At 46.1% G+C, this 72,089-nt stretch overlaps 1 protein-coding gene and 1 pseudogene across 1 annotated transcript; one reads left to right on the top strand and one right to left on the bottom strand.

Annotated features, from left to right (window-relative positions):
- Positions 1–2,738: 2,738 nt before the first annotated feature.
- Positions 2,739–3,315, top strand: LOC123095164 (E3 ubiquitin-protein ligase Os03g0188200-like). The gene has a single exon (XM_044516976.1). It carries the CDS (start codon positions 2,774–2,776, stop codon positions 3,224–3,226), a length of 453 nt encoding a protein of 150 aa, XP_044372911.1. The 5' UTR covers positions 2,739–2,773; the 3' UTR covers positions 3,227–3,315.
- A 57,947-nt stretch (positions 3,316–61,262) lies between these two features.
- Positions 61,263–63,074, bottom strand: LOC123095163 (monooxygenase 2-like; annotated as a pseudogene).
- Between the last annotated feature and the right edge of the window lie 9,015 nt (positions 63,075–72,089).

Raw genomic sequence — 72,089 nt, 5'->3', positions numbered from 1 at the left:
AGACAAATCTGTTGTGAATAGTGTAGTTTTTATACTATTCATGTTTTGTCTTTATTGACACTATTCATGCTGAATTTATTTATTTTGTTCTCGTTGCATAATTTGAATTTGGATCTAATTTTTTCAGGGCTTGTAGACACATATGGTAAGAACATCCATGATTTTTTTTGGAATATTTTGACACGCTTAAATTTGAATTTTTCAACTTGATATCATGGGAGCATACAAGTATTGGTGTAATATTCTCCCCATGGCACCTAGGTATCACGGCGAGCTGCGACTGGACTTCCACCAAAACAGACGGGCACCACCACGGCTATAAGAAAAAGGGTCATGTAATATTCTCTCGGGAGACTAGGAGTAATAGTAAGGCGCATGTCATGCAGGCTTCATATACTAGACCTCCGGAGCGGCGGGTGAAGCCACCAGCCGGCTGGAACAAGCTCAATGTCGATGGCGCGTGGCGCGAGGAGGACGGAACAGGCGGTGCCGGGATGATCCTCCGAGACCACAGTGGTGCAATCATCTTCTCCTCTTGCAGGTTCCTCACATGTTGTGCGAGTCCGCTGGAGGCGGAGGTGGCTGCGTGCATGGAGGGGATCGCCCTAACCCTCGAGTGGAGCAGAGAACCTTTCATCCTTGAGACGGATTGTCTTGTCGCAGCGAACATGATCAAGGAGAAGGGCTTGAATCGCTCACCTGTTGCATCCCTAATTGGTGAGGTGAAGAGGCTCCTGTCACAAGACCGAGAGTACAAGTTATTTCATGTGAGTAGAAATAGTAACAATGTAAGCCATATGCTAGCCCAACTGGGACTTTTGGTACCACGTACTGCAGTTTGGCTAAGAGGCGGACCTGATGAAATTGACATTTTGTGTCAACAGGATTGTAACGATTTACCTTGATTAATACAATACAAATCGTTCACAAAAAAGAAAGGGGTCAGATCACAAAAAAAAAATTGAATTAGGGTCAGATCCTGAAAATCTTTGCTAAAAGGGTCAAAACACGAAATTCGACCCCCACCAGTTCGGGGAAATGCACACACATCTTGCGTGATCCTCGCCCCTCTCTTTTCTCCCTCCTTGCCCAGATCACGCTCGATGGGCCGGCGGCTAGGGTAAGCACTCGTCTGTCGACACCCCTTTCTCCCCTCCAATCGCCGCCGCCACCTCCGATGCCAACGGTATTGGGTCCTTCCCTCGCTCCACCGCCTTGTGGACAACGAGATCAGGCACCTCCTCGCTCGCCTGCCATGCCAGCAGCGTTGGCTAGGTCGTCGGCATCGCCTCTGCCTTCTCCTGACATAGCCGCATTTGCTTCTCTCTCACTGATGAGTACCGAAGGAGTTGCTGCGAGCGTCAATTGCAGCAAAAAAAATCCTTTGGTTCCACGGCTCTGGTCCACCGCGGGGGTTCCAAAAGTTTCAAGCGAGCTGCTCATCGGGCTTCATCGATTGTGGGCAAGTGAGCGTTGATAAATACGGCACAGGTCGTCGGTTACAGCAGGTGTTGTTTGGTTGGGAAGGCCTGGGCATGGAATCGCATGAGGCATCAGTAGCGACCCACACACTGGCACAAGGATGTGACGATGGGGCATCAAGCGCAGCTGTACCAGCCAGAAGACCTCATCCCATGTCTCCAAACTATGAGTATTGTTATGTCCTGTAAATTTGTTTTTGTGTGAACCAAGTATTCGATGAATTGCCATTTAGGGCCTGATGGTCAACTGCATGTGTCCTTTGTGTCTGCAACTGCATACTTGCAGTCTGAAAATCTTCACGATTAGGCTACAGGAGAAGATATTTCTTTAGAAATTTAAGAGTTAAATGATATAATTTTTATGGTACTAAGAAAGGGCATGTTGCTTTTAGAGTTATGTGTTTGGTTCCTTTTATGCGAACACATACCTACTACCTAGAAATTCAACAGTCCAGATCTAATGTAAATGGTTATGCTCTACATGAAGTTAGTAATTGAGGATTTAAAAAGTAGGCATCATAAAAATGTGTCAATAATGAGAACACTGGGCGAGAAAGCTAAAGAAGAAAAACCTAAAGAAGAAAAACCTGTAGATTCTCTTGGTTTGCTGATTCTCTTGGTTATGCTCTACGTGACGAACTGGATGGATCATGGATGGAGGCCGTCGGTTGGTTGGATGACCGGATTCTTTCTTTCTGCTGGACGGGGAAGGAGAACTCTGACTTTGGTCCACCGCGGCGGCCGTCCACGTCCAGGCATGTATACTACTGCTGCCTTGGCTCTCACGTCGTCAGAGGCAGCAGGGTATGGCCGGGGAGATTCTCGGCAAGCACCGTAAACGGTTTCAAGATTGTTGTGCTGCTCGTCTGCGAATGCCCTTGTGTGTGTGAGTAGTGGCGTGCCTCCGTCGCAAAATTGGTTGTATCGTACTAGTACACGTCGACGCATGATGAATTGGACTCCACGGCTACCGCTGAAACAGATGATTCTAGCCACCAGTTGCTGAGACGCCTTACCCATCGGTGGACCCTGCGAGGAAACTGCCTAGTAGCTGGTTTCCTTGGGCAATTCATTATTGACTAGACCAATCTGCAGGCTCCTTTTCCTGGCAAAGCTACACGGTGGTCAAACGTGCGTGATGCCTAATCAGTAATCACGACTACCGCATTTATTTGGATTTGGACCGGAATATAGAATTCCTTGGCAGTGAGTATATATATATATGTATGTACGGGGCTGATGCCAGTGGTCTGATTTAATATCGACCGTGCGTAGTATTGCCAGCGACCACCATGCCCGGCTCCACCGTGGTGCTCATCGGCGCCTTCGTGGCCGCGCTTCTCGGCGTCTCCCTCTCCACCGTCGTCCTCTGCTCCAACCGGCGCCAGGCGCACCACGCGTCACCGTCGCCGTTGCCGTCACAGCGGAGCGTTGTCGACCTCGAGCATGGCCTGCGGCGGCCGTGCGGGATCGACAAGGCCGTCCTGTCCACCTACCCGACCATGGTGTATTCGTCGGCTGCGAGCCGAAGGGGCCAAGGCCAGAGCCAGATGGCTGCCGCCGCGGCCACCGCGTCGGTCGAACATGGCCAGGCGCAGGGAGACACGACGTGTTCGGTGTGTCTGGCGGAGTATGCAGACGGCGACGAGCTCCGGTGGCTGCCCGGGTGCCGGCATGCGTTCCACCGGTCGTGCGTCGACGAATGGCTGCGCCGGCGGCCGAGCTGCCCGCTCTGCCGCACGTAGCCTCCAGGCATGCATGCAATAGGTAGCGCATGGGTCGAATGAATCACACATTTGTGTTCATTCCTTGACTTTATTTATTCAGTGCACAATTCTCCGCGTGAAGCTCTAACAGACAAACAAACTGCCTAGATAGATTGCCTGTCGTGTCCTCTCGTGTCGGAACCATTTCCTAGGCAGCAACAGATCATAGGGTAGCTAATTCGCGTTCGTACATGTCTCCTACTACGTACTCCCTCTGTTTCTAAACATATCTTCTTTCTAGAGATTTTAATATAAACTATATACGGATACAATATTTATTTGTATGTAGTCCATATTACGTATGTATTTCATATTAAAATCTCAAGTAAGATTTATATTTAAAAACGAAGGAAGTAGCACGTTTTGGGCCACAGCCGCCGCGGAGTGAACCATTCATGTCTCTACTAGATCATCGATGGCGCGCGTTGCCGCGCCCATTCCTTTCTTCAATGTAATATGAATTTATTTACATAGATATATGATGTTATGAGTGAGAGCCAATCTATATGTTCAAAATTTAAGAATGATCGTGCAGAAAAAGAAGCAACTGAAGTCACATCTTTGTAGGCACTATCAATGAATAGTCATATTGTACATGTGCAAGAAATGGTCAAACTGTCCAATAAAAACATGTTGATTGAGGATTTTAAAAAGGTTTACCTTCAAGCGTGTCCCATGTCTAAATAAAGCTGACTTCAATGAGGTTGAAAGGAAAGTTGTATATACCTCTAAGATCTTCTTGGTGGTTAATGTCACCAAAACATCATATAATTCATCATATGAAGTGAAAATCTTCTCAGCATCACCTTGGTTCTTGTATACTGCGATCATGATACAACATACATAATATGAAACCTGTACAGCAAGAAAGAAAGTGGGCATAGTTCCATAAAAAGAGATAGGGAGTCAACCTCTGGGTTCCTTGTCTATTTGTTGTAGATCCTTCATTGGCGGAGTTCAATGGCATGTCAAAGGATTGTTGGCATATGAAGAAAACTGGAGGTATTGTATGACAAATTAAAATGTATTGTCTCCAAGAAAATGGTTTGACAAATGTCCTTATACCGGGGAAACAGGGAGAGCTAAAGAGGTGATGTGCTTGTGGTAGAAGAGGACTGTAAGGCGTTTTCTTATTCTGTGACCAAGTTGGAATCCTCACTTGGTTGAATTTGAATCTGGCATGAAAAAGAAATGTAGCAAAAATTTGTGAGCACGTTCAATTTTCGTGAGGATATCTATTTGTATTTACCCGAAATATATGAAGGTATCCCACATAAAATTAGGTTAATTTTTTTATCAAGCAATATATATAACTTATACGCAAAACATAAATATATTTAACCTCTACTGAACCAGACACAACTCCAATCTAGCAAAATCACCCTTCTAAGGTCCAAGTTCGAACTACAAACAAAATCGAGTAAGCAAGTACTACTTCCCAAGGGACATCCCCAAACTACTTGAGAAGGTGACTTGTCCATTTCATATTTTGCACACATAAATGAAACTTTACCTGAATTACTATTATCTACTTGCTGAAAGTTTTTACTAAAGCAATCATATGGTTGGTCCAACAAAATTATCTTCCCATTGATTTGTCCATTCATAGTTGCAAGGTTCCGTAAATAAATACTTAGATGGCCATAATTTGCTAGTTGAACATGCATAATTCAGAGGTTTTTAAAACGAATAGGTACATGCCAATAATTTGTTAGCTTCTGCTAAAGTGCATTCAGGATATTAGTTGAGTGATCAAATACTCCTGTATAAAATATGCTACCTCCGTCCCAAAATATAGGACGATTTGGTATGCCTAGTTTAACCTACCAAACATATTATATTTTGAAACAGAGGTAATACAATACACAATATTCTGTGATTAAAATAAGGTCATTAAATCTATGTTGCTGCTGTTGGTTAGAAAATTAGCATCAATTAATTATCATAGGTTCCGGATAATAAAGGTCACATACACCTCATTACAACTATGAACGGATACCAATTGGGCATCCAGTTCTCCTCATCAGCAACATGATCTCAAGCGCCACTGTATGCATGGCCTCCATCGCCCAAGTCGTTTCCAGTTCCAGAACTCGTACAGGAACGCGCGAGAAACAAAACCACATAAAATTCTCCAAAAGTTAAAATTAATTTATCTAAATTGTTCCAGAGTGTATAGAGCAAGGCAATACACACCTTGCAGTATTTGCAAAGTATAATCAGCAGATCGGGATACGGATTGGATTCACCAACGTTGCTGCTTCGCGTACTTGTGGCTGACTCCGGGAGGACCATGCTGCTCGCTGCGTCTCCACCCGAATCTTGTCAAGCATGCTGCTCAGTGCAGCTCCACGCGAATCTGGCGCACTGGAAGGCAGCAGCATGCCCAATGGGGTCTCCACACAAAGAGGCTGCGATGAGCATGGGTAGTTGATGCGCCGCCGTCGCCATTATCTTCTTTTTAAGAGAGAAAATGCTGCTTGTATTTGTATTCTCATACGCAGTAGTAGGAAACAGACCACAACCCCTGCAACCTAAGCACAACGATCCTTACAGTGCTCCATACCTTCACCATGGCTCCAAGACGCCAAAGCCGCGAAGGTAGATGAACCACCGTCAACCATAACCCGAAACAGGGCCTGTACCCCAACTCCGTCGCCGCTCCGGTCGCCATCACCACATCTGGCAAAGCTTCCCAACGCGAGATCCACCGCCACGGCCTCCGGTCTCCCGGATCCACAGCATGATCCAACGCACAAAAGCCCCCAGGATTCTCGCCAACCCCGCAGCCAGCGCCAAACGGATGGGAAGAAGCCGGACTCGCCCGTATTCCGCTCGCCGCCATCTTCACCTCCCCGATGAAGACGGCGCCGTCGCCGTCGCCGCCGCCGCCATTGCCAACTGCGTAGGAAACGGATGGGAGAGGCAGGCCAGGCCCGGGAGGGGAGGGGTGGCGTGAGGTTAGCCCATCTCCAGGGGCAGATGCGCAGCGCGTATCACAGCCGTTGGCTCATGATCAGACGCTAGGCTGTGTAGGTTGAACGAGAGGGCTCCAAAACAGTTTCGGGAATAGCAGCCCATAGAACAGTAGGCCCACGAGTAGCCCAGGCGCGCGGAGACGTGCATGAAACGTGGTGCAGTTCTCTCAAAAAAAAACGTGGTGCAGAGATCAGATCGGACGGCTGAAAACGGTCTAATCGGAAAAATGGATGGCCAAAAACTCAAAACGCCGAGAGAGCTCGCTTTAGGCTCGGTTTTACTGTTCTTAATTCATGTATCTAGACAAAGCTGAACTTTTCGCAAAAAGAAAAAAGAAAAAAGGACAAAGTTGAGGATCTTACCGCATCCAAGGCGAACCGGTAAACCTTCTGTAATCGATTGGACCGCACTATCCGGACTGCAGAAGCCATCAAAAGCGGTACTGTATCGGTCCATGGCGTAGTCCAGACGCAATTTCTTCCGCTAACCGAAGACAAAAGTGGGGGAGGTTTGCGGGAGTCCAGACCGTTCCCAATCCCGCTTCTGACCGCCCTGGCCTACCAAAAACCCGTCACCACCTCTTCCATGCTTTCTTCCGATGCACATGTCGCTTACCGCGTCGCATTCATGTAGGCCTAGAGCACGCGGAGGCCGGCATTGATGCTGTGATGTGACCGGAGGGAGGGAGGGCGGCGCTGACCGACCCGACCTCCCGGTAGCCGCCGCTTCAATGCCAACGCAAGTTCACGAGGAACCAACTTCGACCGCTGCGCCGTACTGAAGCGGCTGACCGGCCCTTCGCATGGCCTAGCCGCGGCTATATAAGCCGCGCTCCGGCGCCGTCCACATCGCATCCTCCTCCTCCGATCCTTCCCGCCCATCACCCTCCAAATCTTCGACGATGGGCAAATCCTAGGCATCGGGGCTGGCAAACGGTTCCGAGGCGGGACCTGGCGGCTCGTGGAGACGCCACCCTCGAACTCCGGGGTCGTCGTTCTTGTCGGCTGGCGGCGACTCGACACGGGCGGAGATCATCATCTCCTCTGGCGACGAGGAGAACCAGCAGCCGCCACCAGGCACTGCATGCTGAGAGTGAAAATATATATTTATACGTTGCTGATTCAGGTACTGCATGCTACAAGTAATGTTACTGAAAATTTGCGCAACCATCATGATTTGGGAACTATTCACCTGTCGCTTGAATCCAACTATTTGAGTTCACTGGTCGGTGAAACAATCACAACAGTGTTTCCTTCATAATGATTATGTTTCTAATTCGTCTGAAACCTAGAGTTGTACTTAAGATTGTGAAAAACATTCTTCAATCCATTTTTTCTACAAGGCATGCGATCCTTAAGATGTTCCCATTCAGATTGACATGCTGCCATCTTTTTTCTACTGTTACTCAAGGTATGTTGAAAATATGAGAGTTCTACATTATCCAATGGTTCTAATTGGGTTATAACGGCTGGAGTTTAATTTTATTTTTGTTTACATGTCCTTAGTGGACCTTTAATTTATTTGCTGTAGTAGTTACCTTCCAATGCAACCCAAATCCTAATGGTTGTATTGCAGTTCAGTCAATCATCTTTCCTCTATCAAATAAATAGAAATCTGAAATCACACATGCAGTGGAGGGCTACTACACCAGCGGCGTGCCAGTGCATGCTGACGGTCCTTTTCTTACCGTCGGATCAGTGTAAAGCACAACTCTGGACATGTATTTTCAGTGAGACCAACTATCTAGAATACGTCTAAAGAAACTAAAAACTATCTAGAATTCTCCCTCCTCAAAAAAAGATATGATTTTTTTCTTGATGTAGATATTGAAATTAAAATTCCGAAACTTGTAATATGAAAATATCACTTAACTGTTGGACCTTTCTTTCAACATATATCTTGGCCGGCCTCTGTTCACTATAGTTTTTGTTCGCTTCATTTCTTGGTTGGTGCTTGACATGGAATGCCCTACAGACTGATGAACATGAATCATAGGGATGAACATGAATCGTAGGAACCTCCGAAGCATAAAGGGAACAACAAGTATAAATTGGGAATAACAAGATGAACTGGCTTTTATCTTGAGGCATTCTTACATACATTGAAAATTTTGGGGGCATTCAATTGCATATGAACTTCTGTTTGAATCTTAGATTGACGAGTAATTTGTTCAAATTATGGTTTATCAATGTAGCAAACCACAGTTTCATCAGCACAAAAAACACGCAAAATATTATCAGCAAATCTCTACTTATAAGTTCAAACAATAAGTTATTCATGCTATATGTACTCCATTTTCTTATACGTAACTTGCTAGGTTTACCTAAGCAAGAAATTCTGTTAATTTTTTTCATATAGATGAATTAACCTATATTTATTTTATGGAACAATTTCTTGCAAAAATTCTTTGATTGGGGAGGCAGAGATAGTTGGTGGAGTAGAAGAAGAACAGTGATTAACAAAAAAGAAAGTCAATAATGTTGCTTGACCTGCATCAACGTATAAATGTTGTTTCACACAATAGCACTAAATATGAAAGCATATTTATATTTTCCATTGCAATGCACGGGTAATTACCTAGTATATATATATTATCCTTCTCTATCTTCGGCATAGTCCACTCAAACTACAGGGTATTCCTGCCCCCTTCCACCTCCTATATACTTCATCTACAATACTCCTTCCCTGTTTTTTTAACAAGTCGACACACAGAAAAGGATTTGTCCAAACTAAAAGAACCAAGATGTAGTCGTTGCTTACATCATTGCTGGTGCCACTCTCTTACAGCATGGCGTTGTTGTCTTCCATGGTGGGTGCTCCTCTGATCCGACGACCAAGCCGACGTTACAGACCACCGTGAATCCATTTACGCCTCCAAAATCCCAAGCGAACAGACCAAGTGCCTCTCCTAAATAGCAATTCTGAGTCATTACTTTCTTTTAGATAAAAGGCTAGAGCCCGATTTTATAAATAAAGCCACCACACAGAGTCATAAACATCCACAACGAACATCACACAAAGCACGCAAAGTATCAACCAGACCTCCCAGGCAAAAGTAGAACGTACATGGCTCCCAGGCCAGTACACGACACGCAGGCCGGAGAGACTAAGGACAGCAACATTAGGGCCAGCAACACCTAACTGCCGGCATGAACTGGAGAAAGGGAGATAGCAGAAGCCCGGATCTTGGATATCATCACATCGAGCGCATCTCTGTCCTCCTCCTTAATCAATAATCTCCACTGCTGCAAGAATACGCAAGTTTTAAATAAGCAATCAGCAGGCTTAGTAGGAAAAACATGCTCACTTGATACAGATCCACAAGTCAAAAACGCAAAGATAAGTGGAGTAAGATGTGGCACCTATAAGGTCAAAGGAGTGGCCTGCTTCCATGCTTAGAGAGTGCCCACGATGAACTTGAATGCTAGGTTATCCACGTAACCCTCTTTCGCCACCTCGCGAGTTGTTGCTGCCTGTTAGAGTTGTGTCGAATATTATTGTACAAGGTAGATTACAGTTGGACTTGGTTTTGGACTGTGTGTAGATAGGGTAGGAGTTGTGTCCTAATAGAACACTTGTATCCTAGGCCTCTCATATATAGCGGGGGTACACACACGATGTAACATATGCCAACATAATAGCACCGGAACGCAGGGGAAGCCGGCGGCATGTGCCGGTGTCCAGGGCGACCGGGTACAGTATTGTAACGGTGTCATGGGGAGGAGCTCCCATAGTCAAGCCCCGGGGATGTAGCCATATCGATGAACCTCGTTAACAAATCTCGGTGTCGTGCCTCGTGTGATTGCTTGGTTCTTGGATGATCGACGGTATGCCTCGGATTTATTCTAACAAGTGGTATCATGAGCTAGGTTGTCCGAAGGCTTCGGTTCGTTGATTTAGAGGAAGAATTGAGTCTGAGATGCAACCGGGTAAAGGTGTGGTTCTCGGCGAGGTCCAGAAACAACGGCATCAGGCGAGTCGTGCGGCGGTCGATCAGTGGATCCATCGGGCGACCGTCAAGCGACGCGCGCGAGTTGCGACAGCAGCGATGCGATTCAGCAGGCGGAGTTCTCGGCGGCGGCGCGATGTATCGCGTAATCAGCAGCAGGTTAGATCGGATCGATGAAAACCAGGTGCAGCGTAGTGGGCCATGGCACTGAAAGACCTTGGCGTGATGGCCTGGCGAGGCCTAGTCGGGCTGTGTGCTGGAGGCCTGCACTGTGCTGGGGCTGGGCGATGCCCACGTTGGGCTGCGTGTGAAGTGCTGCTCATTGGAAGGCTTAAGGGCTGTTTGGTTGGGAGCCCAAACCTGCCAAGCCAAATAATTGGCGTTGACCAAGTGCATGGGCATTGTTTAGATTGTAGCCCATCTTTTGGTGCGCCAACGCTCCGCTCAGCTCTCCAGTTCATTTTTGCGCCAACGATTTGGCAAGACGCGGGCGGCAGAAAGCTGGGCCAATTTTTTGGCTCGCCCGTGCGTTGGCAGGGCCAGCCTGGGCGGAGCGTTGGCGCAGCTTTCTGCCGCCCGTGTCTTGCCAAATCGTTGGCGCAAAAATGAACTGGAGAGCTGAGCGGAGCGTTGGCGCACCAAAAGATGGGCTACAATCCAAACAATGCCCATGCACTTGGTCAACGCCAATTATTTGGCTTGGCAGGTTTGGGCTCCCAACCAAACAGCCCTTTACGTCCGTATGCTGTGGAGCACCTCAGATTTGTTTGTTGAAAAAAAGGAGCGGCCAGGTTCATGTGTGTGTATAAGAGCAGTTTCGGTTGGATCAAGTACGATCTATTTTCTGCTATAAGATGCACGGAGAAGCAACAACAAAGAGTGACAAGAAGAAGAAAAAAGAAGATATGTGCAGTTTGCATAGAAGTTTTTTTTCTGGGTCGGTTTGCCGAGATGGCTTGGAACACGTGGACAGGCCGCGGAGGCGCGCGGATAAGTGCGTCATACAGGATCATGCATACACATGGCGTCTAAGACATGCACAGATGTGCGTGCGGACACGACGCAGGGTGGAGCATGGTTGCAGTCGGATATATTCGACTGGGTCAGACTGGACAGTCTGATGGATCGACGGGAGTCGGTTGATACAGAAAACGGTGCGGGATCGACGACGACGACATAGGAGCGTGATGCTGATGGTGACCGCCTTCTGGGGCGTGAAAACACGTGGCGCAGGCCCCGAGGGCTTGTGTGGCTTCAACAAGACTATGGCGCGGGGTTGATTCAAGACGGTGCACATGAGAGCTTGGAGTCGACGGGGCGCGGGGTGGCAAGTACAACCACCATGGAGTCATGTTGAAGGTGGAGCTGGAGTCTAGAGGACTTCACTCGGTGCTGATTGAGGGGCTACGGCGTAAGTCGACAGAGAGTCGAAGCCTATTCAGCGGGAAAAAACGAGGGACACATAGTTCGGACTGGAGCTCAGTGGTCTGATAGAAGTGTGAAACTCGTCATCGGTCGGTAATGGTCGGTGGTACTCTGTAGTGGGGGTTGAGTTGTGTGGTTTTGCGATCCTTGAGACTCGACCGGGACAGCGGAGGCTCGACGCGGAAATAGCGGCGAGGCGTGCGGTATGCACGGAACATGGAGACGGGCCAGGGCTCTGGTGGTCATACATGTGGTGAGACAACTACGAATTTGACTCAGGGTGACACAGGGCGACGGTGAAATTCCTTCAAGTTTCAGACAAGCATTCAAGAAAGAGCGGTGACGTTGAGTTCAGGTAACTCTTATATGTGGCGTCCAATATGTGAGTTGTTCATTTTCATGCAGACAGTGGTCGGTGTGTGATGGCGTTGAACGGATTCTCCGGAAGTTGGAAGCACAAGATAGAGTAATGAGGAACTTAATTTTGCTCGAGTGTTGATTGTGAAGAAGACAAGAAGGAACTACAGTTGGAGGTGGAGTCACATGGAGTCTGGGAGTATCAGCGGCGCTCATGGCATATCTCAAGTCCAATGTACATAGAAGTTCGACGCACGGACGAATTCAAGGTGGTGGAGAATATTCGCCAAGGTGGAGTTTGTTAGAGTTGTGTCGAATATTATTGTACAAGGTAGGTTATAGTTGAACTTAGTTTTGGACTGTGTGTAGATAGGATAGCAGTTGTGTCTTAATAGGACACTTGTATCTTAGGCCTCTCATATATAGCGGAGGTAGACACACGATGTAACATATGCCAACATAATAGCACCGGAACGCAGGGGAAGCCGGCGGCATGTGCCGGTGTCCAGGGCGACCGGGTGCAGTATTGTAGCGGTGTCATGGGGAGGAGCGCCCATAATCAAGCCCCGGGGATGTAGCCATATCGGTGAACCTCGTTAACAAATCTCGATGTCGTGTCTCGTGTGATTGCTTGGTCCTTGGATGATCGACGGTATGCCTCGGATTTATTTTAACACTGCCGATCCCACCGTCCGTCGCTGCTCAATAAGATAAGGGGAGAGGGGCTCGCGCAAATAATACTGGAGGAGAGAAGAGACTTCTGCAACCCATGGGCTTGGCGGAGTCTTCGCTGCGGCCGGGCCGGGAGCTCGGCAGGAGTCGCCGCCGCCGCTGTCGGAGTCAATAGCTTGTGCGGAGCCTTGGCCGCCGCCCCAGTCGCCACGGCTAGGGTTTGGACTCAGATGCTCGTTTGGAATGTTTGACCGAGGATGGGTCGTTTCGGTCGGGAATGTTATAGGGACCCAACTCCACTGACTTGAGCCAGCCGCTTTGATTGCTCCACGAGACACCCCTGTAAAATGGAGTCAATCCAATTTCCACAACCCACGATTCACAGGAGAGCTCACGTTCGAGGGAGCTTAGTAACTGTACTGACTAGAAGTTGTCGCGCGCTTTACCGTGCCGTTTTTCTCTTTTATGGATTGTACTTTTTTTGGAATGTACCATGATGGGTCGCTGGGTTTCGGGCCTTAATTATGCTAGGCTCAGTGTTTTTCCTTGCGATGGGCCCGTCCTTGACTTTTCTTGGAGGCACAGTTTAAATGTAAGGGGAAATACAACAATAGTTACATACATCCATATATTTTCAAGAAAATTCACACAAAGGCGCTGGCCACAATGACAATTGATCATGCTATCCCTTACACCCTCCCCATCCAACCACGTGGCGCATAGCGTACCAACACAGAGCATAGGACTCTTATAGAATACAATGGCATGTCCCTGCCCACTACTTTATATATTGGGCCGATCCATTAGTATAGGTTGGCTAGATTTCGTTTCTTTTATTATTATTACGTGGTTTTTCTTACTGAAGTTCTAAAAATATGTAAATGTGTAAGTAATTTCAAATGGTATTTTAGAAAATGTCCATGAACTTTTAAATAATGTTCATCTACTTTTTAAAAATATGTTTGTACATTTCAAAATATGTTCATGACACTTTATCATGTGTTCACATGATATGTTTGCACATTTTGAATAAATGATCATAAATTTAAAACAATGTTCAATTTTGAAAAGAGTCCATGCTTTAAAAATGTCCGTGCTTTAGAAACATGCTCATATAATTACAAACCGTGTTCATCTCAATAAAAAGTTACAAACTGTCTTCTTGTATTACTTAAAGTGTGTGCACACATTTCAAAAGTCATACAATCTAAAAGTAAACCCAGGGCCCATGCACTTTTCACACCCCTGGATTCACTATGGGAGCTTATTTCAAGGGAGCTTAGTAAGTAGTAACTGTATAGATTACTCCATTCATCTTATAATGTAAGATGTTTTTGTAAGCTGTGTGGCAGAGACGGCTAGTGAAGAAAACTGAAAATCCCTGGAGCCAACCAATGATTGTAGTTCACATTATCCTAGTAGTATTTGTTTCTTAGGTATATGTGATATACATGTAATTGATCAAATGGCCAACGCTCATGTCAACATGAACTTCAACGCGTTCCTAGAGAAAACCAAGCTGAAAGATGATGGCAGCAACTATACGGACTGGGTCCGGAACCTGATGATCATCCTCATAGCTGCCAAAAAAGCATATGTCCTAGAAGGACCGCTGGGTGAAGCACCCATCCAAGAGAACCAAGACGTTATGAACGCTTGGCAGTCACGTGCTGATGATTACTCCCTCGTTCAGTTCGGCATGCTTTACAGCTTAGAACCGGGGCTCCAAAAGCGTTTTGAGCAACACGGAGCATATGAGATGTTCGAGGAGCTGAAAATGGTTTTCCAAGCTCATGCCCGGGTCTAGAGATATGAAGTCTTCGACAAGTTCTATAGTTGTAAGATGGAGTAAAATAGTTCTGTCAGTGAGCACATACTCAAAATGTCTGGGTTGCACAACCGCCTATCCCAGCTGGATATTAAGCTCCCGGATGAGGCGGTCATTGACAGAATCCTTCAGTCGCTCCCACCAAGCTACAAGAGCTTTGTGATGAACTACAATATGCAGGGGATGGTGAAAACTATTCCTGAAGTATTTTCAATGCTGAAGTCAGCAGAGGTAGAAATCAAGAAGGAACATCAAGTGTTGATGGTCAATAAAACCACTAAGTTCAAGAAGGGCAAGGGTAAGAAGAACTTCAAGAAGGACGGCAAAGATGTTGCCGCACCCGGTAAGCAGTTGCCGGGAAGAAGTCAAAGAATGGACCCAAGCCTGAGACTGAGTGCTTTTATTGCAAAGGAAAGGGTCACTGGAAGCGGAATTGCCCCAAATACTTAGCGGACAAGAAGGCCGGCAACACTAAAGGTATATGTGATATACATGTAATTGATGTGTACCTTACCAGTACTCGTAGTAACTCCTGGGTATTTGATACCGGTGTCGTTGCTCATATTTGTAACTCACAGCAGGAGCTGCGGAATAAGCGAAGACTGGCGAAGGACGAGGTGACGATGCGCGTCGGGAATGGTTCCAAGGTCGATGTGATCGCTGTCGGTACGCTACCTCTACATTTACCCACGGGATTAGTTTTAAACCTCAATAATTGTTATTTAGTGCCAAGTTTGAGCATGAACATTGTATTTGGATCTCGTTTAATACGAGATGGCTATTCATTTAAATCCGAGAATAATGGTTGTTCTATTTATATGAGAGATATGTTTTATGGTCATGCCCCGATGGTCAATGGTTTATTCTTAATGAATCTCGAACGTAATGTTACACATATTCATAGTGTGAATACCAAAAGTGTAAAGTTGATAATGATAGTCCCACATACTTGTGGCACTGCCGCCTTGGTCACATTGGTGTCAAGCGCATGAAGAAGCTCCATGCTGATGGACTTTTAGAGTCTCTCGATTATGAATCATTTGACACATGCGAACCATGCCTCATGGGCAAAATGACCAAGACTCCGTTCTCCGGAACAATGGAGCGAGCAACCAACTTATTGGAAATCATACATACTAATGTGTGTGGTCCAATGAGCGTTGAGGCTCGCGGAGGATATCGTTATGTTCTCACTCTCACTGATGACTTAAGTAGATATGGGTATGTCTACTTGATGAAACACAAGTCTGAGACCTTTGAAAAGTTCAAGGAATTTCAGAATGAGGTAGAGAATCAACGTGACTAAAAGATAAAGTTCTTACGATCAGATCGTGGAGGAGAATATTTAAGTCACGAATTTGGTACGCACTTAAGGAAATGTGGAATCGTTTCACAACTCACGCCGCCTGGAATACCTCAGCGTAACAGTGTGTCCGAACGTCGTAATCACACTCTATTGGATATGGTGCGATCTATGATGTCTCTTACCGATTTACCGCTATCATTTTGGGGATACGCTCTAGAGACAGCTACATTCACTTTAAATAGGGCACCGTCTAAATCCGTTGAGACGACACCGTATGAATTATGGTTTGGGAAGAAACCTAAGCTGTCGTTTCTAAAAGTTTGGGGATGCGATGCTTATGTCAAGAAACTTCAACCTGAAAAGCTCGAACCCAAGTCGGAAAAATGCGTCTTCATAGGATACCCCAAGGAAACCATTGGGTATACCTTCTACCTTAGATCCGAAGGCAAGATCTTTGTTGCCAAGAACGGATCCTTTCTGGAAAAAGAGTTTCTCTCGAAAGGAGTAAGTGGGAGGAAAGTAGAACTCGATGAAGTACTACCTCTTGAACCGGAAAGTAGTGCAGCTCAGGAAAACGTTCCTGTGGTGCCTACACCGACTGGAGAGGAAATTCATGATGATGATCAAGGTACTTCGGATCAAGTTGCTACTGAACTTCGTAGGTCCACAAGGACACGTTCCACACCAGAGTGGTATGGCAACCCTGTCCTGGAAATCATGTTGTTAGACAACGGTGAACCTTCGAACTATGAAGAAGCGATGGCGGGCCCAGATTCCAACAAATGGCTTGAAGCCATGCAATCCGAGATAGAATTCATGTATGAAAACAAAGTATGGACTTTGACAGACTTGCCCGATGATCGGCGAGCGATAGAAAACAAATGGATCTTTAAGAAGAAGACGGAAGCGGATGGTAATATTACCATCTATAAAGCTCGACTTGTCGCTAAGGGTTATCGGCAAGTTCAAGGGGTTGACTACGATGAGACTTTCTCTCCCGTAGCGAAGCTGAAGTCCGTCCGAATCATGTTAGCAATTGCCGCATACTATGATTATGAGATATGGCAGATGGACGTCAAAACGGCATTCCTTAACGGCTATCTTAAGGAAGAACTGTATATGATGCAACCGGAAGGTTTTGTCGATCCTAAGAATGCTAACAAGGTATGCAAGCTCCAGCGATCCATTTATGGGCTGGTGCAAGCATCTCGGAGTTGGAACATTCACTTTGATGAGATGATCAAAGCGTTTGGGTTTATGCAGACTTATGGAGAAGCCTGCGTTTACAAGAAAGTGAGTGGGAGCTCTGTAGCATTTCTCATATTATATGTAGATGACATACTTTTGATGGGAAATGATATAGAACTTTTGGACAGCATTAAGGCCTACTTGAATAAGTGTTTTTCAATGAAGGACCTTGGAGAAGCTGCTTACATATTAGGCATCAAGATCTATAGGGATAGATCGAGACGCCTCATAGGTCTTTCACAAAGCACATACCTTGATAAGATATTGAAGAAGTTCAATATGGATCAGTCCAAGAAAGGGTTCTTGCCTGTATTGCAAGGTGTGAGATTGAGCTCGGCTCAATGCCCAACCACGGCAGAAGATAAAGAAGAGATGAGTGTCATCCCCTATGCCTCAGCCATAGGATCTAGTATGTATGCCATGCTGTGTACCAGACCTGATGTAAACCTTGCCGTAAGTTTGGTAGGAAGGTACCAAAGTAATCCCGGCAAGGAACACTGGACAGCGGTCAAGAATATCCTGAAGTACCTGAAAAGGACAAAGGACATCTTTCTCGTCTATGGAGGTGATGAAGAGCTCGTCGTAAAGGGTTACGTCGATGCTAGCTTCGACACAGATCTGGATGACTCTAAGTCACAAACCGGATACGTGTATATGTTGAATCGTGGAGCAGTAAGCTGGTGCAGTTACAAGCAGAGCATCGTGGCGGGATCTACATGTGAAGCGGAGTAGATGGCAGCCTCGGAGGCAGAGCATGAAGAAATATGGATGAAGGAGTTCATCACCGACCTAGGAGTCATACCCAATGCGTCGGGGCCGATCACTCTCTTCTGTGACAACACTGGAGCTACTGCTCTTGCCAAGGAGCCCAGGTTTCACAAGAAGACCAGGCACATCAACGTCGTTTCAACTCCATCCGTGAAAATGTTCAAGATGGAGACATAGATATTTGCAAAGTACATACAGATCTGAATGTCGCAGATCCGTTGACTAAACCTCTTCCGCGAGCAAAACATGATCAACACCAGAACTCTATGGGTGTTCGATTCATCACAATGTAACTAGATTATTGACTCTAGTGCAAGTGGGAGACTGTTGGAAATATGCCCTAGAGGCAATAATAAAAGGATTGTTATTATATTTCCTTTTTCATGATAATTGTCTTTTATTCATGCTATAATTGTATTATCCGGAAATCGTAATACACGTGTGAATACATAGACCACAATATGTCCCTAGTGAGCCTCTAGTTGACTAGCTCGTTGATCAACAGATAGTCATGGTTTCCTGACTATATACATTGGATATCGTTAATAACGGGATCACATCATTAGGAGAATGATGTGATGAACAAGACCCAATCCTAAGCATAGCACAAGATCGTGTAGTTCGTTTTGCTAGAGCTTTTCCAATGTCAAGTATCTCTTCCTTAGACCATGAGATCGTGTAACTCCCGGATACCGTAGGAGTGCTTTGGGTGTACCAAACGTCACAACATAACTGGGTGACTATAAAGGTATACTACGGGTATCTCCGGAAGTGTCTGTTGGGTTGACACAGATCGAGATTGGGATTTGTCACTCTGTATGACAGAGAGGTATCACTGGGCCCACTCGGTAATGCATCATCATAATGAGCTCAAAATGACCAAGTGTCTGGTCATGGGATCATGCATTATGGTACGAGTAAAGTGACTTGCCGGTAACGAGATTGAACGAGGTATTGGGATACCGATGATCGAATCTCGGGCAAGTAACATACCGATTGACAAAGGGAATTGTATACGGGGTTGTTTGAATCCTCGACATCGTGGTTCATCCGATGAGATCATCGAGGAGCATGTGGGAGCCAATATGGGTATCCAGATCCTGCTGTTGGTTATTGACCGGAGAGCCGTCTCGGTCATGTCTACGTGTCTCCCGAACCCGTAGGGTCTACACACTTAAGGTTCGGTGATGCTAGGGTTGTATAGATATGAGTATGCAGCAAACCGAAAGTTGTTCGGAGTCCCGGATGAGATCCCGGACATCACAAGGAGTTCCGGAATGGTCCGGAGGTTAAGAATTATATATGGAAGTCGAGTTTCGGCCATCAGGAAAGTTTTGGGGTTCACCGATATTGTACCGGGACCACCGGAAGGGTCCCGGGGGTCCACCGGGTGGGGCCACCTATCCCGGAGGGCCCCATGGGCTGAAGTGGGAGGGGAACCAGCCCCTGGTGGGCTGGTGCGCCCCCTCCTGGGCCCCTCTCTGCGCCTAGGGTTGGGAACCCTAGGGGAGGGGGCGCCTCCACTTGCCTTGGGGGGCAAGTCTCCCCCCTTGGCCGCCGCCCCCCCAGGAGATCCCATCTCCTAGGGCTGGCGCCCCCCTGGGGTCCCTATATAAAGAGGGGGGGTGGGAGGGAAGCCGCACCCTGACACCTGGCGCCTCCCTTCCCCCCTTGCTACACCTCTTCCTCCCGCAGACGCTTGGCGAAGCCCTACCGGATCCTTGCTGCATCCACCACCACGCCGTCGTGCTGCTGGATCTTCATCAACCTCTCCTTCCCCCCTGCTGGATCAAGAAGGAGGAGACGTCACGCTGACCATACATGTGTTGAACGCGGAGGTGCCGTCCATTCGGTGCTAGGATCTCCGGTGATTTGGATCACGACGAGTACGACTCCCTCAACCCTGTTCTCTTGATGCACTCCTCTCTCTCGTTGTTAGATGAACTCATAGATTGATCTTGGTGAACGTAGGAAAATTTTTATTTTATGCAACGTTCCCCAACAGATGCAAAGATCTTGACAATAAGAAGTGACAACGGCTCTGAGTTCAAGAACTACACCTTGGATGAGTTTCTTAGTGATGAGGGGATCAAGCATCAGTATGCCGCATCTTACACCCCTCAACAAAATGGTGTATCAGAAAGGAAGAACCGGACGTTGATGGATGCAACAAGGACCATGATGGCGGAGTTCAAGTCTCCTTATAACTTTTGGGCCGAAGCCATCAACACAACATGTCATGCATCAAATCGGCTCTACCTCCGCAAAGGCTTGAACAAGACTCCCTATGAAATACTTACCGGTAACAAGCCCAACCTCAAGTACTTCCGGGTGTTCGGGTGTAAGTGTTTCATTCTCAATAAAGGTGTTCGTTTGTCTAAATTTGAGGCTAGAGCTTATGATGGCATATTTGTTGGTTATGCTACAAACTCTCATGCTTACCGTGTCCTCAACAAGTCCACCGGACTCATTGAGGAAACGTGTAACGTGGATTTTGATGAGAATAACGGCTCCCAAGTGGAGCAAAGTGGTACTTGTGATGTAGGTGATGAAATTCCTCCCCAAGCCATAAGAAGAATGGGTGTTGGTCACATCCTACCCATTGAGCAAACCCTTGTGGCCGAAGGAGAAGGACAATGCTCCACTCAAGTGGAGCCACCACCAACCCAAGACCCACACGCTTCCGAAGAACAAGGTGAAGGCCCTCAACTTCATGAAATTGATCAAGGGAAAGATCAACCTCAAGATGATGGTGCTCCACCGAATGATGCCCAAGGTCAAGCTCTTCCCTTCGAGCAAGTGCAAAATCAAGGGCAAGCTCAAGATGACGCTCAAGATGATCAAGTTACCCCTCCTCTCTTCACATACGAGGAGGATTTAGAGCGTCGTGTCGCGAAGATCGCCTCCAAGCTCACCACCAAAGGTCATCTTATGGAGAATGTGGTTGGAAGCCTAAGAAAGGGGGCAAGCACTCGTAGACAATTAGCAAACTATTGTGAACATCATGCAATTGTTTCTTGTGTCGAACCCCAAAAGGTTTATGAGGCGCTCGAGGACCCGGATTGGCTCAATGCCATGCATGAAGAACTCAACAACTTCGAGCATAACCAAGTGTGGAAATTAGTGCCAAGGCTAACTGGGAATCATAATGTCATTGGGACCAAGTGGATATTCATGAACAAGCAAGATGCTCATGGGATCATTGTTCGCAACAAGGCTCGTTTGGTGGCACAAGGCTACTCCCAAGTCGAGGGTATCGACTACGGTGAAACCTTTTCTCCCGTTGCTCGCCTTGAATCTATTTGTTTGTTGATTGCTTATGCTTCTCACCATAATTTCACGTTGCAACAAATGGATGTGAAGAGTGTTGGGGAACATTGCAGAAAATAAAAAAATTCCTATGGTTTCACCAAAATCAATCTATGAGTTCATCTAGCAACGAGAGAGAGGAATGCATCTACATACCCTTGTAGATCGAGCGGAAGCGTTCAAGAGAACAGGGTTGAGGGAGTCGTACTCATCGTGATCCAAATCACCGGAGATCCTAGCGCCGAACGGACGGCACCTCCACGTTCAACACACGTACGGCCAGGGAGACGTCTCCTCCTTCTTGATCCATCAAGGGGGAAGGAGAGGTTGATGAAGATCCAGCAGCACGACGGCGTGGTGGTGGATGCAGCAGCGATCTCGGCAGGGCTTCGCCAAGCGTCTACGAGAGGGAGAGGTGTAGCAGAGGGAGAGGGAGGCGCCAAGAGCATGGGTGCGGCTGCCCTCCCTCCCCACTTCTTTATATAGGACCCCTAGGGGGGCGCCGGCCCTAGGAGATGGGATCTCCAAGGGGGGGGGCGGCCAAGGGGGTGGCTTGCCCCCCAAGCCAGGTGGAGGCGCCCCCACCCCTAGGGTTTCCCAACCCTAGGCGCAGGGGGGCCCAAGGGAGGGCGCACCAGCCCACCAGGGGCTGGTTCCCCTCCCACTTCAGCCCATGGGGCCCTCCGAGATAGGTGGCCCCACCCGTTGGACCCCCGGGACCCTTCCGGTGGACCCGGTACAGTACCGGTGACCCCTGAAACTTTCCCGATGGCCGAAACCTGACTTCCTATATATAATTCTTTACCTCCGGACCATTCCGGAACTCCTCGTGACATCCGGGATCTCATCCGGGACTCTGAACAACTTTCGGTTTACTGCATACTCATATCTCTTCAACCCTAGCGTCACCGAACCTTAAGTGTGTAGACCCTACGGGTTCGGGAGACACGTAGACATGACCGAGACGACTCTCCGGTCAATAACCAACAGCGGGATCTGGATACCCATGTTGGCTCCCACATGCTCCTCGATGATCTCATCGGATGAACCACGATGTCGAGGATTCAAGCAACCCCGTATACAATTCCCTTTGTCAATCGGTACATTACTTGCCCGAGATTCGATCATCGGTATCCCAATACCTTGTTCAATCTCGTTACCGGCAAGTCACTTTACTCGTACTGTAATGCATGATCCCGTGACCAAACACTTGGTCACTTTGAGCTCATTATGATGATGCATTACCGAGTGGGCCCAGAGATACCTCTTCATCATATGGAGTGACAAATCCCAGTCTCGATCCGTGTCAACCCAACAGACACTTTCGGAGATACCCGTAGTATACCTTTATAGTCACCCAGTTACGTTGTGACGTTTGGTACACCCAAAGCACTCCTACAGTGTCTGGGAGTTACACGATCTCATGGTCTAAGTAAAAGATACTTGACATTGGAAAAGCTCTAGCAAACGAACTACACGATCTTGTGTTATGCTTAGGATTGGGTCTTGTCCATCACATCATTCTCCTAATGATGTGATCCCGTTATCAACGACATCCAATGTCCATAGTCAGGAAACCATGACTATTAGTTGATCAACGAGCTAGTCAACTAGAGGCTTACTAGGGACATGTTGTGGTCTATGTATTCACACATGTATTACGATTTCCGGATAACACAATTATAGCATGAATAACAGACGATTATCATGAACAAGGAAATATAATAATAATCTTTTATTATTGCCTCTAGGGCATATTTCCAACAAAGAGTGCTTTTCTTAATGGTCCCATTAATGAGTTGGTATATGTCAAACAACCCCCCGGGTTCGAAGATCCCTATTTCCCTATCACGTGTACCAACTCCATAAGGTGCTCTATGGCCTTAAACAAGCCCCACGTGCGTGGTATGAGCATCTTACGGAGTTGTTACAAGATCGTGGGTTCAAAATCGGGAAAATTGACCCTACTCTTTTTACTAAGAAGGTCAAAGGGGAGTTGTTTGTATGCCAACTATATGTTGATGATATTATTTTTTGTTCCCCTAACAAAGCTTTGAATGAAGAATTTGCCGCACTCATGACCTCAAAGTTCAAGATGTCTATGATGGGAGAGTTGAAGTTCTTTCTCGGGTTCGAGATAAAACAAAGAAGAGAAGGAACCTTCATCAACCAAGCCAAATACACTCAAGACATGCTGAAGAGGTTCAAGCTAAGTGATGTCAAGCCGGCCTCCACTCCAATGCAAACCAAGTGTCAACTTGACATTGATCCCAATGGTAAAGCAGTGGATCAAAAGGTATATCGCTTCATGATTGGCTCCTTGCTTTACGTTTGTGCATCTAGACCGGATATCATGTTAAGTGTGGGAATTTGTGCACGGTTTCAAGCCGCACCAAAGGAAATCACTTGGTGGCGGTCAAGTGAATCTTTCGATATTTGGCTCATTCCCCAAACTTTGGATTATGGTACCCAAGAGGAGCAAACTTCAAGCTTGAAGGATATACGGATTCTGATTGGGTGGGAGACAAAGTGGATAGGAAGTCCACTTCCGGAGGGTGCCAATTTCTTGGTTGCTCGTTGGTGAGTTGGTCTTCCAAGAAGCAAAGTTGTTTGTCTCTCTCGTCCACCGAAGCGGAGTATGTGGTGGCCGGTAGTTTTTTTAGAGAAAAGGCGATAGCCCGACTTTATAGATAAAGCCACCAGGCAGAGTTAAAACACCAGCACGAAGCACCACAAAAGATTAACAGAATAAGAGACCGAAGTATCAATACAAGGCAACCAGCCTAACATGGCACGCAGGCCAGCAGTCCATCAGACAAGCAGCAGGGAGTTAGGAAGCCGTCCTCAAAGAGCGCCACAGTAGGGAAGACGCCGTAGATTTCATTTTAGATAGCATGTCGTCGAACGCCTGAAGGTCCCCATCCTTAGTCAATGATCTCCATTGCTGCAAAAAGACATTGGCTTTAAATAAGCAGCTTACAGGGTTAGCCGGGAAAATGTGTTCAATTGTGAACTTGTTCCTAGTAGTCCAAAGAGACCAACCAATCGCAGCCCAGCCCACCAAGAAAACCCTCTTAGACTGGCCTAATAGAGAATTAGTATACTACCTCAGGTCCTCAAAAGAGGATGGGTTCCAATTGACATGAAGCCAAAGTCTGATGCAACTCCAAATGAATTTAGCTAGAGAGCAATGAAAAAAGATATGCTCTGTATTCTCAAGAGCCCCACATAGCTCGCACCTATCAGAGCCCAGCCCGTTCCTCTTCTTAATTTGATCAGCGGCAGGGAGTTTACTGCGAACAGCTTGCCAAAGAAAGATTTTAATCTTAGGAGGAATGCGGGCTGACCATATATCCTTAAACTTAGCAGAGCAGCCACCTGATATAAGCTTAGAGTACACCGATTTAACAGAAAAACGCCCCGAGGTGGAGAAGGGCCAAACAACGGAATCCTCTTCCTCCGAGAGCAAAGGGAAGCAAGCAGTAAGGCATTGCCAGTCTTCCAACTCCACAGGGGAAAGAGAGCGCCGGAAATCTAAAACTCAACCCTGAGCCGAGAGCTCAAAGATAGAGATCTCGGTATCATCATAATAAGAAAACAAAGTCGGAAAGGCAACCGCAAGCGTGGTGTCCCCGACCCACCAATCTAGCCAGAAATGAGTAGATTTACCATTTCTGACGACAAATTTAACAAGGGACCGGAAGATCGGTCTCACTTTAACAAGTTGATGCCAAAATTGAGAACCACCAGAAGCAGAGGCGAACATAGGGCTCGAGGAAGGGAAGTATTTAGCTTTAAGAGTTGAAAGCCAAGTAGGACGCTCCTCAAGAGACATTATCTTCCACCACCATTTTATCATAAGGAAATTGCTCATGACCCTCGTGTTTATAATGCCAAGACCCCCCTGTCCTTAGGATGACAGATGAGATTCCATTTAACCATTCTATATTTGCATTTATTGTCGGTGGAATTCCAATAAAAGGCACCCCTATGCTTGTCGAAACCAGTGTGTATCCCTCCAGACAGAAGATAGAAGCTCATTAGGAACATCGGAAGAGAGGAGAGGCACGAGTTAGTTAGGGCAACCTTGCCCGCCTGAGTGTTATAGCGGCCTCTCCATGGTAGAACTTTATTGCCAACTTTAGTAACTACCGGGGCAAAATCTTTTGCCAAGAGCTTAAACGGGGAGATAGGTAAGCCCAAATATTTGAGAGGATAAGACCCTAGAAAATAGTTCAGAAGATGTGCCACCCGTTGCGCTTCCGAATCAGGTACCCCGGTCACAATGACCTCGCTCTTAGAAAAGATAATTTTAAGACCCGAAAGAGCTTCGAAGCAAAGAAGAAGAAATTTCAAATTCGTGAGACTGGTCTCGTTAAGTTCCACCATAATGATGGTATCGTCCGCATACTGAAGGTGAGTAATGCCATTAGGGACAAGGTGAGAGCTAACCAGGGAAATATGCCCAGCCAACGCGGCACGAGAGAGGATCTGAGTAGAGCATCGGCCACAAAATTGAAAAGCAGAGGGGACACCGGATCCCCTTGTCTAAGGCCCCTACCATTAGCAAAAAAATTACTAGTTTGGCCATTCACAGCCACAACCATGTGCCCACCAGAAACAAGCTGCATCAGATGGTGCACCACCGAACCTCCAAAGCCCTTAGCCAGTAGGACTTGGCGGAGAAAATTCCAACTCACCGAGTCGTATGCCTTTTCAAAATCGAGCTTAAGGACCACAGCCTTGGTTCCCTTAATCCGCAGATCATGAATTATCTCATGAAGGCATAGAACCCCATCCAAGATGAATCTCCCCTTAATGAACGCAGATTGGAAAGGTCTAATGACCCGATGGGCTATCGGAGAGACCCTATTTGCCATGCCCTTAGAGGGAATCTTCGCAAAGTTGTTAATCAGAGCAATGGGCCTAAATTGAGAGATCAGGTCAGCACCTTTGATCTTAGGGATGAGGGTGAGAACCGCGTAATTGAGCCTCGAGATGTCAACAGTGCCTAGCCAAAACCCTTGAGTAATTGCCTTAATAAGGCCTTTTAGTTGAGGCCAAAATTGCCGAAAGAAAGGAATGGAGAAGCCGTCAGGACCAGAAGCCGCATTAGAGTTGGCAGTCTGAATCGTCTCGAAGATTTCCTCTTCAGAAGGGGGATCAGCAGGTAATCATTATCAGCGCTCGATATCTGCTCAAGAGGAGACCAGAAGGCCGGAGCTAGCCTAAAGCCCAGCTCAGGTTTATCCGCTAACAGGTTAGATAAGAAATGAACCACATGGAGAAGAATGATCGAAGGGTCAGAAACCCTCACACCATCGATCAAAAGGCTATCAATTAAGCATCTTCGACGTCTACCGTTTGCAATAGCAAAGAAATAGGTCGTAGGCGAATCACCCTTTAGAGTCCAATTGATAGTGCCTCTTTGCTTCCAGTACACTTCCTCCTGCCGATGAATATCCAAGAGCGCCTCTTCTAAGCCATAACGAATCTGCCATTCGGCCTCGGACAGACCAGATCTATCCACATGATTATCGAGATCGCCAATTTGAGCAACCAACCTCGCTTTGTCATGCCTTGACTCAGCATAGAAGTTTTTTGACCAGCCTCTAAGGAATCTACGCAGGAAATAAGAACATTGATGCCAATCATCCATTGGGCCAAAAGAACGACGAGTAGAGGAAAGGAAGGTCGTAATCTTCTGAGCCAACAAGGTGGGGAAACCCTCCACTAGTAGCCAAGACGCATCGAATTGAAACCTCGGGAAACCAACCGAACGGGACCCATCGTCAAGGATTAGGGGGGCGTGATCAGAGCCTACAATGGCAAGAGCTCGTAAGCTCACCCGAGGGAACAGCGCATCCCAACTAGAAAAAAGAAAAACCCTATCAAGCACAGATCGAATGGGGGAGATTTGACGGTTAGTCCCGGTGTAGCGGGCCCCAACCCTAGGTATCTCACGAATAGCCGTATCCCTAATGAAAGCATTGAAGGCATCAGCCAGAGGCCAAGAAAAGTTAGAGGAGCTCTTATCAGAAGGATATCTCATCAGGTTAAAATCACCCCCAATCATGAGGGGAAGCTGACATGAATCAATTTTATTATAAATCTCATCCAGAAAATTGTAAGATAAAGAGTGGTCTGCTGGGCCATACACCACCATGATCTCGAGAAGAGAGTTGAGAGTACGATGGGAAACCACCATGCTAGCCCAGAAAATGCCATGATCAAAAGCAACAAAGTCGAAAATGTCATTTTTGGTGCCAAGGAGAATGCCACCCAACTGTCCAACAGAAGCCACATAGTTCCAATTAAATCTATCTATCCCAGCAACGGCCGAGAGTCCACTCGGGGAGAAAGAAGGTTTGAGAGTCTCGACAAGGCCAATAAAATCAACATTTTCAGAATGCACCAAATCTTTAAGCTGGTCCTTGCGCCCCCTAGCGCAGAAACCTCTAATATTCTAGAATAAGGCCTTCATTTGAAGGAGAGGTTTTTAATTCTGAGACTCGACCTGCATGGAGCCTTGCAGGGTTTAGCACGCTTTCCAGCCCCTCGTTTCTGAACCACCGGGGAGACCTGACACCTGTCAGTTTCCCCCACATCCCCACCGGCGACAACCAGTGGAGCAATCACACCTACCCCAGCCTCCTTAGCTTTAGCAATGTCAGCCTGAGCTAATTCTTAGCTTTAGCAATTTCAGAATACATCAAGGGGGATCCCAAACAAGAATCTAAGAAAATACCAACATCATCTAAAATCTTAAGCAGCTGCGCATCAGGCTGTGAAGGGAGAACTAAACGAACAGGGGAAAGACCATTAGGAAAGGAGGAGGATGGAGCTGGACGCGAACCTGAAGGAGGAAGATCCTGAGCCACCGAACATCGAGCCGCCCGATCAGCCACACGCTCGCCGCTGTTGGAGACGCGACCACTCTGGCGAGCAGTAGAAGCAGGTGAGTGCACAGGCACAGGGAGAGCACGACTGGGGGAAGCGGCCGCCGAGGATGGGCCCGAGGCCACACCCAAGTCCACATCCAACCTGCGGCAAAGCCCAGCCGCTGACTGCCTGGAATCACCGGACGCCCTGCTCTTTGTAGAAAACTTCTTGATCGACGACTTCTTCCTCTTCTTGGACGCAGATGGACCAACCGGGGGCAAATCTTCAATGCCAGATAGCAAAGGGGAGGTGGGTGAGCAGGAAGATTAGAGCACGCCGCCGAGAGTGGTGTGCCCTTTGTCCCCCCAGAGGCCGCGGCCACACCACCCAAGTCAGGCATCGCGTCCTGAGCCCCACGGCCCACCGAAGCAGAGTCCTTCAGCAAATCTTGGTCTTCAGGGGAAAGCCCATCCCACTCTAATTGGGTAAAGCGATGATCCGTGCCATGCATCGAGTCGTCTGGGCAACCATCCCCATCTTTGCTCTTGTCATCATTGTCGGAGGCCGGGGGCGGAGGGGGAGGGGGAGGCGACACCGGGCCCGAAGCACCCTCCGCCCGAACCCGTAGCCGAAAACCGCCAGCCGCCGGGAAGACATCAATGGATCCACGGATGCAGACAGGGTCAACACACCAGATCCGGAGACGAGCCGGCCCAAGGATTGTCAGAGACGCTTGATCCACCTCGATCAGCTTACCGAGGAGCACCCCAAAAGCCATCAGGAATGTCGAGGTGCGCATGTTAGGAGGAACATCATCAACAAGCACCCAAACATCAGACAGAGAGGAGATAGCCTTGGACCCATTGGACGCAGCTTTAACCGAGACCACCAGTTGATTCAGAGGAAGCGTGAAGCTAGTACAGGAGGAGATCATGCGAAGACTTTCTTTAGAACGAAAAGTAGCAGCAAACTCAAACTCAGACAGCTGCCGGATTTGCCAGTCCCACCCGCCCTCATCCCACAACCGAAGTTCATCAAGAAGGACCTGGGTAGAGATGCACGTATCCTGGATAGATATGACGCCAACATTGGAAAGCGAAGGGATAGGAGCTGCTTCAGGGACCTCCCTATCTAGGGCAAAAATCGAGCAACCAGGAAGGCCAACACCGTAGTGAACGAAAGCAGGAGGTTTGACACAGTTTTGACAGTCCACCGTGAGGTGGCCGTTGACGGTGTCCTGGACTAGGGGGTACTCACCACGTCGTCTCCCGATCAGTTGGATTGGGCCGAGGACCCCCATGGCCGTATACTCATGGGCCAGTCCGGACAGCTGCCACATACAAGGAAGAATCAACAAGACTTGGCGATCAAGACAAGAACTCCTCCCCCCACCGGCGTATTCGGCTAGGACTCTTGTTATCCTAGGCCTCTGGTGCATTATATAAACCGAGGCCAGGCTAGTCGATAGAGATACAACAATCATACCATAGGCTAGCTTCTAGGGTTTAGCCTCCTTGATCTCGTGGTAGATCTACTCTTGTAATACCCACATTGTCAATATCAATCAAGCAGGACGTAGGGTTTTACCTCCATCAAGAGGGCCCGAACCTGGGTAAAACATCGTGTCCCTTGTCTCCTATTACCATTGATCCTACTGCTTGGGACCCCCTACCCGAGATCCGCCGGTTTTGACACCGACATTGGTGCTTTAATTGAGAGTTCCGTTGTGTGATCGACGAAAGGATCAATGGCTCGACTGCAGGTCAACTGCGACGTCGGCTTCTTCGTCACCAGCTCGACTGGTCACCTTGGCTTGACCGAGGACTGCGGCCTACCTCCGATCGTCATGTTCGGATGAAGGCCTTCATCAACACCAACTCCGATCTCTATCAAGATCATGGAGGAGTCATCAATGGAGCTCGGGGGCTCAACGTCAACATTGCCCTCAGGCGACCGTGCTGTTTTTCTGGACAGCAAACTTGTATCCGCTGCCACCGCCTCCTCGAGTGTCGCTTAAACGATTACTTCGGTGGAATTATGCGGAATTAAGTCTACAACAACCCTGCAAAAATTTCGTCGAGTTCCGATGGAGGAATCTCCGGCAATCTCCGATATACCGGAGCCCTGTTGAATCTGGACGAGAATCCGGACGAGTTTAGGGCGTGGTGTCCGGCATCTAGCTCGGATGTCCTTTGGAAGATCCAACCGTTGATTTGCTGCGGAATTACCATATCTACCACCTGCCAAAAATTCAGCTCGATCCGACCGTCCAAACTCCGGGAAACTTCCGATTAGTGCGTCACTTTTTGGATCTACTTTCTGCGCGAGAACGAATCCGACCCGAATTCATCTTCTTTATGAACGGGATCTCGGACATCCTTTTTGAAGGAAGTTTTCGTATGGGGTGTTGTGTTTTATTCTCAAACACATCCCAGTAGTATTAAAAGTATTCTTGCAATACGAACTTCACCGTCGCGCCGGTGTCAAACCAGCCCGACAACATCACTCCACGGCGGCCGACCTGCGTTAGACACGTCGTCGCTTTGTTGAGCCGACCTCAATTTCTTCGGATCATCATCTTGGCAAGCCGATCGAGAGTCCGGCATCGCGAAGGATAAATCATCACCAACATCGCCGCCCCACGGATTACACGGAGCAGGCATACCGGCATGGCCGCAGGGTCGCTTCATCAAGCCGGCATCGACCACGTCACGACCTGCATCGGCAGGGCCGCGCTATTGCTTCTTCAAGCTGGTGTCCATCACGCCGACCTACTTCGACATCTCGGCTGGACCGGGGGCTTCGCCATCTCTTCATCAACCTACTCCGGACACTTCGGCGTCACTAGCCGACTAGGCAATGGGTGCGCGGATCGAGTCCCAATTTTGGGAGTCACCTTCCTTCGGATTGCTACAACAAATAAACCAGGTGCTATTAATCCTAGTATTTCTTTTTGCTTGTTTGGGTTAATTTTTCCCAAGGAATTATTACTCTGGTTAGTCCATCATATGTACACAGGTCTATCAAATACTGGCCACATTATCGATGGTTGCATGATAGTTCGGTCAGTTTCCGTACATAGTCCGGCGAATGCCGCATCCGGAACTCGGACCGACCTGTGAATCCAGGCTTTGCCACGCCTTTATTGCATTACGCCGATGACCTGCATCGACATCGACTTCGGCGGCAGGCCATATTTCTTTTATTACTCACTTTGCATAAATTATTTATTATGCAACGATTTTTTTACTATTATCTCTGATTTGCACTATTTTTTGTGCACAGGAAAATGATCCAGCCGGACTATATCCTTTGACGTCACCTCGGCTGGACGGGGGGCTTCGTCAACACTTCATTACCCCATGCCAGGGACTTCGGCATCACTCTGCCGTCCTGCATTGACCATGCTATGTCACCACTTCACAGTGCCGAGCTCTTTGCTCCGCCACCTCGGGACCGGCTTGAGGGATGGAACCTTGTCCCGCATCAAGCTCGGACCGCATCGTCAATACCGAACACATTAACCAGCTAAGTTGCCTTCATGCTCAAAGTTTTAAAATTTCTAACTTGTGTTCGGTTCGACCAAGCATTATACTTTCTCGGGAAAAAGTTGCTTATCTTCCTTGTCGAAACTTTGTTCGCACACACTTGACGCGCTACCCGCGCTCATTATACCTGGGGGCTTCTTTAACAGAAGCTTATTAATTCGGGCTTTATGCCCAACACATGTGTCACACTTCCGCATGTACCTTTTATTCACCATTATATGCATCGATATGACTTAAGTTTTGGCCAAGCTGGGTTGCCTGGCTCCTGTGCTTACCCCTACGTTCCCGATTGTTCGGCTAGGTGGTAAAGGGAGCACCTCTGCGATTGTTACTGCCGGGTCAGCCGGATGTGTACCTCAGACTGGGTGAAGCCGAAAGCTAGCGTTCTTAAGGGAATACTCGGTCGGTGAACTAAAAGATGATTTCTTACCTATTTATTTACCTGCCCCCAGATGTTTTTCTGCTCTTTTCGCAGTCCGGACATGCACTTTAGGGCATGCCTCCCAGGGAAAGGAACCCCTAACGGAACTATTCTCCCTGGAAGATGTTTCTTACTAACCATGTAATATAACATAACTAGTTGGGCACTTGTCTGATAAAGCACTAATGACCCCTACGCCTGGTCTCCACGCATGCCCCGGTTTTTATAACCGCGAGGGTATTCGGACACACTCCGGACTATTGGGTCCAGAGGTTGAAGCGAAAAGGTCCGCTACGACAAACGATCTACAATCCGGCTAGAAGGCATTCTACATGTCACCTTACATTATCAACTTTTACCCAAGTCACTTGGGGGCTCTTATGTTTATTTGAGCCGTTTCATACTAAGTGTTTCTCTTCCTAGCCGTTGCAAAGTTTTTATTATTATTTATCACTCCTTTTTTCGACACAAGTGTGCGGTCACTAGCCGGGGAGCCTAATTTCTCTCTCAAAGCCGCTAGAGTTTAGTTTGCTAAACTGGCCTAGTAAGAAGTACTCCGTCTCCGGGATAGGAGGTTGAAGCCGTAGGCTGACCCGCTTGAAGTTTTGAGATAGGATGTGTCATGTTAAAGCACGGCAGAAGCACCTTTTTTTCTAAAGTCCAATTTTCGGATTGGCACCGAACACTTGATCTAGTTCGGACATTAATCTTTTGAATAAGTTTTTTGGCTTTTCGAGCCCATGGCACTTTTAAACTATTTGTGTGTTTTCAGCACAAGTCTTGCAGTGCAACGCCGGACACCTTTTGTGATTCGGCAAAAACATTCTCGGATATTGCTATATATGCATTAGTTTCGAATTGTGTCTTCCGGCTCCCGCGCTTGCCTCCTACGTTCCGCTTTGTTCGGCTAGGTGTGCAAAGGGAGAACCACTGCGATTGTGCTTCTAGCTCGCATGGTCAAGCACCTCAGTGGAGAAAGCCGAAAACTGACTGTCACAATAGGTGTAAACTGGGCAGCGATCCGATGACTATATTAAATGACGGGCCATTCATTGGCCGAAGTGTTTCCGGCTTGACCTCGATTGTCGCCGAACACTATCGGGGGCTATTAACTGGCCTCCCAAACTAAATCCTCGATATTTTGCTCTTACATTGGAGCAGAGGTTTCATGATCATGCTTAGCATGAAAACCCAAAGAAAGGAACCGATAGCGGGACTATTTTCTCTGGAAGACATTTCTTCTGTTAAACAGTAATATAACATGTCTCTCCGCGTACCTTTGTTTATAAAACCGTATGGCCAGATTGCCTTGTTTGTTGTAAATCTTTGCCCTCATAAAGGCTTTATAAAGTAGGACAAACACTTCTCGGCTATTGGCTGAGGAGGTGGAAGCCGATGGTCGGTCAATAAAGTTTTGTACAATGCGGATCCGAGCATTAATGACGTAAAGTACTTGGATACATAGAGTCATTACACATAATTTGTGATTTTACTATGGATATCGATCCTTAATTCGGCCTCCCGTGCCCGCATTAAGGCTCGGGGGCTACTGGGCTTCGGGCTTATTATTTATACAAATATTAAAGGGGCACATCGATCCCCTGATCTGGTATTGCCACCCGACCAGTGTCTCGGGGGCTACTGCATTGCCTGTTCTATGCAGAAAATTTTAAGTGCAATACAGTTTCCGAGGAGATTTTGATCCTCAGGTTGGTCGGCCGCACCCAACCTGAGTCTCGAGGACTGAGCACGCCGCTTTTTGTGTCCCGAAGTATTCTGCCGAGCTAGGACTTGATCCTTAGACCGATTTTGCAAATCAACCTGAGTCTCAGCGGCTACGGGGATCAGCGGTCTTATGTCATCCTTCATGTGCATCTCGGGTTTTAGACCGATACCCACCTTGAGGGCTACTGGCACCAATCAAAAACATTGACAAAAATTGGCCCACATTCGGGGTGGTGCACCACCTCGGAAGCAGTCCGGCATAAAGCTCGGGCGCTAGTGGCTGGCTCCATAGAGGGCATTTCCGGCATTAAGCTCGGCTAAACTCCTTCAACTTTTTTGGACCAAGATGATCTATGACATCTTGGATACAGTCCGGCGTTGGAGCTTGGATACACAGTCCGGCGTTGGAGCTCGGATACATAGTCCGGCGTTGGAGCTCGGATACATATTCCGGTGTTAGAGCTCGGATACCGTCCGGCGTTGGAGCTCGGATACATAGTCCGGCGTTAGAGCTGGGAAGCAGTCCGGCATTGGTGCTCGACTGCAAAGGATACCTCGAATGCAGTCCGGCGTTGGAGCTCGGACGCAAGAGGATGTTGCCACCGGGAACAACTTCAAACCCGAGGCATGGCATAAAAATAACAAGGCATTGATAAAGGCCGTAAACTTAAAGGGGCTCCTCGGATACCCAACGTATAAACTCGTGGAATGCATTTCGGCGATCCTCAAGATCGAAGATGAGAAGATTTGTTGAACCAGTTTTCAAGACCGGCAATCGAAGATGAAGAACAGTTCGGAAGAATCGAGGAGCGTCCCTAACTTGAAGACCGGTTCAGGGGGCTACTGACGGTGTCCTGGACTAGGGGGTACTCACCACGTCGTCTCCCGATCAGTTGGATTGGGCCGAGGACCCCCATGGCCGTATACTCATGGGCCAGTCCGGACAGCTGCCGCATACAAGGAAGAATCAACAAGACTTGGCGATCAAGACAAGGACTCCTCCCCCACCGGCGTATTCGGCTAGGACTCTTGTTATCCTAGGCCTCTCGTGCATTATATAAACCGAGGCCAGGCTAGTCGATAGAGATACAACAATCATACCATAGGCTAGCTTCTAGGGTTTAGCCTCCTTGATCTCGTGGTAGATCTACTCTTGTAATACCCACATTGTCAATATCAATCAAGCAGGACGTAGGGTTTTACCTCCATCAAGAGGGACCGAACCTGGGTAAAACATCGTGTCCCTTGTCTCCTGTTACCATTGATCCTAAGACGCACTGCTTGGGACCCCCTACCCGAGATCCGCCGGTTTTGACATCGACAGCCGTCTTCCCTGCATATGAGGCAGAATGGAGGATTTTCACAGCGAGACTGAAAGTGGCCAGGGCGATGACACGCGAAGCAGGTCAGGATGGGGTTGGAGACCTGAGAGTGAGGGGGGATGCGACCAGGACCGTGAGAAGGAGGAGGAGGGAGAATGCCATCACCAGACGCACCAGAACCAGAGCCGGCGCCACGCCCCGCAGCACATCCAACTGGACGATGAACCAGGGGGCCCTACGCGCCACGAGGAACGAAGCGAGACGGACCACCACCAGCCACCGCCGACGCTCGCGACGGCCCGCCACCCCGGGGGACAGCACCCTGCAAAGGAGGCGATGGTACCGGCCCCGAAGAGCCCGCCCGACTCCCCAACACCGCCAGCTCTTAGGGGTCGACCGCAGCCACCGGAGCACCATGCGCGGGGGGCGGAGGATCCGACGGGCCAGATCCGGAGGCACGGGGGGACGCACCGGCCGACACCGACACAGCCCCCGCACCCGGAGCAAGCGAGGCCTGAAGCTTAGCACGGAGCGCTACCTCATACTCCAGATTGGCGGCATCCTCGCCGGAGCCATCGCGCCCCCGCTTCTGGCCGGAGACCGCCTTGCTAGAGGACCCACAAGATCGATCCATCGCAGCCACCACCGTGAAGGAGAGAGAGAGCAGAGAGGGAGGAGCAGATCTGACGAAACAGCGGATGGGCAGGCGGCGCCGACGCAAATCGGACGAGGAAGTAGGAAACCCTAGAAAAGGGGGAACCGCACCCTTCCGAACCCATAAATAGCCGGAGCGAGCTAGGCCGTGCTCGCCAAGGGGGGACGCGGGAGGGGTGGGCTGAGCTTGGGCCAACCGCGGCCCAGGGGCCACCGACAGGAGGTGGGAAATCAAAAGGAGAAGCCAACGAAGGGACCAAAACAGGCCCACCCGGCCCAACATCATCCAAAGGGGCCCGCGGCCCAGACAGGGGCACCAGCGCCAACCCTGAACCAAGATCTAGGGTTGACACCAGCACCGACACCGTCGGAGAGGTGGGAGCCGAGGCCGAAGGCGAGTCGGGGAGGGAATCTGCCGCAGAGGAGGGCGTCGGCGACACCACCGCCGCCTCACCGAAGCCCAACGCCGACCCATCCAGAGGCCAAGACACACCACGCCGGCGACCACGAGAGACGCGACACCAGCCATCCACGCCCATGCCGGGCCCGACTGGCCGCTGGTGACCCACAAGTATAGGGGATCGCAACAGTTTTCGAGGGTAGAGTATTCAACCCAAATTTGTTGATTCGACACAAGGGGAGCCAAAGAATATTCTCAAGTATTAGCAGCTGAGTTGTCAATTCAACCACACCTGGAAACTTAGTATCTGCAGCAAGGTGTTTAGTAGCAAAGTAATATGATAGTGGGGGTAACAGTAACAAATGTAAAGACAGTAAAAGTAATGTTTTTGGTATTTTGTAGTGATTGTAACAGTAGCAACGAAAAAGTAAATAAGCGTAAGCCAGTATATGGAAAACTCGTAGGCACCGGATCAATGATGGATAATTATGCCGGATGTGGTTCATCATGTAACAGTCATAACATAGGGTGACACAGAACTAGCTCCAGTTCATCAATGTAATGTAGGCATGTATTCCGAATATAGTCATGCGTGCTTATGGAAAAGAACTTGCATGACATCTTTGTCCTACCCTCCCGTGGCAGCGGGGTCCTATGGAAACTAAGGGATATTAAGGCCTCCTTTTAATAGAGAACCGGAACAAAGCATTAGCACAAAGTGAATACATGAACTCCTCAAACTATGGTCATCATCGGGAGTGGTTCCGATTATTGTCACTTCGGGGTTGCCGGATCATAACACATAGTAGGTGACTATAGACTTGCAAGATAGGATCAAGAACTCACATATATTCATGAAAACATAATAGGTTCAGATCTGAAATCATGGCACTCGGGCCCTAGTGACAAGCATTAAGCATAGCAAAGTCATAGCAACATCAATCTCAGAACATAGTGGATACTAGGGATCAAACCCTAACAAAACTAACTCGATTACATGATAAATCTCATCCAACCCATCACCGTCCAGCAAGCCTACGATGGAATTACTCACGCACGGCGGTGAGCATCATGAAATTGGTGATGGAGGATGGTTGATGATGACGACGGCGACGAATCCCCCTCTCCGGAGCCCCGAACGGACTCCAGATCAGCCCTCCCGAGAGAGATTAGGGCTTGGCGGCGGCTCCGTATCGTAAAACGCGATGATTTCTTCTCTCTGATTTTTTTTCTCCCCGAAGGCCAATATATGGAGTTGGAGTTGGCGTCGGAGGGCCACCAGGGGGCCCACGAGGTAGGGGGCGCGCCCAGGGGGCGCCCCCCACCCTCGTGAGCAGGGTGTGGGCCCCTAGTCTTCATCTTTTGCGAGGATTTTTCTTATTTTTCTAAGGTGTTCCGTGGAGTTTCAGGACATTCCGAGAATCTTTATTTTCTGCACAAAAACAACACCATGGCAGTTCTGCTGAAAACAGCGTCAGTCCGGGTTAGTTCATTCAAATCATACAAGTTAGAGTCCAAAACAAGGGCAAAAGTGTTTGGAAAAGTAGATACGACGGAGACGTATCAACTCCCCCAAGCTTAAACCCTTGCTTGTCCTCAAGCAATTCAGTTGACAAACTGAAAGAGAAAAGAAAACTTTTTACAAACTCTGTTTGCTCTTGTTGTTGTAAACATGAAAAGCCAGCATTCAAGTTTCAGCAAATATTATGAACTAACCATACTCACAATAACACATAGGTCTCACAATTACTCATATCAATAGCATAATCAGCTAGCGAGCTATAATAACAAAACTCGGATGACAACACTTTCTCAAAATAATCATAACATGGTATAACAAATGGTATCTCGCTAGCCCTTTCTGAGACCGCAAAACATAAATGCAGAGCACCTTTAAAGATCAAGGACTGACTAAACATTGTAATTCATGGTAAAAGAGATCCAGTCAAGTCATACCCAATATAAACCAATAATAATGAATGCAAACGACAGTGTGCTTCTCAGCGGGTGCTTTTTAATAAGAAGGGTGATGACTCAACATAAAAGTAAATAGATAGGCCCTTCGCAGAGGGAAGCAGGGATTTGTAGAGGTGCCAGAGCTCGATTTTGAAATAGAGATTAAATAACATTTTGAGCAGCATACTTTTCATGTCAACGCAACAACTAAAGACGATGATATCTTCCATGCTAAACAAATTATAGGCGGTTCCCAAACAGAATGGTAAAGTTTATACTCCCCTTCCTCCACAAGCATCAATCCATGGCTTGCTCGAAACAACGAGTGCCTCCAACATTCAACGGGTCCCAAGGGGAGTTTTGTTTGCAATTATTTTGATTTAGTTTGCATAAAGCATGGGACTGGGCATCCCGGTGACCAGCCATTTTTCTCGTGAATGAGGAGCGGAGTCCACTCCTCTTGAGAATAACCCGCCTAACATGGAAGATAAGGGCAGCCCTAGTTGAAACATGAGCTCTCGAGTATACAAAACAGAATTTTATTTGAAGGTTTGGAGTTTGGCACATACAAATTTACTTGGAACGGCAGGTAAATACCGCATATAGGAAGGTATAGTGGACTCATATGGAACAACTTTGGGGTTTAAGGAGTTTGGATGCACAAGCAGTATTCCCGCTTAGTACAGGTGAAGGCTAGCAAAAGACTGGGAAGCGACCAACTGAGAGAGCGACAACAGTCGTAAACATGCATTAAAATTAATTTACACCGAGTACAAGCATGAGTAGGATATAATCCACCATGAACATAAATATCATGAAGGCTATGTTGATTTGATTCAACTACATGCGTGAACATGTGCCAAGTCGAGTCACTCAATTCATTTAAAGGAGGATACCATCCCATCATACCACATCATAATCATTCTAATAGCATGTTGGCACACAAGGTAAACCATTATAACTCATAGCTAATCAAGCATGGCACAAGCAACTATAATCTCTAAATGTCATTGCAAATATGTTTACTTCATAATAGCTGAACTCAGGAACGATGAATCATCATATTTACAAAACAAGAGAGGTCGAGTTCATACCAGCTTTTCTCATCCCAATAAGTCCATCATATATCATCATTATTGCCTTTCACTTGCACGACCGAACGAATGTGGATAATAATAGGAGTGCACGTGCATTGGACTAAGCTGGAATCTGCAAGCATTCAACTCAAGAGAGAAGACAAGTAATATGGGCTCTAAGTTAAATAATCATCATGCATATAAGAGCCACTAAGCATTTTCAATATAGTCTTCTCGACCCCCAAAGAAAGGAAGGAGAAAAAAACTATTTACACGGGAAAGCTCCCAACAAACAAAAGAAGAACGGGAAATATTTTTGGGTTTTCCATTTTAATTACTACAGCAAAGAAATAAAGTACTACTAATTTTTTTGTTTTTCTTAAGGTTTATTAAACACACAAGAAGAAAGCAGGAAAAAGAAAATAAACTAGCATGGATATTATAGTGAAAGAGTATGAACACCGACATCTAGCAATGAGTGTGTGTAAACATGAATGTTATGTCAGTGGGAAATACGTACCCCACCCCCAAGCTTAGGCTTTTAGCCTAAGTTGGTCTATTGCCAGGAATGGCCTGGCTGATACCCATAAGTGAAGCTGGGGTCATATTGTGATGAAGAAGGCTCCGGCTGCCATTGGCTGGCAGCCTCCTCTGGATCCCAAGAATAAACAGATAGTCGTGGAGGCTCATCTTCTGGCTCCGGTTCAGGGGCGGGTGCAGGATTTCGATAGGCTTGAATGGCCGCCCACGGAACGATGTGAGGACCTGCAGACAAGTTAAAAAAAGAGGGAGCAGGCAAAGTAATAATCTCAGGGTGATGTTTATCAAAGTGCAATTTATATTTGAGCTCCCCTTCGCGGCTTTTAACAAGAAAATCATGCGCTAGCATACTCCTATAATCTAAATAAGCACGAGGCAGTGATGTTTCCTCTTCCTCCTCATGCCTAAAAGGTATTTCAAAATGTTCAGCTAGGCGTGAGGCATAAATGCCTCCAAAGATGGGGCCCTTAGTATGGTTCAGACTTAACCGTCTAGCAACAATTCCACCCATACTAACAGAGTTATTTTGATATAAACCATGGAACAAAATGATAACATCAGGAATACTAAGGTTTCCACAGTTTCCGCGGCCTATCAGGCAACGACTAGCAAATAAGGCGAAGTAGCGTAAAACAGGAAAATGAATGCTAGTGATTCTTGCATCAAAAACCTTCCTGGTTTCTCCCACTGTGATAGTGTTAATAAAAGCTTCTATTTTGTTACGATGTGGTTCATCCAAGGTGCCCTCAAAAGGTATTTTGCAAACCTCACAAAATTCAGCTAATGGCATCCGCTTAACAACGTCATATAAATGAAATTCTACCGATGGAGGTGAACTCTTAGGGAAAAAGTAGAAATTTTGCACAAAAGTATTTGTGAGTAAGAGATACTGATGACGTTGGTCGCGGAGGAAATCGGTGAGGCCAGCATTCTTAATTAATAAGTAGAAGTCTTCATAAATCCCAGCTCTCCTCAAGAAGTCATCGGAAGGCCATTCACACGGCCGGACCTCCGCGGTGTGAGGCAAATTAAATTTGGGCTTCTGTTCTTCTTCCTTTTGTTTTTCCTTCGAGCTTCGGCTCGATGAGCCCCTCAAAAATCTCTTCATTAATTCTAAAACAATCTGAAATTTTTAGTAACTTCAAATAAAAGTGAACCAACTTCAATAAAATTGATAGCAACAACTCCTGCAAGTGCCTAGAGCCTATATAAAGCATCGGAACTAATTGGAACCATATAAATTTGTCATGAAAGCTCAAGAACATGGTCACCTATGCAGCACAAATTTGCAATGAATAAAGCACTAGAACAAAAACTAATTGGACCAATGGAGGAGTCACATAACAAGGAACAATCTCCCCAAGCAGTTTTGCGAGAGGTGCTTTGAGCAAGGAGATCGAAAATCACAGCAACGGGGGATGGAACTCATGCTTGAGTTGGTTTTTCGTGTTTGTGTGAGACAGAGGAAGAAGATGCGTGCAGGAATAAGTGGACGAGGGCCACCATGGGCCCACGAGGCAGGGGGCGCGCCCAGGGGTGTAGGGCGCGCCCTCCACCCTCGTGGCCAGGTGGCAGCTCCCCCCGTGGTAATCTTTGCACAGTAAATTCTCAAATATTCCCGAAAAAATCATATAAAATTGGCATGGTATTCTGAGGACTTTTATTTTCGGGATATTTTTATATTGTACGGATAAGTCAGGAAACAGACAAAAAAAATACTATTTTACTTTATTTCTACTAAATAACAGAAAATATAAAGAGGGTACAGAAGGTTGTGCTTCTAGTTTCATCCATCTCGTGATCATCAAAATGAACCCACTAACAAGGTTGATCAAGTCGTGTTAACAAACTCATTCCGAATAATCACGGAACCGGAGAAATTTCGAATGACACTAAGTTACCTCAAAAGGGATATGAAAATCCCCAACAATAAGAATATCATACTTTTTCTTAACAGTAGGGAGAGGAAATTCGAAACCTCCAAATATAATCGATGGAACTTTTTCAATAGAGTTGATACTATAAACTTGAGGTTGTTTCCTCGAAAAATGTACCGTGTGCTCATTGCCATTAACATGAAAAGTGACATTGCCTTTTGCAATCAATAACGGCCCCTGCAGTATTAAGGAAAGATCTTCCAAGAATGATAGACATACTATCATCCTCAGGAATATCAAGAATAACAAAGTCCGTTAAAATAGTAACGTTTGCAACTACAACAGGCACATCCTCACAAATACCGATAGGTATAGCAGTTGATTTATCAGCCATTTGCAAAGATATTTTAGTAGGTGTCAACTTATTCAAGTCAAGTCTACGATATAAAGAGAGAGGCATAACACAAACACCGGCTCCAAGATCACACAAAGCGGTTTTAACATAATTTCTCTTAATGGAGCATGGTATAGTAGGTACTCCGGGATCTCCTAGTTTCTTTGGTATTCCACCCTTAAAAATATAATTAGCAAGCATGGTGAAAATTTCAGCTTCAGGTATCTTTCTTTTATTAGTAATAATATCCTTCATATACTTAGCATAAGGATTTGTTTTGAGCACATCAGTTAATCGCATACGCAAAAAGATGGGTCTAATCATTTCAGCAAAGCGCTCAAAATCCTCGTCATCCTTTTTCTTGGATGGTTTCGGAGGAAAAGGCATGGGTTTCTGAACCCATGGTTCCCTTTCTTTACCATGTTTCCTAGCAACAAAATCTCTTTTATCATAATGTTGATTCTTTGATTGTGGGTTATCAAGACCAACAGCAGGTTCAACTTCTACATCATTATCATTACTAGGTTGAGCATCAACATGAACATTATCATTAACATTATCACTAGGTTCATGTTCATCACCTGATTGTGTTTCAGCATCAGAAATAGAGATATCATTCGGATTCTCAGGTGACTCAGCGATAGGTTCACTAGAAGTTTGCAAAGTCCTATCATTTTTCTTTTTCTTCCTTTTAGAAGAACTAGGTACATCAATATCATTTCTCTGAGAATCTTGCTCGATTCTCTTAGGGTGGCCTTCAGGATACAAAGGTTCCTGAGTCATTCTACCGGTTCTAGAAGCCACTCTAACAGCATAATCATTTTTCTTACTATTCATTTCATCAAGCGCTTCTTTTTGAGCTTTAAGTACTTGTTCCACTTGAGTGGTAACCATAGAAGCATGTTTGCTAACAAGTTTAAGTTCACCTCTAATATCAGCCATATAATCACCCAAGCGTTTAATCATATAGGCATCTTGTTTTAATTGTCTACCAAAATAAGCATTAAAGTCATCTTGCTTAAACGTAAAGTTATCAAACTCATCCAAGCACTAACTAGCAATTTTAGTAGGAGGGACTTCAGCTTTATCATATCTATAGAGAGAATTTACCTTTACCACCTGTGTCGGGATATCGGGAGGTTCTTCAGTAAATAAGTAATTGAGATCATATACTTCTTCAACAGGCGGTAAATTAAGACCGTGTATTTCTTCAATAGGAGGTAGATTCTTAACATCTTCAGCTTTAATACCTTTTTCTTTCCTAGATTTCTTTGCCTCTTGCATATCTTCGGGACTAAGAAATAGAACACCTCTCTTCTTCGGAGTTGGTTTAGGAATAGGCTCAATAATTGGCTCAGAAGCTGGCTCTGGAGGTGCCCAATTATTTTCATTATCCAACATATTATTCAATAGAATTTCAGCGTCATCCGGTGTTCTTTCCTTGAAAAGAGAACCAGCATAACTATCCAGGTAATCTCTGGAAGAATCAGTTAGTCCATTATAAAAGATATCAAATATTTCAGGTTTCTTAAGAGGATTTTCGGGCAAAGCATTAAGTAACTTGAGAAGCCTCCCCCAAGCTTGTGGGAGACTCTCTTCTTCAATTTGCACAAAATTGTATATTTCCCTCAAAGCAGCTTGCTTCTTATGAGCAAGGAAATATTTAGCAGAGAAGTAATAAATCATATCCTGGGGACTTTGCACACAACCAGGATCAAGAGAATTATACCATATCTTAGCATCACCCTTTAATGAGAACGGAAATATCTTAAGTAAATAAAGGTAGCGCGATCTCTCATTATTAGTAAACAAGGCAGCTATATCATTCAACTTAGTAAGATGTGCCACAACAGTTTCAGATTCATAGCCATAGAAAGGATCGGATTCAACCAAAGTAATTATATCTGGATCAACAGAAAAATCATAATAATCCTTATCGGGAACACAAATAGGTGAAGTGGCAAAAGCAGGGTCGGGTCTCATTCTATCTCTAAGAGATTCTTTACACCATTTAATTAGCAACCTCTTAAGTTCATATCTATCCTGGCAAGCAAAAATAGCGGCAGAAGATTCTGCATCAAAAAGATAACCTTCAGGAATAGGAGGCATATTTTCATCATCACTCTCATCATTGTATTCAGGTGCAATAATTTCTCTTTCTTTAGACCTAGCAATTTTCTCATCAAGAAATTCACCAAGGGGCACAGTAGTATCAAGCATAGAAGTGGTTTCATCACAAGTATCATGCATAGCAGAAGTGGCATCATCAATAACATGCGACATATCAGAATTCATAGCGGTAGAAGGTTTAGGCGTCGCAAGCTTACTTATGACAGAAGGAGAATCTAGTGCAGAGCTAGATGGCAGTTCCTTACCTCCCCTCGTAGTTGAGGGCAAAATCTTGGTCTTAGCGTCTTTCAAGTTCTTCATAGTGTCCAGCAAATATAAATCCCAAGTGACTCAAAGAATAGAGCTATGCTCCCCAGCAACGGCGCCAGAAAATAGTCTTGATGACCCACAAGTATAGGGGATCGCAACAGTTTTCGAGGGTAGATTATTCAACCCAAATTTGTTGATTCGACACAAGGGGAGCCAAAGAATATTCTCAAGTATTAGCAGCTGAGTTGTCAATTCAACCACACCTGGAAACTTAGTATCTGCATCAAGGTGTTTAGTAGCAAAGTAATATGATAGTGGGGGTAACGGTAACAAAAGTGAAGACAGTAAAAGTAATGTTTTTGGTATTTTGTAGTGATTGTGACAGTAGCAACGAAAAAGTAAATAAGCGTAAGCCAGTATATGGAAAACTCGTAGGCACCGGATCAATGATGGATAATTATGCCGGATGTGGTTCATCATGTAACAGTCATAACATAGGGTGACACAGAACTAGCTCTAGTTCATCAATGTAATGTAGGCATGTATTCCGAATATAGTCATACGTGCTTATGGAAAAGAACTTGCATGACATCTTTTGTCCTACCCTCCCGTGGCAGCGGGGTCCTATTGGAAACTAAGGGATATTAAGGCCTCCTTTTAATAGAGAACCAGAACAAAGCATTAGCACAAAGTGAATACATGAACTCCTCAAACTATGGTCATCACCGGGAGTGGTTCCGATTATTGTCACTTCGGGGTTGCCGGATCATAACACATAGTAGGTGACTATAGACTTGCAAGATAGGATCAAGATTTCACATATATTCATGAAAACATAATAGGTTCAGATCTGAAATCATGGCACTCGGGCCCTAGTGACAAGCATTAAGCATAGCAAAGTCATAGCAACATCAATCTCAGAACATAGTGGATACTAGGGATCAAACCCTAACAAAACTAACTCGATTACATGATAAATCTCATCCAATCCATCACCGTCCAGCAAGCCTACGATGGAATTACTCATGCACGGTGGTGAGCATCATGAAATTGGTGATGGAGGATGGTTGATGATGACGACGGCGACGAATCCCCCTCTCCGGAGCCCCGAACGGACTCCAGATCAGCCCTCCCGAGAGAGATTTGGGCTTGGCGGCGGCTCCGTATCGTAAAACGTGATGATTTCTTCTCTCTGGTTTTTTTCTCCCCGAAAGCCAATATATGGAGTTGGAGTTGGTGTCGGAGGGCCACCAGGGGCCCACGAGGTAGGGGGGCGCGCCCAGGGGGGGCGCCCCCCACCCTCGTGAGCAGGGTGTGGGCCCCCTGGTCTTCATCTTTTGCGAGGATTTTTCTTTATTTTTTCTAAGGTGTTCCGTGGAGTTTCAGGACATTCCAAGAATCTTTATTTTCTGCACAAAAACAACACCATGGCCGTTCTGCTGAAAACAACGTCAGTCCGGGTTAGTTCCATTCAAATCATACAAGTTAGAGTCCAAAACAAGGGCAAAAGTGTTTGGAAAAGTAGATACGACGGAGACGTATCAGCCACCCCCTACCACCCGGAGTAAACTTACGCCGATGACCCACCGCCGAAGCCACAGGAGACCCAACCACCTGAGCCGGACGGGAAGGAGGGAGGACCTCAGAGTCCGAGTCGGAATCTTCCGAATCGAGCGCCCAAAATCTGTTAGCCCGGGGCGCACCCAGAGCCACAGAACGGGGCGGGAGGGTCTGGGAGAGGGGAAGGACGAGGCTCACTGTTGGCGAGGAGCCCAAAGAAGGCCTTGGAGGGGAGGGAGAGGGGAAAGCCGCACGGGGCAAGGTCGCCGACGGGGGGGAGCCGCAGGCCGGCGACGCCCCAGGAGAGAGGGGAACGAGAGGAGAAAGAAGCGCCATTCGTTCGCGTGGTGGACGGTAGTTGTTGTGCACAACTCTTATGGATGAGGCAAACTTTAAAGGATTATGGTGTCATTTGTGACAAAGTGCCTCTTTGGTGTGACAATGAAAGTGCCATCAAGATTTCTCTCAACCCGGTGCAACACTTCAAGACGAAGCATATTGAGATCCGGTATCACTTCATCCGGGATCATATTAGGCGAGGGGAGATCGAGCTCAAGTATGTCAACACTCATGATAACCTTGCAGATATTTTCACGAAGCCCTTGGATAAAGCAAGATTTCGCGAGTTAAGGCATGAGCTAAATATCATTGATTCAAGAAATGTGACTTGAACCCTTGCACACCCCACCACACTCAATTTGTTGTCTAGTATAGGTGTAGGCATGGACATAGGGGGGGTATTGTTCTCTCAATGAATTCTCCCTCCCCCATTATGCATAAATTAATCAACTCTTTCACATTCGCCATTCTTGATGGTACTTGTGCTTCAAAGACGAGTTTTGGTCATGAGCCCAAGGATAATTCTTCGCAGTGCCATACCAATCGACTCAAACATAGGTGGCTCCGGCCACCGCCCTCTCCTTGGAGAGGTCGGTTCTTGTTTTGTGGTCCTTGTTGTCTCTTCGTGCCTAGCTTGTGCTTGTGGTGCCTCGTCTTTCAGCTCGTTGGTGTGTTCGTTCGCTTGAAGGTTCCGTGCAAAGCTGTTTCTCCCTTTGGTTGGAACTGCATTTACTTGGGTTCACGGTACTGCCATGGCATGCCATGGTACTACCGCAAGGACACGGTACTACCGCAACCAGCACGGCAGTAATTTTTTATTGCCGCTGGTGGAGCAGTACTACCGCCCACGGCGCGGTACTTCCGCCCGGGCGGTACTACCGCGAGGACACGCGGTACTACCATGGAGTAGCGAGCGCGTGGGGGTTAAGAGCATGCAGGGGGAGTTCCAACTCCCCCATACCCATTTACTCTTCCTTCCGCATGCCACCTCTCTCTCTCCTGCCCATGAACAGCGCCGGAGGCCCTCGTCGGATCTCCGTCCCCGGCCGCTCTCCTTGGATTCCGACCAGTGGGATCGTTCCCCACCACGCCCTCTTGCCATGGACCAAGGTTTCTCCCCAAATCCCTTTCTTGTTGGTTCATTCTTGTGCTTCTAGGTCTTTGGGGAGATGGATGTGGTTCTTGAGATTTTAGGCTAAATCTATGAAAGAGTACGATGTGGGAGAGTAGTAATGCATAGAGATAGTACTTGATATGTTGCCCCATGGTAGTTTTGATCGACCGTAGTACCGCTTTGTTGCTGCGGTAGTACTCAGATCCAGTGGCAGTTTCGGATCTAACTCTGTGCAGTACTACCGCGCCCCTCGAGCGGTACTACCGCCGGAGCGGTACTACCGCATCTCCAGCGCGGTACTACCGCCGTCGCGGTACTACCATGACTTGGAGCGGCACTAATTTTTTAGTACCGCACATCCAAACAGTGTTACGGTTGCTGTCAAACCTCTCATGTGACAATTATCAAGCGCTAGTTCTACTTGTTTCACTGTTTTGTTGTGTTCTTTGCATTGATCCTTCTCGCTCTTTGTGTGTGTTCTTGTGCTTTGTGTCTTAGGTGGTGGCTCCGGTGCCTCTGCTCGCCATTCCAATCCGAGCCGTGACACGGGCTCCAAGCGTCTGCGAAATCAAGATGAAGCTCCAGAGGGCTCTAGTGCCCTCAACGCAGGACCAAGACCACATCCACCAAGGACAAGGAACCCACCATAGGCATGGATGAGATGCCACTTGCTGAGTACATCACTCGAAGGAAACTCAACCCCTATGTGAATCCTCGTGCCAACTTCCGAGGGAATGATCTGTTCTAGACCAAGCAGAAGAATCTCATTTATTTGGATGTGATCAAGGCCAAGCGAAACATCTATGTGGATGTGCACTGGATCGACATGCATCATCTGAGGGAAGCGAAGCACCGGGACTACTTTGGTGAGGCTCTGGATCTTGTGGAACAATTTGGCATTGAGCACATCATCTCTTTCCATAAAGACTATGACCCTGAGATTGTGGCACAGTTCTTTGCCTCTGTGTACTTTCATCCTAATGAGGAACGGACTATGACTTGGATGACCAATGGTCAGCGGCTGTCTGCTACTTGTAAGGAGTTCATGACTTTGCTTGGTGTTCAGGATGAGGGGCTCGCCACTCCCCAAGGCATTCATCCTCATGCCAATCCCGAGTCAGCTAACAAGAACAAAATTCAGCCTTTCTATGTTGAGAAGAATCTCTCCAATGCCAAGTCATCTTGGGTGCTCAACTCCTTTCTTGACATCATGTACCAGATCTTCCGCAACTCTCTCTTTCCTCGCATTGGTGACAAGGACAAGGTGCATGTTTATCTTGTGGACATGATGTTTCTGTGTGAGGAAGCGTGCAACTCTCAGTCGCCACCACTTGATGTCTCACATATCATGTGGTGTGAGCTTCGGTTTGCGGTATTCAACTGCAAGGTCCCCATCTATGGACCTTATCTGTTTCATTTGATCTCTGCGACTTGGGAGAAGCAGTTCCCTCAGGAGGAGTTTGAGGCCCCTGGTTGGATCTGACACGAGTCCATCAGGCTCCGTGTCAAGTCTTAGTGGGCCAACACCACTTATCGTGTTGAGGCCGCGGCTGCCATGGATGTGGATGCAGATGAGGATGAGGAGGAGGCAGAGGACGAGGTTAGCTCTGAGGGTTTCATCCCTCCCACCTCTGAGCCATCTTGGGCTAAGAGGCTGAAGAACAAGATGAAGAACTTATTCTGCATGCAGGCAAAGGGGTAGTACAAGAATCGCGTTGCCTCCAAGGAGAGTCGCCGCCGTGACAAGAAGATTATGAGTCTCTTTGGAGAGGATGTTTTTGGCGGCTTTGAGGACCGCATCACTCCCGAGGCTGAGTGGATCGCTAAACAAGGCTACCAGTGGAATGATTCTGAGGAGGACGACGAGGAGACCATTCCCGATGCTGAGTCTAAGGAGGAGCGTGCGTCTGATTACTCTGCTTGATCCACCACTTGGGTTGTAGGTGTCCTATCTGCCTTTTTGGCATCTCAATGCCAACGTGGGAGAGAGTGTAGAGATTTCCGAGTCTTGTGTCATGCGTGTGTTTGCTTTGCTCGCGTTTGTTTCATTGAACCTTGCTTGCTTTGGTTTAGTTTGCTCGTGAGACTTGGTCTATCATATGGTGTAAGACATATGCACCCTATCGTACCTTACTTGAGCTTATGTTATATTGTGCTAGTTATGCTATGCTCATATTTATCATATTGTCTAGTGTTAGCCTTATTGTTGCCAATATGCCTTGCTTACAAAATATAGGGGGAGTGTTGATCCTAGTATACGTGCCGTGCAGTCCAAAGCACTTATCTAGTTAGCACGCATCTAGGGGGAGCTCGTCTATATTTTGGAGTTGTAGGGTTTGCATATGTTCTATTTTGTTTCCCTTTGTGCAAATCATGTATTGTCATCAATCCACAAAAAAAGGGAGATTGTAAGGGCATATTTATCCCTAAGGCCTTGTTTGACAGGAAGGGATTGTGGAGGTTTGGAGAGGAGAGGATTCCAGGGGATTTGGTGAATCCCCCTGTTCCACCCAATCCCCTTGAAACCTCAAATCCCCCTCCAGCCACACATCCCTCAAATCCCCCTCCATATAGAACACTGTTTGACAGAGAGGGATTTCCATATTAAACTAAAATGGTGTAAAATAGTTAAAAATCTAATCTTGCAACAGTTTTTCACATGAACAACATAATTTGCTTGACTTCGAACCAATATATCATCACATAATTGCAATGTCACATAGCAGCAACATAATCTCTCACATCAGCATGACTTGAACCAAAAATATCTCATACGTTTTCGGCATTCACAAGTCCGAGGAAAGACATGCATACATTTAAGCATGCTGAGAATACATAAGACATGCGTACATTTAAGCATGCTGGCAACAATAGCACCGACACAAAAGCAACTGACGAGACTCTCAAACAAACGATTTCGAGGGACCCTGCAAACGTCCCATTCTTCCTCTGTTTTGTTCCACTTCTCAACCTGGTTTAATGACACTAGAAAAAAACTGATGATACTGAAGAAAACAAGGTAATGTTGCTACTGTTGACAAAATTATATCTCATTTGAATTCAATGCAGATATTTTTCATTCAATTTCAATTCCAAGACCCACAAACAGAGGAGCCAGTTGACAGAGGGAGTACTTATGTACAAGTAAATGATCAGGTATATTTCAAGTAAATGATATTAAGAGCAGAACAACAATCAGGTATATTTCAAGGAATTATATCATGGCCTTGTTAGAGCTACATCAAGACCAACAGAGGTTGTAGACTGTTTGCAAAGGGAAAAGTACAATGAAGAAACAGTATGAATTGTTTCATGGCCTTGTTAGAGCTACATCAATACCAACTTAATACAGAAACTTCTAGACCGAACAGATTTTTCGTGGAAGAGAAAAACTCACAACAAAGTCCGATGAGCAAACAATTTATTTGAAGTTTGAAACAGTCACAAGGCAAGACAAACACAAGAGTAGTCTCAAGTAATTTCTTTAAAAAATATTCAGTAATTTCTTTAAAAAATGTGCAGTCACAAACCAAATTGCCTCCCTTCTGAAACTCCAAACACTACTACTACACTGTCTTATCTTAAAAAGAATGTGCAGTAATTTCGTTTGCATATACTGTGTTAGTGAGCTAAGTAAATAAACTACACTACCTTCGCCAAGCTCTGCTGCACACGGCGATAAATTCCTTTTGAAGTAATCTATCCATCCTGGAAAACAAGTGCAGCTTGCTGTTAGAGTGGCTGCAGTTTGGAATAAACTATTGCAATTGTTGGCCTCTTCTATTTATTCTCAAATTAAATCTTACCAAGGAAAAGGCCAGCTCTTCAGTCGGGGTTAAGGAGGCTGATGGTGGTGGAGCGTGGAAGAGGCTGCAAGGTCCGTGGAGGGAGAACAAGTTAGCAAGGTCCATTACATAGATTCAGTTCAATGTAAACTACAGCCAGAGGACTATTTGCTTCACCAAAAGTGCACAGAAATCAGACCTGTAGCTTGTAGTCGACAAAATAGGCAATTAAAACAGAACTACAGAACAATGGGTTCTGCACAAACTGATGCAGCAAAAACCTATGCGAGGGCCATGAATTTTAAGCACAGACTTTTGGAGCTGAAATGAAGAGTGGAGTACTTATTTTGGCAAAGTATTTGCGCTGGGATCACTGGATCACTCAGGGATGGTACTCAGGTAAATACATGGACTGATACTGGACTCGGCGAGTGCTACATCCTTTGTCAGCACAATAATCTATGGTACAAGAATAGAGGAAAGTAAGAAATCTCCACCAACCAAATAAGAAGTCAACAATGCTTCTTGCTGTTGATGCTAAATAAACAAGCAAGCAGGTGCACAACATTGTAGAACAAGACGGAGCGCTGCTCGAATATCTATTACAGAGTTGCAGAAAAGATGCACAAATGGAGATCAACTTTGTCCCCAGCAAAACAACACAATGCATCAAATACACATCTGTTCCTAAATCACAAATCCATCATAGATTATCTACTACTTGCAGATAACCACATCAAGCATTACCACTACTTGCAGTTCAAATCAAGATTCAGAGTCGATAGTGAATCACTAAACCAACAGTAACCTGCTACTAGATTCAGGGGACACAATCTAAGAGGAGGTGAACTTGGTGATGGCTTTGGTGCCCTCGGAGACGTCGTGCTTGGCGAGCTCGCCGGGGAAGATGAGGCGGCAACAATGGCCGAGCGGATTGAAGAACCCTAGACGACGAGGGGAAAGGAGGGGAGGCGAGGCGAGGGCTTACCACCGAGGAGAAGGCCAGCGGAGGAGGTACGCTGGCGTAGAGATGTCGTTCCACGATGGCGTGTTGTGGAGGAATCGAGCGGCGGCGTGGTGAGCAGGTGGCGGCGGCGTGGTGTCGTTCCTCCCAAATCCACGAGGCCCCCCTCGAGGGTTCTGTACCATGTGGAAAGGAGGGTGTAGGAGGGGGTCGGAGGGGGTTGGGCCAATGAATACCCGTGTACCAAATGGGCCCTCGCGGTTCTGCGGGGTTTCTGGGCCATGCTAGGAAATTGTCTTCAAAACCCCTTGGATCCTCTCCTACCAAACGAGGCCTAAGGTGTTTTGGTGATTGATGACAATGCTTTTGCGGACTAATCGTGTGCCTTGGGTATCTCAGACAATTCGTCACTAGGCACAAGACGGTTTGGTGCCCCTCGAAGACTATTGAAGACGACGTTTTTCTACGGTTCTTTTCGGTGGTGTGAGTCGTAGGAAAGCCGTACTATTAAGAGGGGGTCCGCGTTGGAAAGGTTCGGGTGGAATCATCACGTACACATTTTCCTCCTTTACACCACCTTTCCCTCTGTGCTTTGGAGCATCCTCCATTTTCGTCATTTGCGCAAAAAGAAGGATTCCTGGTGTTGCTGTTCTGAGGCATGCGGTAGTACTGCTCTTAGGAGCGGTAGTACCGCAGGCCACCGTGGTAGTACCGCACGCCATTGTGGTAGAACCGTAGGTTCCCACGGTAGTACCGCTCTTAAGGAGCGGTAGTACCGTGGCCTCGGACCAGACCCAGTCGCTCGTGCGATTGTAGGGGCGGATATAACTTTTTACATCCGCGCCCCTGCGCGGTAGTACCGCCCCATGCACGCAGTAGTACCGTGGGTCCTGATCTAGTACAACAACACGAGCGGAAGTAGGGGCGGATGTAATTTTTTACATCCGCTCCCTGTGCGGTAGTACCGCATGTCAGGTGCGGTAGTACCGTATCGTATTTTTGCACGGTCTGATTCTCAGCGGAAGTAGGCACGGATGTATTTTTATTCATCCGCGCCCTTCCCAGACTAGTCCATTCTAGCCTTGCGGTAGTACCACAATGGGGAGCGGTAGTACCGCGCCAGTGGAATTACCGCTCTTAGCCCTTGCGGCTCTGGCCTGGACTAGTGCCTGCCATAGCAGCGGTAGTACCGCGGCCCACCGTGGTAGTACCATGAGCCCTTGCGGTAGTACCACTGGTCTGGGGCGGTAGTACCGCAGGTCACGGGTTGAGTAAGTGGATAACGGTTGGATTTTTCTCTCCACTATATAAGGGGTGTCTTCTTCCTCTAGTTGACCACCTCTTCCAACCCTAAGCTCCATCGTTGCTCCAAGCTCCATTTTAGCCCGATCTCTCTCCCTAGCCAATCAAACTTGTTGATTTGCTCGGGATTGGTCGAGAAGGCCCCGATCTACACTTCCACCAAGAGAAATTTGATTCCCCCCACTAATCCCTAGCGGATCTTGTTACTCTTGGGTGTTTGAGCACCCTAGACGGTTTAGGTCACCGCGGAGCCATAGTCCATTGTGGTGAAGCTTCATGGTGTCATTGGGAGCCTCCAATTAAGTTGTGGAGATAGCCCCAACCTTGTTTGTAAAGGTTCGGTCGCCGTCTTCAAGGGCACCAATAGTGGAATCACGACATCTCGCATTGTGTGAGGGCGTGAGGAGAATACGGTGGCCCTAGTGGCTTCTTGGGGAGCATTGTGCCTCCACACTGCTCTAATGGAGACGTACTTCCCTTCAAAAGGAAGGAACTTCGGTAACACATCCTCGTCTCCATCAGCTCCACTCTTGGTTATCTCGTGCCTTTACTTGTGCAAGCTTATTTGTGTTGTATTCCTTGCTTGCTTGTGCACTTGTTGTTTGTTACATCATATAGGTTGCTCACCTAGTTGCATATCTAGACAACCTACTTTGATGCAAAGTTTAATTTGGTAAAGAAAAGCTAAAAATTGTTAGTTGCCTATTCACCCCCCCCTCTAGTCAACTATATCGATCCTTTCACCATCTATCTGATGGCCTATATAACGTGGCACTGGTCTGTGAAATGAACCCTAACTCACTCACTCACTCCTTGAACAACTCTAGCCGTCATCTACTGTTCCTCTCAGTGTGCTACTTCCAATGGTTTCATCCCGACGACCGCATGCACGGTTGGTCGGGAGCGCAGGTGCCTTTGGATTCCTGTCGTTCGAGATCCTTCCCGGGAGGACAGCGATAAGGTTTTAGGGAGCATCTCTGCGAGACCCCTCCCGATCCGTCCCCGTCTCCATCCGCCTCTACTTCGACTACTTCCACTGCATCGGCTCCATGGCCGGCGCCGCGGCCAATAAGAAGAAGGCCATGGACAGGAGCTCCCACTTAAGAAAAAAAAAACCTAACTCATCATAGGTATACCGAGCCCATCTTTAGCTACTTCTGGGAAAGCTATAAGCTAAGTAAGTTAAGTTCGCATGTCAAAAAGTAAGTCAAGCTCAGGGATTTAAGTTTAGAGGAAGGACTAGTTTTTTTTGGAAATGGAGGCATGCCCCCGGCCTCTGCATCGTGATGATGCATGCAGCCATCTTATTAACAATCCACAAAATATCGTCATAAAAGTCTTACAACTCGCAAATGGAGCAGAACAAAGTAAAAAAGCAAAATCACATGTTGACAAAGATAACCGATACGGTAATAAGAAGGATAAGCTCCCTAGACTCCTATCATGTTATGCGAGCGCCATCCGAACCGGTTGAATATAACCCGAGCTACCATCTCCCATTGGTTGCACCCAGTAACCAAAGGCTCCATGGATGCCATAGGAGTGAGTAAGGACCAGGTACGGATCCAAGCTGTAGCTCTGAAGATAACTTGCAAGAAAGTTAAAGTTTGTTGTCTGTTAAAAATCATATCATTCCTGCAGTCCCATATAGCCCATAATAGCGCACATATTCCAATCCGAATACGAGCCGCAGTAATCTGTTCAACCCCAGCTAGCCACGTCCCAAACAATGACGCAATATCGACTAGAGGATTAATGTTGAAGGCTATATGAATCGTTCTCCAAAGTAACTTGGCAAGTGGGCATTCAAGAAATAAATGTTGTATGTTTCCTCATGATCACAAAAACAGCACCGCGAACTTCCTACCCAATGCCTTTTAATTAAGTTGTCCTATGTGAGTATCACTTGCTTGTGGACAAACCGCATAAAAAAATTAATTCGCAAGGGAACCTTAACCTTCCAAATGTGCAACGACCTTGAGAGTGGGCCAGAATTAATCAAATCCATATAGAATGATTTCACCGTAAACATCCCATTCTTAGTTAACTTCCATTGTGTCGAATCCGGCTGGTCGGAGAGTTGAACTTCTATCAATCTTCGAACCAAGTGCATCCAGGCGGTCCATCTCTCACCAACTAACGTACGTCTAAACTGGATGTTCAAGGGAATGGTTTGAAGGACTGTGCCTACGTAATCCTCCTTACGTTGCACAATATTATAGAGGGTAGGATATTGGACGGCCAAGGGCGTCTCTCCTAACCACATATCTTCCCAAAATCTTGTTGACATCCCATTGCCAACAAAGAATTTGACTCTACGAAAGAACAAGTCCTTCGTTCTCATAAGTCCCTTCTAGAATGGCAAGTCATTCGGGCTCATGGTAATTTGGGCTAATGTTTTTGAGTGCAAATACTTATTGCGCAGGATTTGAGACCACATACCCTCCGCCTTTGTCTCTAACCTGTATAACCATTTGCTCATAAGACATTTATTCTTAATTTCTAGGTTCTCAATACCGATACCCCCTTGGTCTTTAGGTCGGCAAAGGATATCCCATCGCGCGAGACGGTATTTCCTCTTGGCCTCATCAGACTGCCAAAGGAAACGAGATCTAAAGAAATCAAGTTGCTTTTGAACCCCTTTCGAAATTTCAAAGAACGAAAGTAGAAACATCGGCATACTAGTCAGTACTTAGTTAATCAGGACTAGCCGACCTCCATATGACATAAGCTTGCCCTTCCAGCAGCTAAGTTTTTTTTAATTCGTTCTTCAATACACTTCCATTCTTTATTGGATAGCTTATGGTGATGGATCGGAATACCCAAGTAACTGAAAGGTAAAGCACCTAATTCACATCCAAACAATTGTCTATAAGTGTGTTCCTCGTCTTTGGCCTTCCCAAAGCAGAACAACTCGCTCTTATGAAAATTAATTTTTAAGCCAGACAATTGTTCGAAAAGACATAAGATAAGTTTCATCTTACGTGCCTTAGCCATGTCATGTTTCATGAATAGGATAGTGTCATCAGCATACTGTAGAATGGATACCCCTCCATCGTCTAGATGAGGAACTAGACCCTCTACCTGGCCATGCTGCTTGGCCCTGCCAATAATGACGGCCAACATATCTGCGACAATATTGAACAAGAGAGGAGACATGGAGTCCCCTTGTCTCAACCCCTTATGTGTATGAAAATAGTGACCAATATCATCGTTCACCTTGATTCCGACACTACCCCTCTTGACTTGGGCATCCACTTGGTTCCTCCAGGCTTCACTAAAACCTTTCATGCGCATGGCCTGTTGAAGAAAAGACCACTTTACTTTATCATACGCCTTCTCAAAATCCACTTTGAAGATAACCCCATTTAGTTTCTTCGAGTGGATCTCATGAAGCGTTTCATGTAGAACGACCACCCCTTCTAGTATGTGTCGCCCCGGCATGAACGAAGTCTGACTTGGTTGGATCACTGAATGAGCAATTTGTGTCAATCTATTGGTTTCAACCTTTGTGAAAATTTTGAAACTCACATTCAACAGGCATATGGGCCGCAATTGTTCGATCCGAACTGCCTCATCTTTCTTAGGTAGCAGCGTTATCGTACCAAAGTTAAGATGAAATAACTCTAAATGGCCGTTGAAAAAATCGTGAAATATAGGCATAAGATCATCTTTAATGATATGCCAACATTTCTTATAGAATTCAGCTGGAAACCCATCTGGTCCCGGTGCTTTATTCGGCTTCATTTGTGATATTGCCTGAAGAACCTCTTTTTCAGTAAACGGTGCAGAGAGAATATCATTCTCTGCTGCCTGTAATTGAGGAATGTCATCAATCACAGATTCATCAAGTGACACCGTACTTGAATTCGGGGGTCCAAAAAGTTTCTTATAATAATTTGAAATATATGCTTTCAGGTTTTCATGTCCCACTATTGTCCCCTCGTCCTGTTCAAGCTGTATAATTTTCTTCTTCCTTTGTTTACCATTTGCAACCATGTGGAAGAATTGTGTATTGTCGTCCCCATGGACAACCTTAAGCGCTTTCGCACGCAATGCCCACTTAAGCTCCTCCTCTCTCAAGAGAGCTCATAGACCTTGCTCAGCCTCGGACTTGGTTCGTTGCTCATTAACAGAAAGAAGAGTGGCTTCAGCCTTTAAGTCTAGTGCCTCAATCAACTGAGTAAGACGCTCTTTTTCTAGTTTGTAAATCCCACTCTCATTTCTGGCTCACCCTCTCAGAAACTGTCGGAGATGACTAATTTTATTTTTCCATCTCTCAACATGCGTCCTTCCACTAACCGACTTATCCCATTCGCGTGCAATGATCTCCAAAAACCCTTCTCGCTCAAACCAGCTTTGTTCGAAAGAGAAAGTATTTTTATTTGCCACATGGGTAGCCTCACCCGAGTCTAATAGAAGTGGTGTGTGATCCAAGATCGCTCTCTGCATCGCGTGGACCAACACCAATGGATATTTTTGTTCCCACTCCACACTAGCCAGTACCCTATCCAGCTTTTCATAAGTCGGAGTGGGTAACGAGTTGGCCCATGTAGATTGTCTACTGGTGAGTTCTATTTCTCTTAAATTAAGAATCTCGATAATCATATTAAACATCATAGACCAACGTCCATCAAAATTGTCATTGTTCTTTTCATCTCTCCTCCTGATGATATTAAAATCTCCCCCGACTAGTATTGGCAGATTTTCATCTCCACAAATCCGCACCAAACCAGCCAAAAAAGTCTGGTTTGAATTCAGTTGTGCTGCCCCATATACAGCAACAAGAGACCACCGGACTAGTAATAGAGAAATTTTGTTCCTCAAACTTTTGAGGAGTTAAGTTTAGTGGAGCAATATAAGGAGTTATTAATGTTTAGGAGAAAAGCTCGAGGCTTTGTAGCTAATACGTGTAGGGTGTGCTTCATAGAGGAGAGTGTATGTGGGCGTATGTGAGCATATTTGATTGTAATCTCTACTACTTAGAAAGAACATAAGGTTCCCATTTCATCTTTCTTTTCACCACCCCTTCGTCCAACCTTTCATGTGTCTCTACAACTTACTAGTTAGCATGCACGTGCAACGCACGTATTAAACATGAAAAATTCTAACCAAATAGTGATAGATTTCTTGAATTTTTTTTAAATCATACAGAGTGCATAATACCCAATTCTTGACTCATACAAACAATTTGATTTTCGGTTTTGGGCCTTGGTGCTCTTGTGTCTGGCTCTGACGATCTTCCTGATGTCGCATCTATGTTTACCCCAAGCTTTAGTGTTTTTCTTCTTCTGTTTTTAGGTTGTCACTCCGTTTTTCCTAATTATAACCAGAAAATGTTAGGGTTTTTTCTGGCTTCCTTTATAAACTGGATCATCTCTCTCTTCTTAATAAAATGCTGGACCCCTGCCCTCATGATGAGGTTCTTCCAAAAAAATGATATATCAATCTTCATGAATCAACATTCTTCTACAAACAAATATCTCTTATCTAAATGCACAGTTTCTCATTGCATAGTGCCCAAATGATTATAATCTCCTGTAAATGAATTTCAGTGTGTGAAAAAAATATCCAAGCGGGCTTCGGCCCATTGCAGTATATGTCAAACATACTACCATTTGAATTTTTTGCAGATCATATAGTTATAGTAATCGAATCAGAAATTAGAACCCCCTTGTTGGACAATGGATTATTATAAAGTTTCATCACCATTCTCCATACACAGACACATACAAGTATTGTTCAGTAAATAACCATTTATGTATCAACAAAATTTAGTAAAGAACTATTACTAAGAGATAATCTAGTGTCGTTCACAAAAGTGAGAAGATGCCATTGTCAAAGTTCAGTGACAATTTCCTTGAGGGACTATGAAGGCTAAGGTGAAACAAGCAAAAACTGCTGGAGGTGGACGAACAGTGCTCGGGCGCCCTTGCTATCGGAATCGAGTCCGATTGTTATGTGTGGGTGATAATTGACAACTAATAAATCTGCAACATCAAACCAATAGAGCCAACGCCAACGTTGTTATCTCCTCCCTTCACCCATGTTTGGAAGTTCACATATTGGAATCGATCCGATTGTTATCTCCTCCCTTCTATTTGGCCTTCATATTGGAAACATCACACCTGTATATAAAAATTCACATTTAGATATGCTATATAAGAAAGAACATCAAGATACCAAAGGTATGCTTGGTTTGTAAGAAATTAACCACCTTTATTTAAAATTCAGAGAATATTGCAGTTCAAATGATTACCTTGATGCTATCTGCTCTTGCTGGCCTTCACATTCTAAATATATAGTCAATAGCATAAAGATTTAAGTTTATCTGGTTGTTAATATATAGTAGTACCGAACTGATTATAACGTACTATTCTGCTGAAGAATAAGTGATATACATATGTACGTAACCAAGACATCACAGTGTGGTAAAGAAATTAATGAGTACGGTAATCTCCAAATTTCATTCCTATAAGAAAGAAAAGAAGACCGAGCCTTCAGTCTCTGCGTACACTACGTAACTAATATGACTATATGACAATACAATTACCATCTACAGTCCAAATGAAAACATACTAAATTGGAAGGACATGAAAGAAAAATACATCACTATGGCTGCCATGGCATGTCATTTCTAATCTTTTCTTCCTTATCAGGCTGCCCTGCGTCAGTCTCAACAGAATTTCGAGGACTAAACCTGCAAAGACATAAGTAATCTGCATATCCAAGGTTCCAGATATGGTAGGATATCTTCACTCATGTCTTCACAGAAAACCACCAATGCATAATATGATATCTCCTACAAAATCATATTGATTATTCGCATTACATAATTACCACGGAGTTGTCATGCAAAATTAACCAATATTTATATCCAAAGTCTCTCCCTATTTTACCTTAACCCCATCTGATGGGTCTTCAACTGCATTTAAGATGCATGGAACTACACTCTCATAGTGAGATCGAATTTCTGGCTGCACGTGTTCAGCAAACTGACCAAGAGCAAATGATGTATTACCTCTGACCATCCGCTTTTGACCCTTTCAAAATTCTAAAACAACTCTGAGACATTCCTCCAATTAATCCTCAAGACATGCCAGGCGGCGCTCTTGATCCGTCCACGAGCCATGGATCACCTAGGCCGGTGGCGGAAAGGCAACGACGCTCGCCGGCGTGCTCCCCAGTGGCACGCGGGACGACGGTGGGGCGAGGAGATCCGGCGGGCTCCGGCTCTAGGACGCAGGCGCTCAAGCGAAAGCTCCCCCCCCCCTGGTGGTCAGCGGCGGATGGGATCGGGTAAGCGCACAATGGGGCTGGGTCTCCCAGCGGACGGCCTCTCACCATGGGATGTTAGCGCTAATTACGCGGTGGCATTAAATGGATACGTAACGAACCTTCTTTTCATCCGATCGTGGGACGGCAGAGTTTTCGTCCGCCTCTTCAAATTGCTAGAGGCACTTTTGATGAGGGTTTATTGTGATTTTGGCGGTTAGATCTAAATGAGTGGGCTTAATCGTGTGACTCTAATTGCTATAATTGTTGTGTGTACGTTAGACGGGGTGCGCTTAGGAAAGATAATGTTCGCTTGTTTAATAGTATATAGTAGAGAAAAGAGAACATAAGGTTTCCATTTCACCTTTCTTTTCACCACCCCTTCGTCCAACCTTCCATGTGATAATCAATCACCTTAATTTACTTACTTTCTGTTTCACTTTAATTTATTTACCTCCTGAATCAATTCAACTTTAAGTTACTTACCAAATTTCTAATCAAAATATAAGGTAAAATTATTTTGCGATAAAAATATAAGGTAATTCACTGTCAGAATTTGATGAACATTTGTTTACACAATTGTATTATTATTGGCAGATAAATCACAAGCTAACGTACTAAAATATTTATATCCCGTTGCAACGCATGGGCATTGTTCCAGTGAAAAAAAAGTTTAGGGGAAGGGCTTTTAGTTGAAGGCAGGTATTGAAATAGTCTGTGTGCCGGATCAAAGATATAGATTTGTCCAGCTTTGCTAGACAGCTATCGAAATAGTCTGTGTGCCGCAGTCGGAGTCCGGCATCATGAGTCTGCTATCGAAAAAGTATACTGTATTAAGTTACATTTCTCACAGCTCACAGCGTGCCGCAGTCGTAGTCCGGCATCATGAGGAGCCCCTTGGCGAGCATCCCGGACAGCAGCCTGTCCCGCGCAAACCTCACCACGGCGTGATCGCTCTGCTGCAGCAGCCCCACCATGTAGGACGCGGCGATCACCTGCGCGCTCCTCCACCGCCGGATCCCTGCGTACCGGCGCAGAGCCGCCTCGACCGACTCCCGTTCCTTCCCGACGATGGCGTCGCCGAGGCACCGCGCGAGGACGACCGCGTCCTCCAGCGCGACGCACGCGCCCTGCGCCAGGTCCGGCGTCGTCGGGTGGAGCGCGTCGCCGGCGACGCACACGTTCCCCTTGCTGATGCTGGCGAACAGGAGCGACAGCGGGGGACGGTACCGCAGGGGCGCCACGAGGACGTCGTTCATCTCGCTCCTCTCGACCGCTTCCAGCACATCGGCGGGGGGCTTGATGCTTCTGAGCTTCGCCAGCACGAACTGCTTCATCTCCGCCGGGTTCTGCTCGGTGTCATCCTTACCGTCCGGAGTAGGAGGAGACCATGTGAAGAACCAGTAGACGTCGGTGTGGTTGCAGGGGACCAAGCCCGCGCGGAATCCCTGGCCGCTGAACTGCAGCATCTTGTGCTCGAAGCCATGGCCGTCGGGGTACTTGGCGTGGCCCCGCGTGGCCCTGCGCCCCGAGTCCCGCGGCTTGGCGAGCCCCAGCCATTTCGCCACCACCGAGTTGATCCCGTCACAGCCGATCAGCACCTTTGCACGGAGAGTTGAGCCGTCAGCAAGATGGAGGATCTTGGCGTCGCCGTCGCCGTCGCCGTCTTGGTCGTCGATGGAGACGATCTTGGAGGAGTAGCGGATGGTGCCTCTGGGCAGTTCTTCCTCCAGTGCCTGGAGCAGCACGTTACGCTGCACGCACTGGGCTTCATGGGGTCCCCTGCATCGTCAAGGATTACTTCACGAAGAACAGAGTAGCTCTAAACCAACTCTGTAATTCAGGTTAAGGATCCGTGTCTCACCATTTTCCTTGCACCCGGAGATCAATCTCTCGCGCCACTTCCCCTGTTGTCGAAGACATGACACACGCCCTACCAACAACGAAGGAGAACATCTAATTAATTACAAACCCAACGACTGAAAATTGATGGGAAATCGAGTGATTAGAACCATGCGCACCCCTTGATCTGCAGGTGTTTCCTCCTAATGGTGTCGCCTACCCCAAGGGCATCAAGCGCGCGGAAGGCGTTCGTCCATGCGGCGATCGCGAACCCGGAAGTCCGGAGCACCGGCGACGACTCCAGCACCACGCACCGAACGCCCTTCCTGCGGTTCATCCCCGTCTGAGCACATCAGGATGCAGAATTGCAGACATATGTATGTATGTACAGGCTGGAGGACGAAGCTTTGCTTTACCTGTGGAGTCCCAGGGCGACGGCGAGGCCTGCCACGCCGGCGCCTGCGATGACGAATTGACGATCTCCTCGGCGGCGTCCTGCTGCTCCACCATGTTTACCATGTCTTATGGAGTGATGGGACAGGCTGACTGACTGACTATAGTTTGCTCGCGAGACTTGTGCTGAACAGTGGTGCGCTGGGATGGCGTTGACCGTTGAGCGAATCGAGCATTCCTGGTGAGTGTATATATAAAAATATGTCTGCAGTGTTAGCAAGAGGGAGCATTGATGAGATGAGATCAGATCAGAGAAAGGGTTTCCTTTGCTTGAAGAAAAAGAAGCCGAGAAGGAGAAGAATGGCGTCACTGCTGATGATGCAGTGAGCCAGGGAGGGAGGGAGCTTCGTGTCGAGCCGCATCCAAGGAAGTACAAAGAAAATGGCCCATGCCTCTCTTTTTCTTCTGAAGCAAATGGCCCATGCCTCCAAACCGAGTGAACATGATCAAGTGTTTGTGTCTGACTGCCCGAGGTGAGCTGGTCAATTTTTAATTTGATGCCGCGAGAAATTTGGCGGAAACTTTTCAATGGGATAAATTGAGTGCGAAACAAATGGTCTGAGCAATCAGGCTAGGGTTGCTCTTTGTACATCTCATTTCAACTCTACAATCGGGAGATGTTGGGCTTGTTTGAGCTTTCCGCGTGCAGTGGGATAAGTTACAGATCACGGCTCGCTTGGTTGGAGAAATTGAGGAATAGGTGCAGTGGGATCGCTGGCTCCCGAGCTCTTAGGGGTTGTTTGGATAGCAAATATTAGGCGTTGATTTATATAAAACGAGTTTTTACCTGATTTTTAGCAAAACCAGTTTTACTATTTTTTCTGTTACTACTAAGTGTGCACGTGCAACGCACGAATAACCGTACAAAGGAAATCCCCCCTTCATAATAAGATGATTTTTTTTAGAAAAAAAAACACTGTTACACATCAAAAGCAGTCAACTGGATGAGTTTCTACTAACCCCTTGCAAGAAATGAAATAAAAACCGGATAAACTCCTCACTTCATAATCCGCAGACCAGACCATGCATGTTCGTATTATGCGAATGGGCCATTCGAAAATAAAATTTATATTAGCTACTTTCCATTTAATGTATGTCCCGTACTAATACTAATGTAGTTGTAGAAAGAGTATCTCCTTTTACCTGAGAGCGGCGTTTTGACTCCTAGGTGCATATGCATCCATTGTCGAAATACACATTTCGAAAACTTGAAAAATCCGGAACAAAAATCCCACGTGTATATCCGGACATTTTATGTGCGTGCACAAGGTTTCAGTGAAAAACGACGTTTTTTGTGGCTTGTGTAAAAAAGATAAAGAAATGCCTCGTGAATAGTTAGAATGAAGCATCAGAAATTGTCTTTTTTTTACACAAGCCACAAAAAACGTCGTTTTTCACTGAAATCTTGTGCACGCACATAAAATGTCCGGATATACACGCGGGGTTTTTGTTCTGAATTTTTCAACTTTTCAAAATGTGTATTTCGACAATGGGTGCATATGCACCTAGGAGCCAAAGGCAATTACCGCTTTTACCTGGACTTCAATAATTTAAAGCGCTCTTAGTTCAGTTCGGTAGGGGGCGGATCTCCAAAACCCGACGCCGTAGGTTTAACTGTATGAACTTCTACCAACCATTTGCAAGGAATAAAATAAAAACATACTGGATTAACTTCTTCGTAGAGAACTTATGGGCATAAGCTATTTAGTCTGTGTATAGTAAAAAATGGAATAAAAAAATCCAAAATGTCTATTTTATAATGCAAACTTCACAAGACTTGTGATACAATTAAGCATTGTACACATGGACATGGTAGAGACACAAACTTGGAACAAAGGGACAAAACTGGAAAATATGAACATACTAAATGAGTCCCAAACATTAAATTTTATCAGCAGTATAATTGATTAAGGGCCATACACTATCGCAAGGATAATCCTAATATGATTGTTCATGGTTCTTACATGATGAACCATAAATTTTCCCAAAAACAAACAAGGAAAACGGCATCCAATAATATCTGGTTTATAAGAACAAGCTCATGTCATACATACATGATAATAACGCAAGATTCACAAATCAACATCAATCTTAATTAACACGTAGAACAATGTCAATTATAACCATGCCGGTCCAAGGAACAATTTAACAATCTATACTGATCACAATTGGTTTAATTTTACACATAGAATTATATGAATGTTTGTGTCTGCAAGTCATTGATGCTGCCAGAGACAGGGTTCATACATATATAATCTACATTAGATGTAGAACCATTAACTTGGGTGGTCCTGGAGTAATAAAGGAAAGGTTGCAACACTGTTTGTGTCTGCAGGTCATTGATAGTGCCAGACACTGCGCAGTAGAGACACTGAGCAGTAGAGATTGATAGTCTAATTTGGTAGTACATTATGTGCCATCCTCCCATCTTACCTGAACAAAAGAGTATAATTTTAGTTCATAGATGATCACTGAACCAGCCTGCTATATATTCATGCTGAATAACTAAAAAAGCACAACCCTTAATCCATCTTAATTAGAACATAACTTCTCATTATGAGTTCATTTTCTAAGAAACGTTTTAATCCCCATGCCATGCTTACCCGAAGGTCAAAATCTAAAAAAACAATGCATTTTAGCTGTCAGGCTCCGAAAACAATCTTATTTGGTATAGGTGGATTGACAAGTCCCATACAAAATGGATTATTTCAAGCTCTTCAGGAACTTCCAATATGGAACAACGAATTCCAATAATTAAGATTCAGATTCTGTATGCAATGTTGCCAAATGAAAAAGAATAGCATTTTATGTGCATACTTTTTTACTGACCTTTACATATTATAATTCCTATCCTTGACGCAGAACATGTCTTATTTTTGTGCTTAGTTTAAAAGCCTACAAAATAATTTTCTCTGCCTCTGAAAAAATATTAGATGGAAATAATGTTTACCAGCAACAAAATAATACTGTAGTATATATCAAAATATAGTGTTGCAGCTGTCGTGTACATCTGTCGTGTGGCTTTAAGAAAGAATTAGTTTGATTGTTTAATAGTAAAATACTAGTAAGCGTGCACGTGCAACGCACGTATTATTATCAAAGTTTTAAATAGCCGTCTATAGCACCGATATAGCCTACTATACCGGTTTGAGCAGGATGATGCTAATGCTCTGTTTGGATGTTGATATTCAAGGCCTTGGAATTGAATTGGCCCCAATATCAAATCCTCCCGACTTTGATATTGACATTGCACCCGAATTCTGGTGTTTGGATGTTCACAGAATTGACATCTGGAATTTGCATGAGAGGGCCAATTGCAAAGCGTGTTTGGATGGCCAATGTGTACATTGGAATTGGTTATTGTCATAGGATGCACATTGTACTTCTATGTAAATTTTTAGTTAAATTCTATGCATCATGTGAATATATTTTTTAATGTTTAAATTTAAAGAATACAACCACAACACTTGCAAAAAAAAGCGTTACTTGCACAAAAAAGGGCATCACTACTTATACAACAACAACTTTTTCTTCCACAGCCAAATACAGTACAACTATCCCGAGCTACTCTTTGTGAGATAAGGTATGTCATCCAGACAACTACACAATAATTAAGTAATTATGCATCAATGTGTACAACATATATCAATCAATCAAGATAATGTATGTTCAGTCAAGCATCGGAAGGACTGGAAGCAAAATTTGTATCAACATCACACGTTTATAACGGACCAATATCACACACAAACCACGTCAAGTACTTTGGATCTGCCTGCTGGGGAACAAAGCTCAAATCGATTGACCTGCAGAAGACAGTTGTTTTTCAGAACATCAGCACATAGTGTGGGGGTTTGAAGGGATCAGGGGATTGGGTTTTCTGCCTAGGAAAGGGAGGGGGCTAGTGGGACGGACGCACGGGGAGGGACGGGAGCCATCTGCCATGGGGGCATGCGCGCGGTGGTGGGTCAGGCCAACGACGGCCAGTGGGGCGGACGCATGGGGAGGGAGGACGGGCTCGCGAGGAGGGAGGCAGGTGCGCGGAGAGAGAGGTAGGCACACAGGGGAGGAGCGGATCCGCCGGAGAGATGGGAGAAGGAGGAGGGTGGAGAGGGGCTGACCAGCGCCGCCGGGACCTCCCGTGTCGCGCTTCCGTTCGTCTTCTGTAGCACACGTCTGGCCTGTTTCTTTTCGCTTGAGAGCGGGCGAAGCGGTAAGTCGAACGAGCAATCCCAAATATCTCACGAAGTCGAGCTCTTGTGCTCTGAATTCAGGAACAGCCAAGCGGGCTGGGAGAGTGGGCTAGCGAATATCGCGGGCCAATTCAGCGAGTCAATTCTGTGACCATCTGAACAATGGCATTCGGGTTGCCCAATGCCAATATCAATTTTTAGGCCCCAATATCAACATCCAAACGAGGTATAAATGGTATTCATAAACAATTATTCACTAAAGTTATGAGATAGTCTTTGTTTTCATTGTAATACATGTCTCATTAATAAAATAAGAATTCAGCTACAAGCCACGTAACACGTAAACACCAACATTACAGGACTGATAAGATAGGATAATCCTACGCAAAAAAACCAGTCCCTCTCCATCAAGGAAAAGGAGACAGAAAAAGAAGGAAAGATTGATCTTATTGTTTTTCCTGCTCTAATAAAATACCTGATAGTAACATTCCACGATACAGACGAACTCGAGTGACCAAGATCGCACATTTTGACATGAAATGTTAGCAACTTAAAATGTACACCAGAATTACAACAAAATAGCAGGTAGCAACTCAAAAAGATTCAGATGTTTCTTCATGCACTTTCTGTTCAACTCACCCATGTCTTCTCTTTTTATACCATCAGTGCTCCGAGGAACTTGAGACTTCAGAATGAGGCCTAGGCAGACGTATGCGCACCACCTAAATGAGAGAACAGGCCTGGAGAAGCATGAGGAGCCGATGCACCACCTTGATCGATGGTGTCAAGTGTTCTAGAAGCCTCATGACCAGTACACCGGCGATGTACGACATCCCGGACAAGCTCACAACGATTGTAAGGTAGTAAATGAGAGTCTTGAAGTATGTCATGGCTCTTTTGTGGCCATAACCTTCCCGAGCGCTAGCAGAGCGATGCAGGCAAGCGAAGCACTGGTGACGTCCATCATCTTGTTCTCCCTGTCGTTACTCTCGCGGAACGACAACCCGCAGAGCACTGGTGGAAGTAGCCCGAACACCATGTGTGAGAGCAGTGGTAGAACCATGTGGAGCCAGGCTTTCGACCACAACCAAGCTTGAGTCAGTAGTGGCCGACCTTCTCATTTGTCCTCGTTCATGACTCCGCTGTCTCTCAAATCAGCAATCTGTTATCCACAAGAAAATGATATGTTAGTTTTTGGAGTTTTGGATGTGAGTTTTCTGTAATCACTAAAATATTTTGAAAATTCAGCCACGAGAGAAGTTCGTTACATTGTGAAAAATGAGAGGAAGTCCACCAATAAAGTTGGCTATGCCCAAGATGAAAGTAACTGACATGTTTATGGCGCCGCTTGATGCTGCTCTTGAAACAACGAAGAGGCTGGTGATTGACTTCACTAAGCCTCCATACACTGGCTTTCAGTATCCCAATCACCACTCTGTTGTTGCCTAGGAGTAGACGGATTCACATCGACTGACAACACTACATCTGTTGCTCGAGGAATTCGAGACTTTGGTCTGTCGCCCCTTCGGATGATACATGGTATAGGGAAAAATACTTGGTGATCAGATACACAAGAAAGACTTAGACGGCACAAAAGATAAAGGCAGCAACTTTCACAGAATTGGTTGTCGTCGGAGATTTGTTTGTTCAGTACATGCATGTGAAACTTATCTTGATTAACTCACTGATGATAGATAGTGTGCAACTGTGGAATAATAAATCTAAAAGGAAAATAATTTGGCCTGTTACGATATTTGTCACAATTGGGCTGAAAAATGCGCCGTTATCTGCAGTTCCGCGAGCATCTAAGCAAATTAAGTTACTATTATCAGACTGTATCTCTGAATAACAGTAAGTAGCTCATGCATGCATGCTGATCACTTAATCGGACCTACCTTTGTCGCCAATTAGGTGGTGAGTTGGATCCATGATAGCTTCACCAGCAGGCATTTCATCGGTTACAACTTCAATCACATCTTTCTTGAAGATTTCTGCATGCGATGTTTCTACTCTCTGGAAACACTATTTTAATATGGGTGTAAGGTGGATTGGCAAGTCCCTTCATAGAAATTTAATGGTGAATAAACCTGAATGTGACAGGGGATCTTAGCACACTTCAAGAATTTTCAAGCCTCATCAGGAGCATGGTCAGGCAATATAAAATGTCTAGAAAATAATACACTTTTCCAAAATATTGCAAGACGCCTTGTTGCGGGAACTCTTGTTACAGCTTGAAGAAATAAATGTTGAAGCAGTTATGAGAGTTTTTCTGACTTGAGAAGCCCTTCAACGTTAGAAGGGGCCTGGCACCATGAGAGGGCATCAAGAGGGAGTGGCCCATTTTGCGATGAATTTTTGCTACATTGCTGTCACAGGAGAGAGAGAGAGGGAGAGTTAATACAAACTGAATGGAAGTAGCAAATGAGCATTACGCAAGCTCTTCCGTTTTATTAGAACCTAGGTTAGCGCATAAACCGGTCGACCGTAGAGATAGTAGTGCAATCTCAATCTCTCAGATAGTAGCGCTGATAGCTGACTACTGAGATAATCCTACTTGCCACCACATCCTTATATAAGCTAGTGTTACACAAAAATGCCAAATCAGAGCTAACAAAGGGCATACAGTAGTGCAATCTCAATCTCTCATAGTGCAGTGCCACTTTCTACATCCCCTCGCTCATAGTCACTAAAAGGTTTTCAACAATTGATCTTGGCTCCACTTTTACTCTAGCTTGTCATTGCCGAACAATACAAGACTTGAGTTGCAGGTGGTTCTTGCCTACTTTCACAGTTTTGTACAGCTAAATGCCTAAAGCAAATGGTTCTCAATACAAAATGCAGGCAACGGTGCAAATAGGATCTAATTCAGGCAAGCAGTCAGAAGATTTCCGTAGCAAATTGTACAAGTAGCAGGAAGAAACAAATAAAATGTAAATAAAGAATAGCTTACCTTCAGTACATGATTTTTCCTAAGAAGGAAGGCGAGATGAACACAATATGTATACTCAGTAGCCCGGCCTGATGAGTTAAGAACCTAACAAAAATAGCAGAAAAACACATTGGAGTCGCAAATCATCTATTGTAGGCCATGAATCCAACATTTGAATGATCTGTCGAGGATAATGACAATAACAGAAACAACATACATTAGAATCGCACACCAGAAACTGATACATAGGGCTAATTAGTTTACCCAATCCAATACACTCAAGTAAATGTAAAAAAATCCTACTTGTCAGATAGTAGTGTCATACAACAAACTTCAGAATTTAGCACATCTCTGAAATCAGGACAAAGTCTCATAACCTAAAATCGTTTCAGTCTCATTATTCATGGATGAACACTTCTATAGCATTGCGATCAGTATAATATTGAGTACCTGTCAGATGGTAGTGTCGTAGAACAAATGGTACTTGCCCGCGTCCATGGGGCAGCAGAGGAGAGCGGTAGGCGGCGACGACGGCCCATGCTCACGTCCATGGGGCAGTAGAGTAGGAGCGGATGGCGGCGACTGAAATCCGCGCTCGTGGGGCAGTAGAAGAGGAGCGGGCAGCGGCGACGGCGATCCGCGCTCGCGCCCATCTGGCAGCAGAGGAGGAGCGGCGGGCGGCGGGTGGCGGCTTCGATCCGCGCTCGCGTCCGTCGGGAGCAGAGGAGTAGCGGCAAGGCGTTGTGATGACAAAGAGAAAATCACGGATCAAGGGATGGTAATCCCCGCTAATCACGGACGCGGGACTGGTATTTCGTGCTGGTGGATGGATGGTGGAGGTGGAGCACGGTCAGTCACGGAAATTTGCTAAGTGCACACCATAGAGGTATTAGATGAATCACGGCTGTTAGATTAAGATTTGTGGGACTAATTGTGTGGTGTTGATTGGTTCGTGTATTTTGTGGGACTAATTGCCGGGTGCACGTAAGAGAGTTTTTGTTTGATTGTTTAATAGTAGTAGAGATTAATAGTAGTAGATATATAGAAGAATCAGTTTCTATAAGACTATGTTTAGGTTGGAAAGTGTGTTTATCAGACCCTTATTTGACAATTGGAAAGTGTGTTTGTGAGACCCTTATTTGACAATGATTCAAACTATTCCTATTCTTCCGTGATCTTCCCATTCTCCGGTCAAATTTTGTTGAGGTACGCAAGTACAGTAGAGTGGGCTCACCGATCTCGCCGGATGGCCGCATACAGGCTCATGTAGAAGCTAGGTACCGAGGAAAGCATTGGATCAATTCGATCCGCCTGCTGCCGAACGCATAAAATTATGGCCGTGAGCACGCACACAAATGTAGAACCTTGCTGTGCAGAGCAATGGCTGGATAATTCTATCGGCCGGCTGCAGAACGTATTAAACGACGGCGTGTGCACGTGCATGTAGAAGGTAGCTACCGGGGAACCAACTGGGTCGATTTGATACGCCGGTTGCGGACGCATGTATGGGAATGCTAAGGAGCTGACCTTGGCGGCGACCACCAAGATGGATGACACTGAAGAAGTGGCGGCCGGTGGCCGGCAGCTAGGGGAGGACGGCCTCGATCTGTGGCACACCGGGGAGAACTCATCGCGGCTGTCGTCGGTCACTGGTGTTTGTAGATTCTAATTATACGGCTGATGAACGTGCCCAGGAGGATCGGTGAGTAAGGATATACGAATCCTAGGATGGGCTCGAGAGATATAGGAATCGCGTTTATAGAAAAATGACTAATGGTGGTTTTTCTACAAACCCGAAATTCCAGGTTTATGGGAATCTAGTTTTGCACATCTGTGGATTAGTTGGAAGAGCCAAACTTGGTTTTAGTCGGTCAAACCGTTTTTCTGTTTTATATAAAATGGATTCTCTATATTCCATCTATCCAAACAACCCCTTGGAGTACTTTATTTTAATTTAAAGCAATCAAATTAAGTTTTTTTAGTGAACAGAGCGTACCTCAAATGATTATGTTTCTTGGGGGCTAATTTATTTGGCGTTTGTGATGACTTTGTTAATTTTAAAGTGTTGTGCCGG

This window comes from Triticum aestivum, chromosome 4B, assembly GCF_018294505.1.
Source record: "Triticum aestivum cultivar Chinese Spring chromosome 4B, IWGSC CS RefSeq v2.1, whole genome shotgun sequence".
Classification (NCBI taxonomy): domain Eukaryota; kingdom Viridiplantae; phylum Streptophyta; class Magnoliopsida; order Poales; family Poaceae; genus Triticum; species Triticum aestivum.
Note: the sequence above shows the minus strand (reverse complement) of the source record. Positions and strands in the feature narration are given on the sequence as shown.

What these genes read in the sequence shown, in the direction of transcription:
- LOC123095164 (XM_044516976.1), top strand. Translation starts at nt 2,774, where the DNA reads ATGCCCGGCTCCACCGTGGTGCTCATCGGCGCCTTCGTGGCCGCGCTT.